Source organism: Trichomycterus rosablanca, chromosome 23, assembly GCF_030014385.1.
Source record: "Trichomycterus rosablanca isolate fTriRos1 chromosome 23, fTriRos1.hap1, whole genome shotgun sequence".
NCBI classification, from domain to species: Eukaryota; Metazoa; Chordata; class Actinopteri; order Siluriformes; family Trichomycteridae; genus Trichomycterus; species Trichomycterus rosablanca.
In genome coordinates this window covers 2,564,665-2,623,923 of record NC_086010.1, presented here as the reverse complement: position 1 = coordinate 2,623,923, position 59,259 = coordinate 2,564,665, and the positions used below count along the sequence as shown (strand labels likewise).

The following is a 59,259-nucleotide window of genomic DNA, read 5'->3' as shown; positions in this document are numbered from 1 at the left end:
ATCCATACCTATGTCCGACATATTTTATATCTGATATACAATCTCTTTTCATATTCTATTTTATATATATATATATACCTCTGTCTGTAGTCTGTCTGTCTGATAGATAGTCTGTCTATCTATCTATCTATCTATCTATCTATCTATCTATCTATCTATCTATCTATCTATCTATCTATCTATCTATCTATCTATCATTTTGCATTGTGGTCACACATTAGCCTGAGTGGGTTCTGTAGACCTGGGTTTGATCATTGCCTGGATTTTTACATGTTGTCCAGTGTCCATGTGAATTTTACATGCCCATACTGCCAAAAATGTGTTTACAATTTTATATATGATGCCAAGTAAACACTTCTGAGGACGTAACTGGCAGGACCAGGTGAAAGGGGTGATGGTGTGGGTAAGGAAACTAGTGGCCACAGTATACGTTGGGGGAGAATATTGGTTTAGTAAGATTTCTTAGTAGAGTTGGTCTTTTTTGGGGGGGCTCGGACCACCACAATCTCAGGATCACCCCCCAAAATGATGTTGAATAAGCTCTACGTGAACGCGCCGCGCGTTCGCGTGTCGTGAGCGCGCCTGGAGGCGGTTCTGGCTGTTTGGCTCTGTGTTATCGCTTCAGTTAAACAGCGAGGCGACGGGAACGAGCCGACTGCCGAACGGGAACACCGATTTACCGACAGACGAACCCGAATAGGATTGATTATCGACTACGGCTCGATAGGTAAGACTTTGGAGGTTCGGTCTGTCTGTTTTAAGCGCTGAAATGTCTCGGGAAAGTGGTTTATTCCCAGCTTGGGCATGTGTGTGGGTCGGGACGAGCCTGCCTTTTCCTCAAGGTTGCCCTATTGGTGTTAATCCATCTTGGAATGTTTAGCTTGGATTGCTTTTAATTTGAAATGCAAAACGTGCGGCACATGTTGAAATATATTTTTTGTTTAATGTCGGTCAGTCTATTTATTAGTAATATCATTATAAAGATTGTTTTGAAAGCGCTTTCTTAAAGCTTACTTACAAGCTGTTTGGGATTTGCTTTACCTAAAATATAATGCATTACTATACTTAGACATAAATATATCAGTTTAAAGTATGTGCATAAGCATAATTACACCCAGCAGTATTCAGCTTTATAATTAAATGAGTTTTTCGGGACGTTTTAAGGCATTTGTAACGGGTTTGGAGCATTTTGATGCATGAACTGGGATATAGCAATCTGGCAACCCACGTCCCTTTGTGTTCATGGCCAATTCGTTCGCTAGCTGGTCAACCCTCGACGGCACAGGGTTGCCAGTTTGAAAAGAATCACCTTCTTTTTACATCTGTAAATAATTGAGCCTAAAGACTCCACCAGTTCAGGTGATTTACTTTGTAAAAGTAACCTAAGTGTTGTTGTTTTCTCTTCCCTACAGCTGTTAATACAGCTAATATTGCTTTTAGGTCAATAAGTTGTGAATTAAAAGCGATTTTTCATGCAGGTAAAATCCCAAAAACAAAATTACAATTTCGGGGTTGCCAGATTGGCCATGTGTACTCCCATACATCTAAACCACCCCAAACTTTGTTGAATAAATGTTGAATAAACGTTGGAGATGTAAAATAGAAATAAGTGGTTGATGTCTGGGGTCTCAAGCCGACATGGAACCTTAGATGAATAGTTGCAGTGTTAACTATCACCATGTTTACTTGCATCTGAATGTGTGTTTGGAGGAAACCACATGATATTGTCAGCCCACTGTCTGCTTCCAGCTGTTAGGTATAATAGGGGAACCATAATGCTGCCGGCAGCATCTGTTTAAAACCGTTTAACACGATTGCTCGGCGTGGTCGTGTAACAGCCAGCTAATCAAAGGCAATTTTACAGGACCAGTTGCACCCTATGGTGCAAGCATTTTTAAGGTAATGTTCTCATAACTCGAGCCAGTGGTGCACACTTTCATACAGGTATAATAGTTTAAGTATTTAATTGAGGGCGCTCAGGTGGCACAGATATCTAATGGGCTAGACCACCACCAGTAAGAAGCAATTTTGAATGCACAGAGTGACGCTCGAGAGCAACTCAAACTGTCTGAGGCTTTCATAGCTTAACATGATCATAGGAGGTTCTTAGCTGTCCATCGAACAAGGGCTGAGTTGTACAGCAGACCTTTTGCAAAACATTAGTGAGGTCTGATGTAAACAAGCCCACTTAACATGTCCGTGGTGGATTTAATATACAATCTTTAGAGTTAAAGAGTAGATAAGGAACATCAACAATTTGGGATGTAACGATACACTCTACCCGTGATGCGATTCACGATACTGGGTTCACGATACGATTTTTTCCACTGAAATTGAAGACAACACAAATACTGTATTTGTGATTATATTTTATTTATTTAAATAATGAATGCCCTTTTATTTCTGAGGTAGGTACAAACTATGCAAAACAATTTTGAATTAACCTCGAATTTGGCAACCAGGCATATAGCCCAGTGACGTCAACCAGACGAGGTCTATATATATGTAGCACCAGTGCCCTCTGCTGTTTAAAGTAAATATCGATTTATTATACATGTCAAATTGTTTTGTATCGTAGAATTTTTGAATCACTTATTAACTGTATTGTGGTGCATCGTTCCATCCCTATAAACAATATCAAACGGAGCAAACATGAGGTCACGGGTTAATCAGTAATAAAACTAAGGTAGCCTAATTCCATACACCTAGTAATTATGAATTAAACACCAAATTAAACATTTTCCCTCTTTTTGGAGCTGTATGGAGTGGATCCTCTGTTTGAAAAAGTTTTTTGTTCTGGAGCCAGTATTTTGTAATGGCTATTATACTTGCAGCCAATAGACAACCTACTTTGAAAATTGTTGGGACCAGGTTGATGCCACATTGGATGTGAGTGTACACCACACCGTACCCCCCCCAAAAAAAACAAAAATAAACGACTTAAATTCCTGGAAGTACCTGCACTTCAAAACAATTAAAACTCTACGCCTTCATAGCTACACAAACACTCTAACCACCGTACGCACAAGTTAAGAAAGAAAATCGACCCGCCACTTTGACGTTTAAAGAATTAATCTATTAGCTAGCCATGATAATAGCCATAGCCAACAAACACCACACTGTGAAACCTGCCAAACTCCCCTTACAGTCAAGCATTCGCCAACTGAAAGGCGCCAACCATGCATAGCACCAGCAATAGAAGACATCGTCACCCAAACCGAAGCTGAAACATAACTCAAGTTCTTATCGATATTCAGACTAAATGCACGTACCTGACCCCTCATCTTACTAGCCATCGAAACGCTCCTGCCAGGAAAATGGCCTGTGAGCTAAACCTTCCATTAACTAACTAACTAACTAACTAGCAGCCGAGAAGATCTTTAGATATATCATCCTGAGCACTGACCTGATTTGAAGTGGTAATGCCCAATCTGGCAACACTGGAGCAGGATCTGTGTTTGCATGCTGCTAATTACGTTCCTCCATTTCTTCTCTGATAGCTTCCTCTCACTCGGTGTGTCTGGGTTAGAATGTTTTGTGGACTGAAGATAGATCAGATCTATGCAGATCCTACAGTTCTGTTACCCAGTGTGGTACCTTCACCCATGGTGCGGTGTGTGCCAGCTCTAGCATGCCCGTGTATCCTCATGAAGGGTGTGTTACTGAGCTGATGTGTTAAAGCAGGGTTTGGATTGGACCTTCACTGGTAAGGCGGGTGTGCCGTGTCACGATACACACAGGATGTACAAAAGTACAGGGAGATGATTAGTATCTGATTTTCATCCTGGTCAGGGTCACTGTATGTCCGGTTCCATGTGAAATACGTGGTGCAGGGTGGGAATACCTACCACTGTAGGAGGCTCGGGTTGTGGCGGTGGCTGTGACCATTCGATTAAATAATATATGACTTTAATTACATTTTTATGTTTTACCACCACCTTTACCTGCTCAGGGTCGCTGTGGGTCCACAATGCAGTAACACACCCTGGACTGACTGGACGTCAGTGCTTCGCAGGGTCTCGGGCCACAGAGACATAGCCCTACTGGGAATTCGAACCCTGGATCCCAGAGGTAGAGGGCTAGCTCAGTTTACGACACACTGCCATCCGTGAACAGCCGCCACGCGTGCAGGCAATTCCACCGGTCAGCAACCCTGTTTTAGCCCTCGTCCCTCCCTCTACAGACAAACAGCCCGGCCGGCTGGTAGCACAGCTGAGACTCAGACTCGTGAGCTGGAGATAATAATACAAAATAAATAAAATAAAATAATAGTAATTAAATAAACGAATCTTAACTAGCAAGTAAACACAAAAACTTGTACACAAGTGCCCCCTTGTGGAGGTTTTATGTTACATCTGTAAACCACAGTGAGACTAGATTGTAAAGCATAACAGAGTGAGAGAGAGTAATATGCATTGTTTGTGTTGTCTGGGTCGCAGAGAAAAATAATAGTAATTATATAAGCATAATAAATTTTAACTGGCACGTAAACACAAAAGGAACTTGTATGTGGACGCCCCCTTGTGGAGGCTTTATGTTACAGCTTGTAAACCACAGTGAGACTAGATTGTAGATGCATTGTTTGTGTTGCCTGGGTTGCAGAGAAAAATAATAATAATTATATAAGCATAATAAATTTTAACTGGCACGTAAACACAAAATGAACTTGTACGTGGACGCCCCCTTGTGGAGGCTTTATGTTGCAGCTTGTAAACCACTATGGGACCAGATTGTAGATGCATTTTGATTGATGTTGTCTGAGTCACGTAAAAATTTATGGACATAATGTGTGTTGCTTAAATAAAGTGAAAATTCTGAATTCACTGAACTGTTGCTTTGTAATAAATAAATGCGGCTTAATTCAGCATCGTCCTTTAGTGTCGGATCTTTGCTACACTCGAATGGCAGTATCAGATACAGATACAGTCTGATTATCGCAATAACACAACATGAAAAACTGGAGGCGTCTGATTTCTGTGTGTATCTGCTCGCTCTGACACGTCGGACAGATTAAAAACGATAAATGAATTCAGGACATCACTCGTACGCTCGTCTGCTTCTCTGATCTGCTCCAGCCTGTCGGACGTTAAAGAAAGCAGCTAATAACCGGGTCATGGCCGTTATAAAAATACCAGCTGGAGACGCTTCTCCTGGGCGTCGCACAGTGATCTGTTTTACAGACGCCGCTGAGGGACTTTTCCTGGTTAATGAGGCTCTGTGAGAAGAAAGAATTCAGTCAGCCGGGGACGCCGAGGTGGAAATAAATGTCAGAAGACGTTTATCTGGGGTTCAGTGTGTGAGAGACCAACAGCCCATTAAGTTCGGCTTCTTTCTTCTGCTGAGGCCTCTGGGGCCGATGGGATTTGAAACCTGCTTGACTGAGGAGACACAAATAAAGTGCAGAATTACTAAAATGTTCAGAATATCATAACATGAGTGTTGTTATACAAGTACGTGCAAAAAATGTTAGAACACGGCTAATTATCACATTCAATCTGACATTTTTAGGGCTGCTGACCAGCAGGACGGATCTCAAATAATTTTATTGTGTGTCAGTGTTGTGCCCTGTGTGCCATTATCGTGATGCCCTGTGTGCCTCTATCATTGTTCTGTATGTCATTGTTGTGTCCTGTGTGCTATTGTTGTTGTGCCCTGTGTGCCACTACAGTTGTGCCCTGTGTGCCTCTATCATTGTGCCCTGTGTCACTATTATTGTGCCCTGTGTGTCACTATTGTTGTCCTGTATGTCAGTATTATTGTACCCAGTGTGCCACTATAATTGTGCCCTGTGTGTCTCTAATTGTGCCCTGTGTGTCTCTATTATTGTGCCCTGTTTGCTTTAAGTGTTGTGCCCTGTGTGTCACTATTGTTGTGCCCTATGTGCCACTATAATTGTGCCGTGTGTGCCGTTTTATTGTGCCCTGGGGGCCTCCATTATTTTATCTAGTGTGCTATTATTGTTGTGCCCTCTGTGCCACCATTATTGTACCCTGTGTGCCATTTGTATTGTACCCAGTGTGCCACTATTGTTGTACCCAGTGCACCATTATAATTGTACTGTGTGCCATTATTATTGTACCCAGTGTGCCACTAGTTTTGTGCCGTGTGTGCCACTATAATTGTACCCAGTGTGCCTCTAGTTTTGTACCCTGTGTACCATTATTATTGTGCCCTGTGTGCCACTATAATTGTGCCCTGTGTGCCACTATAATTGTACCCTGTGTGCCATTATTATTGTGCCTTGTGTGTCTCTATCATTGTACCCTGTGGGCCTCTATTATTTAATCTAGTGTGCTATTATCATTGTGCCCTCTGTGCCACCATCATTGTACCCAGTGTGCCTCTAGTATTGTGCCCTGTGTGCCATTATTTTTGTACCCAGTGCACCATTATACTTGTACTGTGTGCCTTTTTTATTGTGCCCTGTGTGTCTCTATTATTGTGCCCTGTGTGCCACTATGATTGTGCCCTGTGTGCCACTGTTTTTTTACCGTGTGCCACTATTATTGTGCCCTGTGTGCCACTGTTTTTTTACCGTGTGCCACTATGATTGTGCCCTGTGTGCCACTGTTTTTGTGCCCTGTGTGCCACTGTTTTTGTGCCCTGTGTGCCACTGTTTTTGTACCCTGTGTGCCACTATGATTGTGCCCTGTGTGCCACTGTTTTTGTACCCTGTGTGCCACTATGATTGTGCCCTGTGTGCCACTGTTTTTGTACCCTGTGTGCCACTATGATTGTGTCTATTGTGGATATGACTAGATTGGGAGAAAAAGGGAAAAAAATCTGAAATATAATGATAATAAAAGAAATGCGATGAATTTCAGGGCCAGGATGTCCGGCGAGGTGCAGAGAGTAGACGACAGCCCCAGCACCAGCGGAGGAAGCTCCGATCTGGAGCAGAGAGAAACGGCGCCCGCTGAACGGGAGCGTGAATCCGCCCAGCCCAAAAAGAAAGAGACCAAGATCTCCAGCAAAACGGCAGCGAAACTCTCCACCAGCGCCAAGAGGTGAGTCCTGATCCACACTGTAAACTACAAGGTCAAAAGTATGTAGACACCCCTCCCAGCCATGTCCATCACTAACAGGTGTATAAATGATCAATATTGTAAAATCAATCAAAGGAACTCCAATGGCGTGCACAGAGACCTGACCTCAGGGATGAATTGGAATGTCAAGTCAGGTGCTTACAAGACCTCCCAGGGGCTGTTTTGACAGAAAGAGGCACAAATACTCACAGACACGCTCCAACATCGGGTGAAAAAGCTTTCCTCTAAGACTGGAGCTGGTTGTACATATGACGGTATTTTTGGAACGGGATGTCCATCAAAAAAGGGCGCTGGGGTGGCACAGCGGTGACTTATGCTAGGGTTCGAATTCCCACGTTGAGACATGAAGAAAAGCTCAGTTTAAAGAACCCAGTGGCCTAAACAGAGCCCTGACCTCAAAGCCATTGATCACTTTAGGGATGAATTGGAATGTCATTTGGAATGCAGGTCCAAGTGCCTGACTTTCCAGGTGCTGTTTTGACTGAACGGGGCACAAATTCTCACAGACACACTCAAATCCAAAATCACTTAACAGCTCTGGAATGAACTAGAACATCAACTGAGGCTTTCTTCAGCAACATGGGCACAAATTCCCACAGGCATACTGTACTCCAAAGTCTTGTGAGAAGCCTTCTCAGACTAGATCACCTGCAGGTCGCTCTGTTTATGGTCGGGTGTCCAGATACTTTTGGCTTAGAACATATGAGTGTGCTTCGGGCCTGGTGAGACCCATCAATCATCCCAAACAATCATTGAGTCCAATGATATGCAGCAGCAGAAGCTTCTTACTTTCATATCATGACGCTGTAAAGCTCGTCTGACTGTGGACAGTGTCCCCTGTCCTCCAGCAGCTTTGTATTCATAACAGACCTGTTACTGGTGATATGTGAATCATTAAAGTCCAGATTTATGGTGCTTTCCTTTCAGAATTCAGAAGGAGCTTGCGGAGATCACTCTGGATCCACCACCCAACTGCAGGTAAGATGCTGCCGGTTCACATTCATCTGGCTGTTGTGTGGAGCAAAGCTTTGTGGGTGGCGCAGCGGTCTAACGAGCTAGAACGACCTGGCCGGGCGTCCACACAGACATAGTGGGACAGGTTTGAGGGAGGTGGGTGTCTTCCAGCGTGATCTCCGAGTGGGGGCATATCTTGGGAACCCAACACTGGCCGAACTAGACTGGACGTGCTCGAGAGGGCGTGTGGTGACCCACTTCTTGATGGGTGTTGTGCAAGTCAGACATGGCAAATCATGTAACAGGTGTATAAATGATAATAATATAATAATACATATAGTAGGTCCATAAAGCCATGTTGGAGTTTGATATGTTGGAGCCCTGACCTCAAAGCCATTAAACACCTTAGGGATGAATTGGAATGTCAGTTGGAATGCAAGTCCTGTCCTCCAGCAAGATCTCTGAGTGGGAACCCAACACTGCTCAAACTAGATTGGACTTGTCACACACAGCGACTTCAGACTCGACTCAGACTCGTTTCAAATGACTCGGACTCGACTCGTGACTCGCAAAAAATGACTTGTGGACAACAAAAGTCAGCAACATTAGTTACGTGTGACAATTTTATTTATATATATATATATATATATATATATATATATATATATATACATACGATCCGACATCATTCTGATCGTTTCATTTTCTGCTCTCTAATAATATTAACGCTCCGGCCTTCTTAACCCGCAATGCACGCAGTGGCTAAATGTTCCAGCCAGCTTCCGGCGTAGTGATGAAGCGTCACTCCCTACTTAAAATGGTGGAATACCCTACCTAGTGCACTTCACAGGAACAGATCATGTGAATGGAACGCTCATACAGAATTGGCGCTAATGATTGTAAGAACCGCTTCTGATTGTAATTGTTAGTAAGAAATGTTGTTATTTGCATTTATTCAGTTTGCGTCACACAGATGACGTGGTAATGAAACGCTCGATCGGCTTTCTAACGACTTCCTGTTTTACTTCACAACCAGGAAAAGTTTGGAGGTTTTTAATTATAAGCACATTTACAAAATAACGGATTCTATTCCTAATGGGACGCACGCTTATAAATGTAATAGCAACTGGAAGAACAGAAGCTAAGGTAAGCAGCGGTTATGGATTTTTTGCTGTGTTTGGGATTTTGGCCGCTGTGCCGTGATTTGCTATGAAAACAAAACGTCCGTTTAAGCTTTTAACTGGTACCTAGGAAAGTAAAGGCACGAAGTAAAATGGCTAAATACACTCGCTAATCTGTTGTTGTTTTTTATCTGAACTTACAGATTATTTGTTTATTTGTACGCTACATTTCCAATATATGTTTGTGTTTATTATATTGACTCGTGAATTGACTCTGACTCTAGCCTAAAGACTCGTGACTCGACTCGGACTCTAGCCTAAAGACTCGTGACTCGACTCGGACTCTAGCATAAAGACTCGTGACTCGACTCGGACTCTAGCATAAAGACTCGTGACTCGACTCGGACTCGTATTTTGTGACTTGTGAACATCTCTGGTCTAAGGGGGCGTGTGGTGACCCCTTCTTGATGGGGGTTGTGTGAGTCAAACACAGCAAATCATGTCTGTGTAGATGCCCGGTGGTTTGATAGCCACCACAGAGATTCGAGGCTGGATCTCAGACCGCTGTGTCACCCGAATGCCAAATAAATGATTTTTCTCTGATTATAAACATATAAATCTCTCTAAATTAGTCCATTAGCTGTTTCATTTGAAGGTGTTTGGTTTTATGGCTCTTGGAGATAAGTGTTGTCATGATCATAAAGGAAAACGGCAAGTTATTAAAGGAAAATCATCTGAGGCTGCTTCAATCTGGGTGCTTTTGTGCATAATAACTGCAGGCCAATTTGACGGCGTATTAAAAAGAATCGTCAGAGGCGCAGACGGATAATTAACGTCGCTAGGCGTTTTGAAATCAGAACTATCTGCTGAAGCATTATTAATAGGCTTAGCGTCGCCAACTGCCAACATGACGCCGGTCGAAGAGCTACAGTGTTTATCCTCCCATCGGAAGCAGCACCGCTAATAATACCCCAGCCGTCCATCCTTGCCCCTCGCCTCCGTCCGTAAAGCTCTTGATTAGCGTCGGAGCCCAGCGGGAGACGGCCCGAGGTCTCAAATCGAATCCATTTCTCACATCCTGACCATTAGCTGCAGCAGGAGGGACATCCATATTCATTAGACTGAGACGAGCGTGGGTGGGTGGGTGGGTCGCTCGGTTGGGGGGTAGGAATCGCGAGCAGGGAGGGGTTCTCTTTATCTCCGCGCACCGCAGGAGAATCTGTCGGCTAACGCCGGACAAACAGAACCCGGTAATATCGGACTCAGACGTGACGTGAATTCAGGATGTTTTTATACGTGATACATGTAGTGACCAGAATCTGTGGGGTTTTAGGACCCAGTAGATCCAGTTTAGTTTGTCTGATGTAGGAGTGTTAATGAATAGTCGATAATCGTCTAATAAACGTCACAGTTCGACAAATTTAATCGGCATTTAAATAAAAAGCGGAGCTGAAGATCTCACACACACTTCGGGACCACTGAGGGTGAAATCTGGGCGGGTACGGGTGCTTACAAGCAGCGTTCCAATGCAATATCTTTCAAACAACATATATATGGTGCTCTATTTTGTGTGTGGGACTCTGTTATGCTAAAGCAGAAAAGCTTTCTGTTGCCAGAAATTTGGAAGCGCATGAATTATTGGCTATAATTTGGGCCCTGCTAAATTCACGGGTAAATGTGCTTCATTTCACGGAACTCGTATTGATTGATTACTTTATTGATCCCCGAAGGGAAATTGCAATGTCACAGCAGCGATTCACAATTATCACAAGCATCACACGACGACGCGTCAATGTAGTACAATAATATAAGAAATAAAAGTTGGAATGATATTCCGCTAGCACACCAGCGCCGAGATTCTGAACTCCTCGGTTGCCACCGGTCGGCTGGGCGCCATCTAGCGGGCGTAATCGGCAGTGCCTGCAGGGAGGGATGACCGGAATATGTGGGCGGGGTCTTCAAACGCTGTGTAAGGATCCTGATTGGTGGATAGAGGCGCCTGTGCAGAGTGCATGGGTGGGAAAAGGGTTCCGTTAAGGAGGCGTGAGCAGCAATATACTCACCTCGACTGCAAAAAATCGGGGATCCCCCAGCCGAGGAAGACAAATTGAAGTTTATAGACATTATGTGTGCAGTTGCATATCAAATAATACTGTTTGCAACAATGATAGAATAAATGGAAGCTATCATACAAAGCACAGCCAACTTTAATACCTCCGTCTCAGAGACAAAATCGGTTGTTAGTTTTCCAAACTCAGTTACTCCAGTCGTGTTTTTATCTGCTTTACATTTCGACATCTTGAACTGATTGCTGGTGTAACCGAGCGCCTTTACAGTTTGCTGAGTTTATAAAGAAGGAAATAAACTTTACATAGACAAACTGTCCGGAGCAAAACACTTTATTGGCTTGTTCTTTTGAGGTGCAGCACAGAGATGATCACGTGTGTAGAGAAGTGACTTTTTTTACACTGATTATGGAACCCACAAAGGGACAAAATGCACTCAGTACGTAATCACACACACTACAGCACAGAAAAGTCTATGATACTAACTTAATTATGATGTGGTATGATTGCTAGGACCACCTCATATTTCATATTTCAATCCGTGATGCGATTTTTACGCCGGTGAATTAGGTAGGGCCTTAACAATACACTTCAAACCACACATTATGGTGCAGAAAAGGCCCTTCCCCAAACTGCTTCCAGAAATTTGGAAGGGTATCAATTATTGGTTTTAATTTATTCTGTACACCTTTAACCTGGGTGTGGTTAAAACACACATACTGGATCATTACGAGGGGCGTCCTCATAGCCGTAGCGCAGCTGTATTCCATTAGGTGTCGAAATCTGAATCCGTCTCGCGTCTCGAAGCGTGCGCGGCATGAAAGCGTCTGCGGATAGATCCGGTTAAAAAACATTCTTCTTTTCATCAAGGCGTGCTCGCCGCTTCATCTTCCCGCATCGCATGAAAAGCCTGGCTGCTGAAATAACGACGCGCGATGCATTATGCATGAGAGGGCCCGGGCCGAGTGTTTTCGGCTGGCGCTTGGCCTCGCTCGCGTTAGGTGCGTTTAAGTGAATCAGGACTAAATCAGAGGGCTTATTTTTCCTGAAGACCTTTTATTTGGCATCACCGAGGACGGAAAAGCCATTACGAGATTAATCAAAAGACAGAAAGAGGTTTCGCCCGGCTGCTCTGTACGACTGGAGGTCTGACTCTTATTTGTTTTTAGTCTGACGTAGATAATCCTGCTCTGCCATCTGCGCCCTTGAGAAACTGGCGGCGGCGGCAGCAGCAGGATCGGCTCTTGGCCCCGGACAGAGCAAATATTTCTCTCGAAAGCGTTCGACTCAGCACTGATGGCTCACATCTAGCCGTGGCGTCAGTGCCGGAGCGCAGGGAGGGAATACGGGGCGGACGAGGACCCCCAGCTTCCCCCCCTCCCTTCTTTTGTGCTGGAAATATAATTGACAGTGGGGTGTTTCAGCGCGCCAGGGCGAAAAGATTGCTTCATTAACTTGTCATTCCGATAATCACCGCGGGCCTGCCGTAATGGAAGATCTTAATATGCTGGTGGCAAAAAAATAAATAAAAAATGAGGCTGATAGGCTGACTGGAGAGATGATGTGAGATCAAACGCTGGGAACAATCGCACACTTAATAATAATAATACTAAAGGTTACCATTTTCAATACATTTTAATCATTTTAATATGCATTTTCTCCCAAAATTATCCTCCCAGTTTAGTCAAATCCAAACTCACGCCCCCTAGCACGTCTGCAGAAGCTGACCACTTCTTTTCACCTGCACCAGTCGGGTTCGTATGGAGATCTGTATAGCACGCTGAGAGGTCGTAATTGCAGCAGTAATCCCTCGAAATCCCTAAAACCCTGACCTCAGCCCTGCTGAACAGCTCTGGAATGAACCGGAACATCAACTGAGGCTTTCTTGACCAACATCGAGAAATGGGGTTCATATGGAGATCTGTATCGCGCACTGAGAGGTCACGATTGCAGCAGTAATTCCTAGGTATCACTAAAGCCTTGACCTCAGCCCTGCTGAGTAGCTCTGGAATGAACCGGAACATCAACTGAGGCTTTCTTGACCGACGTCCTCCCACAGTGGTACTCTTGGTGCTCAGACAGACCAGACCCTGCTTTCCCGAGTTTGTAGTTCCAGAGCACAGATGTAATTAATGACAGAATTTCGAGTCCCAGCTTTGCCTTTCCGATGTTAGTCAAACGGAACATAAACCCAGAGGGAACCAAGAAGAACTTCCTTCCATCCAAGATACCCGAGTATTAAAATCGCTCCTGAAATAGCGTAAGGATTCCCAAGCGGGAAATAACGAGGGGATCTTAATGAGGCCGTAGGAGGGAGGCCGGACATTGCGACGTCAAGGACTTGGCATGTTGAAGGTTGCCTGACCTCGTCCTCGGCCGGTGCATAAATACTCCTACTCATACACGATTGGCTGATCACGCATGGCAGCACGTACCTCTCCTTACGCGATACCGCAGTCTGTAAGACCCCACACCTAGCAGGTAGGAGTGTAGAGTCCGGTGGGTTGGGGGGGTGACAGTCTTGACCCTCCTCAAGTGGAGGTGGGCGTGGCGGCAGCGACAAGAGAGATATAAGCTCCTGATTAAAGTCAAGTCCAGGATCAGAATTGGCCCCTGGACCGACACGCCTTCTCCTGTTAACATTACAGCTCACATATAAATTTGACTGGCCGGTTCCAGAGCCCAATGTTGGTGTGCTTTACACTATTCCAGCCACCACTTGGCATTAGGCATGTTGATCTTAGGCTTGTTCGCAGCAGCTCAGTCATGGAAACCAGGTCCATTAGGCTCCTAATGAGCAGTTATTTGCCGAGGAGTCTTTTGAGAGGCATTCTAGAAAACACAGTCCCTAATTTTGTGTACAGAGAGTCACTTCGGACGACCCTGTACTGAGCGGCTTCCTACTTTCTAAGTATAGGACGATATTAAAGATAATTAAAGATAATTAGTGGATTAAGAGGCAATGCTGTGTCATAAAAGCTCAATGTTTGTGCTGGATTGTCATGCTCATTAGCTCCTGTTTCGGCAAAAGAGATTGCTGAGATCTACCCTCATCTGTGTGGGGATTTATGATGGTACATCTGCCGATCCTGTACGTTATTATGCCGAGTTTTGTAGCTACCGGCTACCAGATGTTGCCTGCGTGCGTTTACGCCGTGGCCTGTTTATTTATTTAATATCTCGTCAGAAAGACAGACCGGAAGTGCTAATGTGTTGGATTTATAATGCTCCTCCGAGCTTCTACGTATTGTTAATGGCGCAGTGTTTACTAGCCCTGATTAGTATTGATGTTTGTTTTTATTGCAGCACTTGGCTCTCAAGCTTAATGCATTTTCACATCTAAAATGCTACGAGCTGAAGCTGTCGGTGGCTGTTTTAAAAAGACCAGACGGAAAATTGGTCTCATTTTTAGGAGATCAGAATGTGTGTTGCTTTCTAAACCTTTATTTTTTACCCCATTGAGCTCTTGGGTTTGAATCTCAGCCCATAAAGGTGTGAGTTTTATAAAGCACAATGTTTGTATGTATTATTGTTGTTGTTATTGATATTATTATTATTATTACATCCATACATTATGATTATGTCGTGAAATCGGAATAAAACACAGCCGGTCATATTTGTGGAGCCGAGCGGCGCTGCTTATTCTGGTCGCTATACTTTGATTTATGATTTACTTAATAATTCTGCCGTAATTAACTTGTTTAAAGATCCAGATTCTGTCATCAATCTCAGCTCATTGTTCAACCTCATTTCGTTGTCTGTCAGGAACTGAGAGAGTGAATTAATCCTCGCTCAGCTCTGAAGGTTTTAAAATCGTTCATGTTTATGTTTGCAGTGCTGGTCCTAAAGGAGACAACATTTACGAGTGGAGATCCACCATCCTGGGGCCGCCGGGCTCCGTGTATGAAGGCGGGGTGTTCTTCCTGGACATCGCGTTTACACCGGATTATCCTTTTAAACCACCAAAGGTGAGTCAAACACAAGTCCGTCGTCTCTCACCAGTACGTTCATTGTCGTTGTTAGGAACTGGCTGGTTCCTCTTGGAGGAAAGTACTTTCTTGGGGGTGTGTGATGTACCTTCTCCACCCATGAATAAATTCAAGCCAGTGAAAAATCAGAACGTGCTGACCAAGCTCTCCAACAGCTGAGTTAAACCTGCTCCAGTTTACAAGCTTTATTTTGCGCGTGATATCTATGTTACCACTTTTGTTTTTGCTATTTAATCTACACTTTATAGCCAAACGTGTTTGGACACCTGACTATTAACACTTCGGACCTCCCATTTTCAAAACAAATGTTAATAAATGCTGATGTTAATCCTAATAAATAAGTAAATATGTAGCTGACTATCCCCTGATAATGCAAATCCATGTTGTAATGATGTCAGTTCAGCTTATTCTTGATCTTCCTCTGTCATAACGCTGCCTTCAGTGTTGTCATGTGTAACAGTAACGTAACTTGCTGGATTTCATGTGGTTCAGTTGCTGTTTTTCTGTTCTGGCCATCACATACAGTGGGGCCAAAAAGTATTTAGTCAGCCACTGATTGTGCAAGTTCTCCTACTTAGAAAGATGAGAGAGGTCTGTAATTTTCATCATAGCTACACTTCAACTATAAGAGACAAAATGAGAAAAAAAAATCCAGGAAATCACATTGTAGGATTTTTAGAGAATTTATTTGTAAATTATGGTGGAAAATAAGTATTTGGTCACCCACAAACAAGCAAGATTTCTGGCTCTCACAGACCTGTAACTTCTTCTTTAAGAAGCTCTTCTGTCTTCCACTCGTTACCTGTATTAATGGCACCTGTTTGAAGCTGTGGACAGGTGTCTTTTATACAGATAACGAGGTCAAACATACTCCCTCTCATAGTTGAAGTGTACCTATGATGAAAATTACAGACCTCTCTCATCTTTCTAAGTAGGAGAACCTGCACAATCAGTGGCTGACTAAATACTTTTTGGCCCCACTGTACACTCGCTCAGTGGTCATCATCTTCCTCCATGAGATTTTCAGCAGGCGTCCAGGCGTCATATGTGGCTAGGGGCTGCACGGTGGCTCAGTGGGTAGCACTGTCACCTCACAGCAAGAAGGTGGGGCGGGCCAGGTCCTTTCTGTGTGGAGTTTGCATGTTCTCCCCGTGTCTGCGTGGGTTTCCTTCAGGAGCTCCGGTTTCCTCCCACAGTCCAAAGACGTGCAAGTGAGGTGAACTGGAGACACTAAATTGTCCATGACTGTGTGATATAACCTTGTGAACTAATGAGCCTTGTGTAATGAGTAACTACCGTTCCTGTCATGAATGTAACCAAAGTGTAAAACATGACGTTAAAATCCTTATAAATAAATAAAAATAAATAAAATCCATTTTAAAATGTTTTCTCAGTGTGGAAATTGAACAAGCTGTTCGAACTTTACGTCCAAACCCGAGGCAGAAGGAACGAGGCTACGCTCATGGCTTCACACTAACATGCAGGTTGGCACTTGGTGTGATGCATTTCAGCCAGTACAGAAACAAGAACATGAAGTTTTCTTTCCACTGTGAGCGTCACACAGAAAGGAAAACACTCGCCCGGATTATTAGTACGTCAAATCGATGACGTAAATTTCCATGGCACCTCCAGTACGCCACAGTGGAGACATTGAATAACGTTCCTGGACTCTTCGGTACGGGAGCTGGAGACGTAGACGGTGCGCTGAGGCGCTGTGACCCTGCGTCAGTACCACGGGTCACGTAAATCTGATGGACTCAACATCAAGGAGTGATCAAAGAACGTTTGTCCTGTTTTTTTTCACTATACTGATGTAATAAATATGGCAACTTTGTGCTGTTTTGAATCAAATATAGTCCATTAAAAACAGTTCAAATTGAACTTGGTTTGTGGATCATCAGAATTTAAGGAGAGGTGACGAGGGGCTCTTGACAGGCGTATGAGAAGAAAGAATTCCCTCTATAGTCCCGATGTTTGGAGTACAACTCCCATAGGTTCTACAAGCTGGTCATGGCCAGTTTTCCTTGCCATCCCTTGGCCATATCTCCCCTGTTCAGACACGGCCAATAATGTCTATGTGTTGAAGCCTGGTCGGCTGACGGCACTGTTAGGGATTCGAATCGCCAGCATCCCAGCAGATCTCAGTAGTGACTTTAGAAGAAGAAGAATAAGTGTAATCCCAGCTTGTACGGCACCCGTGGAGCAGACAGGGTTAAGGGCCTCGCTCAAGGGCCCAACAGTGGCTGCATAGCAAAGCCTGGATCTTCCGAACGGCAGCCCGAAACTCTTCCCACTAGACCTTTCTTTTTTTAAAGCTAATTCAGTTCTTATCTCGACGTGTCTTTCAGGTAACGTTTCGTACGAGGATCTACCACTGTAACATCAACAGTCAGGGTGTGATCTGTCTGGACATCCTGAAGGACAACTGGAGTCCTGCTCTCACCATCTCGAAAGTGCTGCTGTCCATCTGCTCCCTGCTCACTGACTGTAACCCAGGTACCAGCCCCTCAGCATCTGAAGTGTCTCATCTGGAAACTTCTTATTTAGCGATGTCAATGCGATGCGTGTAAATCGGGCAGTTTTTAGACATTACCAATGCACCACTGTTGACTTAAGCCTAGTTAGTTCCTGTCAGCATGTTTCTCCAGCATGAGGCCTGTTCCTCATTGCTTTATCATCTCAGTTCATATTAGTTAGGTGGTTCGTGATGGGTTCAAAGATTTGAGTCAGCTCGATTTATGCACTGAAACCATTGTAGTCTTAGTCCTACAGCACTGCAATAGGGCAGTAATAGAACTAGGACTGCAGTAAAACTAGTAGAACTGGAAAAGGACCTTAGTAGGTGTTGGACTTTAATATGACTAAGACTACAATAAAGCAGTAATAGGGCCATCAGTACAAAAGGAGAGTTCTAGACTGTATGATGACTTTAATAAGGCATGAATAGGACTAAAACTGAAATATGGATATAATAACAGAGTACTAGGACCAAGACTTCCAGGACTACATTATTATTGTAGTATAGTGATTGGACTAGGACTATAAAAGGACTGTAAAAGGACAAATAATAGGACTTTGAGGACATTTGGAGGTTGATAATGAGACAATACTAGGACTAGGACTACAATATAATTAGAATGAACAGGACCCACACTACAATATAAGTGTAGGCCTAATGTGTAACTAAGCCTAATACGACTAGGAGGCTAATAGGGTGACCATATTATTAATAATAATAGGACTAGGACTACAGTGTAATTAGGACTAATAGGACTAGGACCACAATATAATTAAGACTAACATAAAAAGTAGGCTTATAAAACTATGGTATAACTACAACTAATAGGACTAGTACTATAATATAAATAAGACAAATGGGTTTACAATATGATTAAGATGAATAGGTCTAGGACTCAAATATAATTAAGACTAATAGGACTTGGACTACAGGACTACATAATAATTATGACTAGTAGGACTAGGACTAAATTATAATTAAGACTAATAGGACTAGGACTACAGTGTAATTAGGACTAATAGGACTTGGACTACAATGTATTTAAGACTAATAGGATTAGGACCACAGTATAATTAAGAATAACAGGAATAGTAGGCTAATAGAACTACGGTATAACTATGATAATAGGACTAGTAATACAATATAATTAAGATTAATAGGACTAAAATGTAATTTAGACAGTAGGACTTGGACTACAATGTTATTAAGACTAATAGGAACAGGACTACATTATAATTAAGACTAATACGATTTGGACTACAAGGTAATTGAGACTGATAGGTCTAATATAATTAAGAATAATAGGACTAGATAGTAATCTAGACTACAATAGTAATGTAAAGTAACAGTAATAGGACACAAAATGCAACTGCATGTTTTGGTTCATTCACTTTGTTCTTGTTTTGCAGCCGATCCTCTCGTCGGGAGCATCGCCACACAATATCTGACCAACAGAACGGAACACGACAGAATAGCCAAACAGTGGACGAAGAGATACGCCACATAAGAAGAAGTCTCCCCCCCATCCGACCCCTCACTATGAATTCTCCCTCTTTCTGTCCACACCGTACCTGTCTACCTCTATCCCTGATTTCTCAGAGCACACTCACCAAGTGCAACAAGTATATCGATCCCAGCCGCTTTCAGTAAACAGAAACTGTCTCTTTTTGTTCCTCGTTTACTTGAAAGCACCTTTTTTTATATCCACAGAGTAGACCGCGATTTTATTCTCCCATGATCTGAATGTTTAATTGATTCTAGGAGGGAAAATGTTGTTGTTATTATTATAATTATTATTATTATTGATGTTGCTAAACTTCATGTATGTTTATCTTGCTTCCTCAATAGCATCAGGAACAAATACAGACGCCAAACACACTACCGTGCTTTTTTTCTGACGCAGGTCGCTCATGGTATTTGCATGTAACAGGATGGTGATTTACATCTTCCGTAATACGAAGCTCTGCTCTGTTTGTAATGTATTTTTTAAGAAACGCTGTCTGCGGCGGTCACTGGGAAGCCAGGTCCTGCAGATGGACTGATGGGAAATCAGATTTGTATATAGCTGTGTAACTTGTCTGAATGTTTTGTGTATGGCTTCATGAACAAACATCTAATAAACACTGTGGCTCAAATGTTACATGCAGTACAAAATGTTGTTTATTTACATTTGAGTGTGTGTGTGTCATTTTTAATCTTTACAGATAGGCTCATAAAAGGAACACAGTGTTACTCTGTATAACATGCTCTCACATTTCTGTCAAGATGTAGGACATGGGTCAACACTTCACCTTTCTATACCACACTCATTTTAAAAATAGTTAAAATCCAAGTTTAAAAATAGTTCAGCCAGTATATATATATATATATATATATACATATATACTGTATACAGTGCCTTGCAAAAGTATTCAGCCCCCTTGAACTTTTCAACCTTTTGCCACATTTCAGGCTTTAAACATAAAGATATGAAATTGTAATTTTTTGTGAAGAATCAATAACAAGTGCGACACAATTGTGAAGTGGAACGAAATTTATTGGATATTTTAAACTTTTTTTAGAAATAAAAACCTGAAAAGTGGGGCGTGCAATATTATTCAGCCCCTTTACTTTCAGTGCAGCAAACTCACTCCAGAAGTTCAGTGAGGATCTCTGAATGATCCAATGTTGACCTAAATGACTGATGGTGATAAATAGAATCCACCTGTGTGTAATCAAGTCTCCGTATAAATGCACCTGCTCTGTGATAGTCTCAGAGTTCTGTTTAAAGCGCAGAGAGCATCATGAAGACCAAGGAACACACCAGGCAGGTCCGAGATACTGTTGTGGAGAAGTTTAAAGCCGAATTTGGATACAAAAAGATTTCCCAAGCTTTAAACATCTCAAGGAGCACTGTGCAAGCGATCATATTGAAATGGAAGGAGTATCAGACCACTGTAAATCTACCAAGACCCGGCCGTCCCTCTAAACTTTCAGCTCAAACAAGGAGAAGACTGATCAGAGATGCAGCCAAGAGGCCCATGATCACTCTGAATGAACTGCAGAGATCTACAGCTGAGGTGGGAGAATCTGTCCATAGGACAACAATCAGTCGTACACTGCACAAATCTGGCCTTTATGGAAGAGTGGCAAGAAGAAAGCCATTTCTCAAAGATATCTATAAAAAGTCACCTGGGAGACACACCAAGCATGTGGAAGAAGGTGCTCTGGTCAGATGAAACCAAAATCGAACTTTTTGGCCACAACGCAAAACGTTATGTTTGGCATAAAAGCAACACAGCTCATCATCCTGAACACACCATCCCCACTGTCAAACATGGTGGTGGCAGCATCATGGTTTGGGCCTGCTTTTCTTCAGCAGGGACAGGGAAGATGGTTAAAATTGATGGGAAGATGGATGGAGCCAAATACAGGACCATTCTGGAAGAAAACCTGTTGCAGTCTGCAAAAGACCTGAGACTGGGACGGTGATTTATCTTCCAACAAGACAATGATCCAAAACATAAAGCAAAATCTACAATGGAATGGTTCACAAATAAACTTATCCAGGTGTTAAAATGGCCAAGTCAAAGTCCAGACCTGAATCCCATCGAGAATCTGTGGAAAGAGCTGAAAACTGCTGTTCACAAACGCTCTCCATCCAACCTCACTGAGCTCGAACTGTTTTGCAAGGAAGAATGGGCAAAAATTTCAGTATCTCGATGTGCAAAACTAATAGAGACATACCCCAAGCGACTTGCAGCTGTAATCGCAGCAAAAGGTGGCGCTACAAAGTATTAACGCAAGGGGGCTGAATAATATTGCACGCCCCACTTTTCAGTTTTTTATTTCTAAAAAAAGTTTAAAATATCCAATAAATTTCGTTCCACTTCACAATTGTGTCCCGCTTGTTGTTGATTCTTCACAAAAAATTACAATTTCATATCTTTATGTTTAAAGCCTGAAATGTGGCAAAAGGTTGAAAAGTTCAAGGGGGCTGAATACTTTTGCAAGGCACTGTATTTGTATATATAGTAGATTTACGAGGTATGGTGGGTGGGGGTCAAATATTTAAGCAGTTATGTTTTTGTCATTAAATATACTCCATATTGCCAAAGGTTTGTGGACAGCCCTCATAATGAATGAGTTGTATATTTATTCTATAGAATAAATTCCAACTTCCTTCCTGTCTGACGTGGAGGGGCATCAAACACTTTTGGGGAAAATTGGAACATGGACTGCAAGCTAGACCTTTTAGTCACACATCAGAGCCTGGCTGAATAAACACAAATTACCACAAACACACACCTAAATTTGATAAATGTCCTTCCAGAAGCATGCAGGCTGGGGCTGGACTTCATGATAATGCCCAGGTTGGGTGTCCATAAGTTCAGAAGTCCACATACTTCAATGAACTGTTCAGTGCTGAAAATGAGCTCTACTTGGCAGTTAAGTTTTCTGGCATGGACGTAACTTTCCAGTACAGTTAACTGTTAAGCTAGTTTTGATGTGTGCCTTGGGTCTTTGTCTTTGCTTTCTGCCAAAAAAGCCCCAACGCTGTTGTTTCATCTGACCACAAGACAGCAACAACTTTCATTCAAGCTTAAATGTGTTTATTTTCCTTTTTGAACAGCAGCCTCAAAACCCATAATGATGCTTAGCTTGCTTTACTCTGGACAGTGTCACATGCTTGAGCAGCTTCTAATTCATGGCCGACCTGTTTTTGCTAGTTCTTAAAATAAATCTGATGACCTGTTAGCATAGGGTGACAGTTGTGTGCATAGACAACTGTTCCATTTACTTGCAGACAGCCTTCTGTACAGATAAGATGCTTTTGAAAGTTAAACAGCCAGCCCGAGTGGCACAGTGGCTCAGTGGGTAGCAAGAACAGCAAGAAGGTCCTGGGTTCGATCCCCAGGCGGGGCGGTCCGGGTCCTTTCTGTGTGGAGTTTGCATGTTCTCCCCGTGTCCGTGTGGGTTTCCTTCCGGGTGCTCCGGTTTCCTCCCACAGTCCAAAGACATGCAAGTGAGGTGAATTGGAGATACTAAATTGTCCATGACTGTGTTTGATATTAAACTTGTGAACTAATGAACCTTGTGTAATGAGTGGCTACCGTTCCTGTCATGAATGTGACCAAGGTGTGAAGCATGACGTTAAAATCCTAATAAACAAACAAACACAGCAAAAAGGTCCTGGGTTCGATCCACAGGTGGGGCGGCCCGGTTTCTTTCTGTGTGGAGTTTGCATGTTCTCCCTGTGTCTGTGTGGGTTTCCTCCCACAGTCCAAAGACGTGTGAATGAGGTGAATTGAAGGTAGAAAATTGTCTGTGACTATGTTTGACATTCAACTTATGGTAGACCTGTTTTGATGTTTGATGTTATGATGTTAGCATAAGGTGACAGTTTGGGTGTACCTAAACTTTGTAAAAAGACAACTGTTCCATTCACTTGCAGACAGCTTTTTGTACAGATAAGATGCTTTTGAAAGGTAAACACCCAGCCACGGTGGCTCACAGCAAGAAGGTCCCGTGTTGATCTCCAGGTGGGGCGGTCCGGGTCCTTTCTGTGTGGAGTTTGCATGTTCTCCCTGTGTCTGTGTGGGTTTTCTCCCACAGTCCAAAGACGTGTGAGTGAGGTGAATTAAAGGTAGAAAATTGTCCATGACTGAAAATACATCTGATGACCTGTTAGCACAAGGTGACAGTTTGGGTGTTCCTAAACTTTGTAAAAAGACGACTGTTTCACTCACTTGCAGACAGATTTTTGTACAGATAAGATGCTTTTGAAAGTTAAACCCATATTTTTACTGCCTAAAATGTTGACATCTGCTTTTTTACCGTCATTGATTATGACAGCGTTAGCAAAACCGTCGATTGTCAACCGACCTGCTGTGCTGACAGAGAGAATCCTGCTTTTATACTGCGCTGCCCTCATCGTCCTACGTACGTCATCGCTGTGGCCCCGCCCCCCACCGTTTGGAAACTGTGTCACTGGGTTAAAGTGTGAGGAACACGAAGGGGCGGGGGGGCGGAGCGAAGGGGGCGTGGCCTGTCCCCAGCAACAAACCTTCAGTAGAGTACATTCAGTTCTCTACAGTACAGTCAGTACCGGTCAGAACCTCCAGTACCTGGTTCATATCAGTGTACAGCAGCCTCACTGCAGCAGTCAGTTTAAATTCAGGACACGGACTGATTATTAACATCGAAACCTGGATTTGTCTTTTACACGGGTTTTGAATGCCACGGTTGTCGTGACATGATTTGTTTCAGTCCAATCCTTCGTGTCTGAAGATTTTTATTCGTGATAAAACGACATGGAAGCGACAAAACCAGGTAAATCTATTTAAATATATTATATTTTAAATCTAATACAGGCTAAACACTAAATTGTGAACGTTAGGATGAGCTTTGATGATTGAATGATCCTTACAGGAGTTAATATAATATTTAAACAATTCAGCTTTTGCCAGAAATATGTTCTGCTTCACGCGTGGTGTATTTTTAAACATATGTGTATATTTAAAAAGACATTAAGAATATTATTTAGCCATATGAAGAGTGCTTGTGGTGTTACTGTAGTGTGTGTCAATGTACTGTGCCTATCCTGCTCACATGGCTCAGCCCGCCTAGCCATGTGCCTCTGTATACTCCAGCCGGCACTCTCTCGCCTCCGATTGGTCCAAAGACGCCGTGACGTCATTATTTGCATAAACCGTGTCTCTGCGCCCTCATGTGAATCAGGCGCAGTGACCTAGATTGTTTTCCTTACGGGTCGCGTTCGAAATAGCCACTTACTCCCTAGTTAGGCTGCCTACGCATATTTTAAATCGTTTTGCCTTCGAAACAGTCAGTGCAGCAGTTCGGTATACGATGTTAAAATGAACGCAGTTTAGTGTTTAAAGACGATTTAGTGTGTTAGTGCGGCGGTTTGGTACGAAATGAAGCGTTTGTGTTGCCTGTTTAGGGCACGTCGGTTCGGTTTGGGATACAGCCTTGTAAATGCACGACAGACACTGGGTGGGGTGGGGTGGGGTGGGGTGGGGTGGGGTGGGGTGGGGTGGCGGGGGGTCTGGGAATCCTGACTATTGCATGTGCAACAAATATTGATGTCAAAACTACATACATGTGCAAATACATACATCTGCAAGGGACTTAAATGTTGCTTGTATGTAACTGCTTTATTTATATGACCGAATTATTGACACATACTACTTTTATAAATTAAATATAATATTTGGGGTATTCTCTAAAAAAAGGTGACAACCTGTTAAGTTGAAACACATGTAGCATGTTCTCCTAATTCCTTCTTAGTAATAATAGTCGAATACAGTGATTTCTCAGTGCCCTTATAAATAGGGCTGGTTTGACCGCACCCAATACCTGGAACAGTGATCTTTGTGCCAAGGTTGGAACGACAAACACAAACTGTACTCTTATGCTGAAAGGGAAATTTCCTTCTCTGGTCTTGTGTAATCCAAGGACTACCAAAAGAACACGGTGTGCTCTAAATTAACTGCTGGAACTAAGGTGACCCTGTCCACAGCCAATCAGGCTTAAACTCTATAATATCTATACTCTTTGGTGTTAAGTAATAAACTTCGATTGGAACTTACTTTGAACTTAGACGTCTTTTAAATGCAATAGAAATTTTGCTAATCTTAGTCCTTGAGCCTGGCTTGCCCCCTGTGAAGGACCTTTAACCCTTAACTAGTCAGCTGTTTGCCCTCCTCAGTTGTAGGTCACTTGAGGTAAAAAAGTAACTTGCCAAATCACTATGGGTTCGCTGCTTGTCAGCCTTTCTTACTGGAGCTGGCATTGGCAAGACATTTTCGAATCTAAAATATATTAAAATCCAATTTAAATCAGGTGGCATCTTGTTTGTTTACTTGTTCTGGTCTTGGTCTGGAGGAGGCACCAGGTCTGAGATAAATCCAGCCATCCACATTAACTGAAAAACTTTGGAATATTGCGTGATGTGATGCCTGGTGGGCGAATCGTGCCCCCAGTTTTAGCATAGTAGACCTCTGCGCTACCTGAGTGCCATGGCCCAAGTGTCCTTTAAACAGGACCTGCTGTTAATGAGAGTCTTCTCTTTCCACTGCTTTTAATCATCATCTCCTGTTTTTTCCGTTTCTCTCAGCCAGTGTGATCACCTACATCAGCTCATCAGGCTCTACCTCCAGCCGGTCACCCTCCTCATCACCTCTCCCTTTAATGGCACAGGGCTGCAAGATGGAAATGCCCACCACCAGCCCTCTCAGTGCGCCCAAACATGCCAACTCCGGCTTGCTCTATGCCAACTCCTCAGAGAAAAGTGCCTCTAAGTGCAACATCACGAGTAAGTTTGGATTTCCCTGTATTGACTGACCGCAGTTTAGTTTCCATCCCGTTCGGTTTATTTATTTGGAGCTGTTTGTTAAGCTTTACATTTTACCTGTGATCTCTGTTCTGTAGAACTCAACGGCATGGTGCTGCTGTGTAAAGTGTGTGGCGACGTGGCATCAGGCTTTCATTATGGAGTGCACGCTTGCGAAGGGTGCAAGGTAGGAACTCTCTACTGGCCGTTCATTAGCGAAATCAACAGCATGTCTGTATGGCTGATTTTGAACGACGCGTCTCTTGCAGGGTTTCTTCCGGAGGAGCATTCAGCAGAATATCCAATACAAGAAGTGCATGAAGGCTGAGAACTGCATCATCATGCGCATCAACCGCAACCGCTGCCAGCAGTGCCGATTTAAGAAGTGCCTGTCAGTGGGGATGTCACGCGATGGTGAGTATACCTGCTCCTCCATATGAAACACGGATAACTGAAGTAATGGTGCAATATGAGCATTAGTCAGTGAGACTGGGTGGGACTATCCGACTAATCTATGCATCCTTAACTATATGCACGTATTACATAGGGTGGCACAGCTGGGATCCACAGTTCAAATCCCGATAGTCTTCGTACAGACGTGACTGGCTATGTTTGTTGGGGGCGGGAATGGGAGATGGTCGGCCAAGGTCCCAAAATGAATTGGGGTCCCCTTCCGGTTGTGTTACTGCATCGCGCCCCATGATTCCGGGGGATCCATCTCAATTCTGACCAGAATAAAGTAGTAAGAAAGTTGGGGAATTGGAATTGACTAGACTAGAGAAGGGGCAATAGAGGGACCAGTGCAAAACTAGTAAATTTATTTATTTATTTATTTATCTTTATTTAACCTTAAGAGCATTAAGAGCAAGTTCTTATTTACAATTACAGCCTGTCAAGTGCCAAACTAGTATATGATTGGATATGTTTAGAGGGGGGGTATCCTGTCTGGGCTCTGTTGCTTCATTGTACCCAGTGATTCCAAGGAAGCTGAATGTGCCCTGACCCATCTTTAATAAATATTGGTTTACTAAAGATATTTACTAAATATCTTTAGTAAATATTGGTTACTCATTAACATCTCTATTTACTATGTAGTTTGGGACACAGCAAAGGTTTAGTTGTTCCTTTTTGGTTTTGATCGTCTTGTTGCTCATTTTTAGAATATACAACACAACACTGATGAAAAAGCACCATCATTTTTTGCAGATCACATATAAACATGGGATAAATCTTTAAACCGCACCATATCCAGCGCTTAAAGAGTCGATTATGTTCATTAATTCTGTCTCACAGCTGTGCGCTTTGGTCGCATCCCGAAGCGGGAGAAGCAGCGCATGCTCCTGGAGATGCAGAACGCCATGAACAGCATGATGAGCGGCTCCCAGGCGCACCAAGACCCCAGCTCCTGCTCGCCGTCCTCCTCCTCTTCCTCTCCATCGCCTCCGTTGTCTCCGCGCAGCCACCAGGACTCTGAGGCGGCGATGCCAATGGATACCTTCATGAGCTCTGCCTCGTCCTGCTCCTCCGACAGCGGAGAGGAGGACTCGGCGCCTCGTCCGGAGGAGTTTCGCCTGCCCCAATCTTGTGAGTTTTTTTTTTTTTTTTTATCAGATGTATGTTTGTTGTTTTCTTTCTTTCTGTGAACGTAGTTTCTTATTGATTGATTGATTGTTCTTGCTTTTCAGCAGCGGGCGCCTTTTCACCAAGTCTCACAGAGAGACTGAGCAGCAGCAGCATCTCTAATAAGTGCAGCTCTCCCTGTCAGAGTGGGCAGGACGTCAGCTTCCAGTACCACTGCGTCCCCAGCAGCGCTCAGATTGATAATGCGCCGTGCTGCCACTACGGCAGGCGCAATCTGAACGAGATCGCCGAAAAGGCCCCAAACCGGGCGTTTCTGGTGAGTGTGTGGCATACGAATAAAAAAAAAAAAGGGAGCGGTGTATATTTAGGGCGTTTGCGGGTACTTCAAACTCCTTATCGGTCTGAAATGGCATTTGACACATCACTATGCACCTGATCATCAGGTCACTATTGCAGTGGGTCTATTGCAAGCCAATCTCTCACACCTAGGGGCAATTAGAGCAGCAAATTACCCTACTGTGTATTTTAGAAGAACACTGCACCACTGGTTTATATAAAATCTTTTCTTTTATATATTGTCCTGCCTCTGCTGTGATGATCTACAAGTACGTGTTCTCACGCCGTCTCTGCTTCTCTGTCCTGTAGGTTTGTCCCATGAACACCTCACCCGTAGTGAATCCGTCTAAATCCAGCCATGAGATCTGGGAGGAGTTCTCCCTGAGTTTTACCCCCGCCGTCCGAGAGGTGGTGGAGTTCGCCAGGCAGATTCCCGGCTTTCGCGACCTCTCGCAACACGACCAGGTCAGCCTTCTCAAGGCTGGAACGTTCGAGGTACGTTGAGAAGTCACTCTGGTTTAAGAGATTAGGAGACATATTTGAATTGGAACCCTAATGAGGCAACCCTCCTGTTGATCTGGGCTTGGGACTGGCACTAGGGGTGCACTGATATGTCCTCACCACTTGCTAGGTTGACGTGACCCCATGCACATTCTGTATTTGCCTCCTGTACCCCGTTACCTGCAGCGTGGCTCTTACAACGATGCAACACCAGCTCAGTAGACATAATTGCTCACTCCATAGCATCATCGTAACTGGGGATGCATCGATACCATTTTTTCCCGTACGAGTACAAGTACATGTATTTTTGTACTTGCCGATACCGATACCGATACCTATTTAGAATACCGTTTTTTTTTTAAAACAAAAACACACGTGAGAAGTGACGAGAAGTTTAATGATACCACGTCCAAAAATGCACGTCAACAAGTAGCGAGCGATCAGAGTGTTCGTGCGCTGATGTGATGAAATCAAGGAGGAAAAATAAATGAATCTGAGTGGATTTGGCAACACGAGCAGCATGGATCGTTCTGTAGTGAGTTGGAGGTTAATAAATATTTTTGCAATGTCGGTGTTTTGTTGTTTGTTTTGTAGAGAACGATCAGGTCAGAAATACTGTAAAACGTGTGTGTGTGCTGATGTATTCTGATATAAACTACCGTGTTTTCCGCACCATAAGGCGCACCGGATTATAAGGCGCAGTCTCAATTACGAGGTCTATTTCTGTACTTAACCCATACATAAGGCGCATACTTAAGTTGTATTATAAGGCAAATGTTGTTTTGCAGCATACCAGTAGTATACCTACCGGAGGCGTGGCGGAGGTAAGCGTACGTACTGTACGTATTACGTAATGTTCTCTGATTGGTTTATCGCTGCCAGCGTACGTAGTGTACGTATTACGTCCCCGTGTCGGCGGGAAATGGTCCGATAGTCAATCAAGCGGAGCGCTTACCAAAGTCGCACAACAACATTTTTACAGATTTTGGAACTCAGTGCACACATAAGGCGCACCGGATTATAAGGCGCACGGCAGATTTTTGAGAAAATTTAAGGCTCTTAGGTGCGCCTTATAGTGCGGAAAATACGGTATATTGTTCCCCTGTCCCACCTGTTTACACTCCTCTCCTGCGTTTCCCCTGCGTTCTCATTGGCTGTTCGACATGTCACTCATTCCCAGTCGCACATCTCAGATATCTGACGTGCTAGAAATCCCGATTCGGTCGGATCGAGTTGTTGGATAGTTCACACTTAGCGATCGAGAGCCGAGTTTTGATCGCCGAGCGAACGCCGAGTTGCTCCCGAGCCGGCAAATCTAACCAGTCACCGAGCGAAAACCAGGGCAAAAGTTGTGTAGTGTGAACCAGGCATAACGCAGCAACGTGCACTAGGCACACGGTATCGGATGTTTAGTATCGGAGCCTCGTTTGCGAGTATGAGCACGAGTTAATGAGCGTGGTATCGGGCAAATACCCGATACCAGTATCGGTACTCATGCATCTCTAATCGTAACTTTGCTTTGACCATCTGTGTTCAGGTGCTGATGGTGCGCTTCTCCTCGCTGTTCGACGTGCAGCAGCGGACCGTGAGGTTCCTGAGTGGGCAGAGTTACAGTGTGGAGGCTCTGCGCTCCATGGGCGCCGGAGAGCTGCTCTGTTCCATGTTCGACTTCACCGAGAAGCTCACGGCTCTGCGACTCAGCCCCGAAGAGATGAGCCTCTTCACCGCCGTCGTCCTCATCTCCGCAGGTACGAGAGGCCTCCGTCTCAGCGCTCCGTCTCTGTTGATCTGTGACTCGACTCTAATTAATGGTCTCGTATGGCTCGTTTGCAGACCGCACCGGCATCGAGGACGCGAGGTCTGTGGAGGCTCTGCAGGAGAACCTGATCCGAGCCATGAGAAACCTGATCGTGAAGAATCACTCGAACGAAGCCACCGTGATCACCAAGCTGCTGCTGAAGCTGCCGGAGCTCCGGTCGCTCAACAACATGCACTCGGAGGAGCTGCTTTCCTTCAAGGTTCATCCTTAAACCTGCACCCGCTCATCTACTGGAACGGACCAACCCGACTGTATACTGTTCTACTGAATGTATTCACGCTGTGGGACTTGAGTTCTGGTATAAAAGGGTTTAGGGAATACGGAAGTCCAGAGAGGCCACACGGTATCATTTTCCCCCTACCAAATTTTGTCCGATTACCAAAGCTACTCACCTAGTGACCAGGTAGACCAAGTAGCATCTTGAGATTCTAAATCTTGAGCGCTTTCAATGTATTGCCTTTTCATATACAATCGTAGACATAGTTTAGGAAGTTTGGGGTTATAGAATCGGCCATACTTAAACAGAATGAACAGTGTATGAATGGGGCCACAGTAAATTCATAGGAAAGTGTGCTAAGACATTAAATTACTCATAAATTGAATGATAGGATAAATAGAAGCTACAATACACAGCACAGCAACCTTAATCGTTGAATTTAAACCTAGAACGTCCAGAAACGACCTCAAAGACGAAAGTTCTCGCCCGTGTTTTGATTCTTCCCCACGTCCACAGAATTGGTTGTTAGTTTTCCAAACTCAGTTACCCGAGTCGTGTTTTTAGCTGCCTTAGATTTCGACATCTTGGACATTTTGACTAAGCGATTGCTAACTGAATTGCCGTAGGATTGCTAGGACGCCTTAAAATGCAGATTAACCAGTAAACGTGAGGCGCTTGAACGCTACACGGATAAAAAAATGTTTAATCGCTAAACACAAACCTTACATTTTGAATTTCTTAGTTATGAAGAGATTTCCATTTGGCACAAATGGAAGCCCTTGGTTTGGCACAGTTTTACCCTCCTGCTGAGTAACTACCCCTATTGAAATTTGATAGAGTGGAATGGATGTAATAGCTTACTTGCTGTTACAGTTCTGAAGTAACATGACACCTCCAGCCAATCACGTTACTCGATTTACGCTTCAGGAGCATTAAGGAGCGAACCCTTGCTATTGGAACTCAAGGGCTCAACTGGGCCAAGAACAAAGCCTTCTGGGGCGGCACGGTGGCTAAGTGGGTAGCACTGTCGCCTCACAGCAAGAAGGTCTTGGGTTCGATCCCCAGGTGGGGCGGTCCGGGTCCTTTCTGTGTGGAGTTTGCATGTGTCTGTGTGGGTTTCCTACGGGAGCGCCGGTTTCCTCCCACAGTCCAAAGACGTGCAAGTGAGGTGAATTGGAGACACTAAATTGTCCATGACTGCGTTCGATATAACCTTGTGAGCTGATAACCCTTGTGTAACGAGTAGGAATGTAACGATTTACCACAATACAGTTAATAACCGATTCAAAAATTCCACGATTCAAATCGATTTCACATGTAAAGTGAATCAATATTCACTTTAAACAGCAGAGGGCGCTGGCGCTACATACCTCGCCTGGTTGACGTCACTGGCGCTATACGCCTGGTTGCCAAATCCGGGGTTTTTCAGCCAAATTGGGCTTAATTCTAAATTGTTTTGCATAGTTTGTACCTACCTCAGAAATAAAAGGTCATTCATTATTTAGGTAAATAAAAGATAATCACAAATACAGGATTTTATTTTCTTTTTTAAAGAGAAATAATAAAAGGGAACTTTGTCATAATTTGCCTTCAATTAAAGAAAAAAATCTGGAAAAAATCATATCGTGAACCCAGTATCGTGAATCGCATCGTATCGTGAGTAACCACCGTTCCTGTCATGAATGTAACCAAAAGCATGACGTTAAAATCCTAATAAACAAACAAACGAAGCTTTCTGTACGCCTCAAACTCTGGGTCCAATCAGATGTCAGTGTAAAAGAGAAGTATTTGGAGTTTTTGTTGCTTCATGTGATTTTTATCTGACCGTATGACGTTCATTTACTCTCTCATACTCTCTCATACTCTCTCTTGGTCTTTAAAACTGATTCTTTGCACAGAACGTCGTTCGAATTATACTTATAAGTGGGAAAAATGAACGTTAATGAAAATCACCTCAAGGTGGTTACAAGTCTGGTGAAAATGCACACACAAGCTTTGAACATACAGATGAAGATAGAGGTCCTAACACTGTTGTACAGTACATGCAGCGTGTTCGTGCTGCAGTATTCACACACACATTTCATCTTACTCAGTGAGTGTCATGCTGCATGATTTATTCAGACCCCAGCGTAAACGGCTAGGCTGAATACTGCATGGCTGCTCGGACTTCCGCTAAAATGCCCTCATACCCCCAGTACACATGAAACGTCTGTAAAACGTTTTGCACATGCTCAGTTTGTTTGCAGTACACAGCATCACTGCTGTTCTTTTCCCAAATGTATTGAGTCGTGACCGTACTGGACGATGTTTTGATTCTTCTCTCCTCTTGTTTTTGCACCCTTGATTTAAAAAAGTAACATGTGCAATAGGTGCTACTGCATGATTGTGTTAGAGTAACTACAGGCGAAGTCAAAACTTTACATACATCTGGAACGTGGAAGCAACTGTAAAGATCCACATGACTTATTTGTGCTTATTTAAATAAGGCTGGTCTGGCTGCAAACATTCCATTCATAAATTTGGCAAGTGGACTCTTGGTAGGGTCAGGAAAAGCACCCATATGGACAGATTGTGTATAGGAAAAAAAAACAGGTCAGCTGTAAATTAGAAGCTGCTGAAACAAGGGTGCTACTGTCTCCAGTCGAGCAGGCTTTATATTGACATGGAAGTGTGTTGCAGGCTTGACTGTGAATGTTAAAGCCCACAATGAACTTTAAAGGGAGAAAAAAATTTATGTAAACGTTTGACTTCACCCGTAGACGTGGTATAGTGTCCATAAAAGAGATTCCTTCCTTCCTTCCTCGCTTTACTGACCTTTATGTTGAACTGAAGAGCGAGACGGTGGTGTTTTGTTTGTATGAAATTAGTTTTGTATTTTATCGATGAATGTATATCGCTCGCCTGCACGTCTAGTCTTGCTTGTACGGTGCGAGTTTCCAGATGTGCTGCTTTTGCACAGTGGCAGCGAGGGACAGAACTCGCGGTGTTCGATGTGTACAGGAGTCTATGCAGCATCACGGCGCAGGATCGAGGGGACCCGAATCGCACGCCGGTGTCCGTCTTCCATCGAGTGAAAGATCAGTGGGTTACCGGTGTGACTGAATCCATGTTATGCACTGTATACGGAGATTAACTCTATTTATAAACTTCATACGAGGCGGATATGGACGGATGACCTCACAGCTTGTTACTAGACTGGACAGGTTCAGGACCTGTCCATCCCACCCGTCTCTACACCTTAATGCATAAAGAAGAAGCTGAACGATGCGATGTGGAGGAGATTCCATTATTAAACCATGATAAAGTTCTATATATGATGTAATATATACATGTGGTCTTTGTGTAAATCAGATATCTATATATCGTATATCAATAAATATCTATGAAGCATCTACAGGAAATGGCATTCTAAGCGACTCATTCATTCATTGTCTGTTTTATTACCGTTTTATCCTGGTCAGGGTTGCAGTGGGTCTGATTCATTGAGGGAAAGGCAGGAAACACCCCAGACTGGTTGCCAGTCCATCACAGGGCAAACACACACACCCTTAGGACAATTTTAGTAGTTCCACTTGGCCTGACTGAATGTCTTTGGGTTTGTTGGAGGGGAACCGGAGCACCCGGAGGAAACCCATACAGACACAGGGAGAACATGCAAACTCCACACACCACCGTGCCTCCCAGAGCAACCGATATCCGAGTGAAATAAAAAAAACACATGCATTAAACAATCAGCCCTTTATTTCCTTCATATCACTAAAACAACAGAGGAAAGTCAGTAAAATACATATATATTTATATTTTTATATATTTTTTAGATTTACAGAGCATATTTTAGGTAAAGTGCATAAAGTCAGCCTGAGATTTGAAGTGAAAATCACTTAAGCATAATAAATAGATCCCTGCATATGTTTTTACAACCTCAGAACCCAGAAACACCCAGAGAGATCAAGTTCACGTAGAATTCAGGTTTCTCCACAAGGGTGGTAATGATGGTAGGGGGGTTACTTTACCACTCGTTTTACACAAATATTATTATAAACAATCTTGTTCTCGTTCTCGAGCTTTGATGAGCGAATGAAACGCCGCCGTGTGGAGTCATGGTCCGACGGTTCTGCTGCTTCCCATTTCTGAATCACTCCTGAAAGAAAAGAGCAAATGTTCTAGCCAAGGATGTAATCACAATACTTACTGGGACGTAGAGGGTGTGGGGTACACATCAGATATTCAGATATGCTCAAAATACCTCCTCCCGCCAATATAGTGATGTCACAATATTTAAATCGCCAGCTTTGCATAACGTTAGGATACGTCAGTGTTCCCTACAGTTCTGGTAGATTTGGCTTCCCCCAATGTTTAATTCATAGCTACGGCCTTGGTTCTAGCTACATTTCAGCCAAAAATAAAATACATATGTGCTGGAATAGTCATCGGAGGGTTAATGGTTCTAGCCCCATTGCTGCCAAGCTGCCACTGTTGGGTTCCTGAGCAAAGTCCTAAACTCTCGAGTGCTAGCAATGTATTCATGGCTTTAGATAAATGCATCTGCTAAATGCTATAAATGTAAATGTTCTATCACATGGTGACACAAACATATGTGCTATATGGTCAAAAGTATCCGGACACCTTACAACATTCCAAACCCAACATTCCACCACCCTCTTTTTTTAAGGCAATGACAGCCTTTAGATTTTGGAGTGTACCTCAGGAATTAATGCCTAATCGGTTAAAAGAACACTTGTGAGGTCAGGTGGTCTTGCTTGCAGTCAAGGTTCCAAATCGTCCCAGTGTTTTTTTTTAACAGATATATGGTCATGGCGTTGAGTTTGCTTTGTGCACAGGGGAACAATCATACTCAACAGTCATACTGGAGAGAAGTGTTGCCACATATTTGGAGGCATATGATTTATTTTACATAAATGATTATATACATCTAATAGTTAACGGGTATGTTTAAAATATCTCAACTCTGAGGATTTTTTTTCTATTTATTTATGCATTTTCTCCCTTTTTCTCCAAACTTAGCGTAGCCGATTAGTCCGAGGATGGTATATCTGCCTGCTCCATGCCCCCTCCTTAGTGCGCAGTCTCTTAATCCCTTCTTTTTCGCCCGTGCCTTGGTGGATTTGCACATGAGGCTCCTCCACTTTTGCACAGGCACCTCGGCTGCTAATCAGGGTCCTTGCCCACTTATTAGTCTGGTCTTTTCCCACCCAGAAGACTCGATGGCCAATTGTGCCCGCTAGATGGCGCCCAGCTGACCGTTAGCAGAGCTGAGATTAGAACCGGGGTGTTCAGAATTTCAGCGCTGATGTTGTAGGGGAATATCCTGCTGTACCACCTGGGCACAAACTCATTTATTAGAAGGGGTGTCCCAATACTTTTGTCCATTGTGTATTAACTTCCATTTGGGGTAATTTGGTGGAGCCAGTTCACCCTTATAGAAGTTGGAAAATCAGTAACCTGCAAAACTTCTTCCAGACAGCCACCTTAATCAAGGATCGAACCCTACTGCTGGCATGTGGCACACACCGTACCAGCTTCACCCCTTTTCTGCCTTTGGAACTATTACTGTCTATATAAGAGGATGATCAGGAAGATGCTGCATCCCAAACCTCACAATATCCCACCACAGCATGGACGTCATCTCAGCGCTGAAGTTTTACCTGAACGAGGCCGTGCTGTAATAGCCGCTACTCTCCAGAACTTCCTCAATTTTGACCTGAGGAGCAGAAATTACACCGATTCTAACAACACAGTACCTGGCATCGCTTGTAACATGGTACAGTGAGGGAAAAGGACACGTTTTTCAAACTGACCTGTACCTGCTCGTACGTGATGCCCTCTTCAAGACCCCAAAAAGACCCCGAATCACCTGGAAAGAAATAATTTTCTCAGGATTTTGCAGCTTTGTAGGATGTAACGAAATTAAAGTGTTTAGCTCTTACCGTGGGTGTCGGCTTGCCGGCCGTGCAGCATGGACCACCATTTCCTGGCTGAAAGTGGCTCCACCAGCTCCTGCCCTCCCTGAAGAACCTGTTCAAACAGAAGCTTAAAAATGCTGATATAGACGTCACAGAAGCGATTCACGTTCCTTAAAAAACTGCATGTAAGCTTTGAGTTTGACTTGAAGGTTGAATAAAAGCTTGGTTCATGTACATTATATGACCAAAAGTATTTGGACACGACCATCTTTTGATAAGGCTTCTCACAAGATGTGGGAATTTGTGCCCATTTAGTCAAAACATGGCAGCATTTGTACGGCTGGGCACTGATGTTGATGTTCCGGTTCATTCCAGAGCTGTTGAGTGGGGATGAAGTCAGGGCTTTTCTTCATGTCTTTCTGTGACCTTCCCTAAACTATTGCTGCAAAGTTGGAAGCATGTAATTTCCTTTATATAATTGATTTATTACACCTGTTACCACTTGTGGCTGAAATGCATAAATAAAAAAATTAGAAGTGGCATCCCAATACTTTTGGCCATGATGTGTATTTATTGGTTGCTTTGCTGAATGCGTTACCTTACTGAGCTCCACCTTCAGATGAAATGAGCTGCTGCCACGCTGGAACAGTGACCTCTTAAAGCGCTCGATCAGACGCCGCTGAAAGCTGCTCTGAGGTTCCGGTGGAAGCTGAACTCGGCATAAAAACAAGTTTACATTTATGGCATTTATCCAAAGCGACTTACAGTACTGTGACAGTACAGTTGCTCAAGGGCCCAACAGTGCCAACCTGGTAGTGGTGGGGCTTAAACCAACAACCTTTTGATTACTAGTCCAGTACCTTAACCACTAGGCTAAACTGCCTGATGTAGTGCAGCAGTTTTCATTGATCTTTAGGAAAAACATGCTGTATTATTAATTACTATAAAGCTTTATAACCTCACCTGAGTGATGAAAATGATCTTATGGAGCAGTTCCAGGAGCCGTAAATTGGGGTCGTCGATCTGTCGGACCTTTCTGTGTGATACGCAGATTCCTGCTGAACCTGAGAGTCACGTTAACCAAAATTGGTCAGATCTTTAATTCTACACATTAAAAAATATCAAATATCAGCAAGGCAGGAAGCTAACGGCTGATCAATGCAATTAAATATACATGAACTGATGGGGGCACCCGGGTGGAGCAGTCTGATAAACTAGCCCACCGTTTTGTGGTGCTACTGGCTTGGCAAACACTTGACAGACACAACTGAGTGACAAAAACAGCTACTGTGGTCCGAATTGGAGATCATTTTAAGTGCATCAAACCCTTCCGTGTACGGTCAGCCTGTCTACTATCAAAGGCACCTACAAGGTGCACGCAGGCATCAGGAAATGAACGTCAGAACAGTATGGATGTCATGTGGATAACCGGGCTCGTGTGCATCCAAGGATCAAGGTAGGATGGATGATCCACCTTGCAATGTACAGAAGTTGAAGGACCTGGTCATTACATCCTGGTACCAGACACCACAGGAGTCCTTCAGATGTCTTGTGAAGTCTGTGTCGAGCTCATAGGTGTATGTTCTCCTTTTGTGGCACTTTTATCCTAAACGACTTCACTTATGATTGAATTACAAGCTACAATCTGAGCAATTAAGAATTCAGAGACGTGCTCAGGGGCCCGACAGTGGCGACTTGGCGATGGTGGGGCATGAGCACATCCAGTTCCTTGATTGTCCAGTACCTTTACCGCCTTTACCAACCTCTGCCAATCTCATGGCGGCTTCGCTGGCCAAAGAGTGAGACATACTAGCACGTGACAGTAAAAGTCACTGGAAAAATCGCCGGATTGTGTCTGTGGAGCGAGTGTGGGCTAAGGTAAGAGACCGCTACCCTACCTGAGGATTTTCCTTCCCTTAATGCAGAATGTTTACCTGGTCGAGCTTTAGACTTCATGAAGTCTCCACTGAAACACAAGAACAGACCATGAATAGATAACTGACTATATGGCCAAAAGTATTTGGACACAAGAGCTTGCTGGACATTTTAAGAAACAAATGGTATTAAAACAGAGTAAATAGAGTGACCTCTGTGATCTATTTAGCTATAATGACGGCCACTTCTCTGAGGAGGCTTCTCACAAGACTTTGAAGTATAGTATGTCTGTGGGAATTTGTGCCCTTCAGTCAAAAGATGACAACGTTTGTACGGCTGGGCGCTGATGTTCTAGTTCATTCCATAGCTGGTGAGTGGGACTGAGGTCAGGGCTCTGTGCAGGACACAGGAGTTTCTTTAAACCGAGTTCGCTTTGTACACAGGGGCACAGACATGCTGGAACAGGAAAGGGCCTTCCCTAAACTGTTGCTGCAAAGTCGGAAGCATTCAATTTCCTTGATACTGTATAAGGGATTTAATTAGAGAAAAACATTCACGTTAACGTACCCAGCTCGGCTTTGCTCGTCTGGAAGTGAGGCGCTGTCGGGGTTCCTGGCTGAGTCTAAATGATTCAGACAAAATGCAAGTTAATGCCTGATGAAGAATGGCTGTGTGATCAAGTATACAGGAGGTCATGGGTTCTTAATCCCTTCTCTTTATCTGTAATGACACAGGTCTGGGTTCTACACATGCAGCTACACACAGTGATTCGGTGGAACTCACATTCTAAATTATTTGATTCGGACCTAAATGACTCACTTGAGGTCACAAGTCAAAACGATTCAATCATGAATCGTTTGCAAATGATTCCACATTACAGATTCAGTACTGTCCAACCAGCAGCACTTATAACTCTGCTATAAATCGTAAATTTGGGATTCATTTTGTCTCATTTTTGTCAATGAACTGGGACTTTTGTAAAACGCAATAAAAAGAAGAATCTGTGATGTGTTAATTCTCTTAAATATTTATTTAACTGATAAAAAACAACTAAAAAGAAAAGATTTCCAATGTTTTCACTGATTAACTCCATTGTATTTTCAGCCTCAATTCATTTTGTTTACAGACAAATGTGCAATTTAGGTTGCATCTTTCTTTGCAGTAAAGAAAACAAGCAGCTTCTTATTCTGTACGTTTAATTATACATAAAAAAAAAAGTTATAAAATAAATTATTCAGCAAAGAATAAAGTCATTAAGTTATGGAGTAACTTATTAGAGTAAAAGTCATTCAATAGAAGCATTTTTATTCAAGTAAAGTAGAAACACCCTTAAAAAAATGACCAAAACCAACCGTGAGCCTGAACTTCTTCATCTGCCGAGCTCGAGAAATGCAGATCACGTTTCTCAGACTGCTGACCATTCTGATCCACAAGCAGCTGGTCCTTAAAGTCCAGTCCCTATTAACGTAAAGAAAAGTGAAATGCAAGACTGGTAACAGACCAGCAATTCACTGGATGCCCAGTATGGTTACATTTACTCATTTACTCAAGGGCCCAACAGTGGCAACCTGGCAGTGGTGGTGTTTGAAACCAGCAACCTTCTGCTTACTAGTCCAGTACCCTAACCACTAGGCTACCAACGGTCCTACAATTGTCAACTGGTTATTAAAGCAAGTGAAGGGGAATTAGAACATGCAGCTTATTGTTTGGGGAAGCTTAACTATTCATACCTAACAGACCAATCAGACCATTCAGCGTTTCTGAGGCTAATACCAACTGCCAAGTGACAGGGGCAAAGCCTCACTACAAATATACACTATATTGCCTAAAGTATTTGGACACCTGACCATGAGCTTGTAGGACGTCCCATTCACAGGACTTTGAAGTACAGTATGTCTGTGGGAATATGGGCCCATTCAGTTGAGATTCCAGAGCTGTTGAGTAGGACTGAGGTCAGGGCTCTGTGCAGGACACTGGAGCTTTTCTTCATATTTTTATAGGACTCACTTTGTGCACAGGGGCACAGTCATGCTGAAACAGGATGAACCTTTCCTAAACTGTTGCTGCAAAGTTGGAAGTATTTAATTTCCTTTATATAACTGATTTATTACGCCTGTTAGCAACTGTAGTGGCTGAAACACATGATTTCAATAATTAGAAGGGGTGTCCCAATACTTTTGTCCATGTAGTGCACATTTGGAAGCAGCTCTTATCTGAAGAGTACAGAGAACTGTGTGTGTGTGGTGTGTGTGTGTTACCTGAGCAGTTCTGCAGTACACAAGCTTCATGCGATTGCTTTCAATACAGTATTTCTGAGCCCTCCGCCTGTCCCGCTCAGCCCTCCTCTCCAGAGCGGAATGTGAGGCGTTTACGTCGTCCAGGTACGTCATGATCAGGTCACAGATTCTGGAGCTGACCTCCACGATGTCGGGACGCATGTCTGCGTTCGGGGTCAGACAGCTGGCCAGAAAAAACATATTTTTAATCTAATTCAGAACATACAGTACCACAGGAAACCGGAGCACCCGGAGGAAACCCACACGAACACGGGAAGAACATGCAAACTCCACACAGAACGACCCAGATCAATTCAACTAGGAATCGAACCCAGGACCTCCTTGCTGTAAGGCAACAGTGTTACCCACTGAGCCACCGCGCCGCCCTAAAGTCAGCACAGTTCATTCCATTTAACAGGCCACGTAAATAAAAAATCAAAGTCAACACTTGTGCGTTGTCTGTTTTACCACTGCTTTATCCTGGTCAGAATTGCAGTGGGTCCTCACACTCAGGGCAATTTTTAGTAGCTGCACGTCTACATCCTCTCCTCTTTTTGATTTGTTCTACCTTTAACTGTCCTGTAATCAGGTTGATATCTAGCACCTATCTGTGTGTATGTGAACACACTGTTACATAAAAGATACGATTGATTTTGGACACACTGGAGGTCTCGTGGATTTTGCGAGGTTAAAATAATTTCACTCACCATTGAATCATGTCAGTAACTCTCTCAGAAAAAGCTGCGTCCTCCACCGGCTCAAATGCAGCCTCCACTATCTGAAAAAGCAACAAGGAAATCGACATGATACACACTATATGGACAAAAGTATTGGGACAGCTGGTCTAATTTTGGAATTCATGATGTATTAAGTGGGGTTTTGATGTTGCGTGACCTTGGTGGCGAGCGAGAGCATGTTGGAGCTGTAGAACGGTGGTTTGAGGGTGACCATTTGATACAGGACGCAGCCAGCAGCCCACACGTCGGCCTTCTCTCCGTACGGCTCATTTTTCACTATCTCAGGGCTAACAGAGCCACCAGACAATGCAAAGAAACATACTGCATGATAATGAATCTTCAACAGTTAAACATTTAACCTAAACAAAAGCGTTTTATGTACCAATGCTTACCAGGAGTAGAGAATGGTTCCGACGACTGACATCAGCTTGCTGTTCTCTTGTTTCTGCTTCGCGAGACCAAAATCGGCTAGAAAATAAAATATTTTATTATAGTTCGTCTGTGGTGATGAATTAATAATAAAAAACTGATTTTTAAAATTCACTTTGTGCATTTTCCCTTTTTCTTTCAATCTAGTCCTATCCGAGGATTATATCTCTCCTCCACTGCTGTGGACTCCAACCCTGACGCCCCCTCGTGTCGTGTGCAGTCGCCTAATGCTCCGTTTTTTCACCTGCACTAGGCAGGTTCATATGGAGATCTGTATCGCGCATGGAGACTCCATTATCCCCTGTCTCTGTGCAGACGCCATCGATCAGCCAGCAGAGGTCATGATTGCAGCAGTGATGAGGAATCCCTCTAGCCCTTCTACTTGGACTACAGTCAGTGATAGATATTTATAAACTGTACCTACAAAGGAGTGACAAATTAAAGGCAAAGCCAGTAAGCTGTTAAGTCATCCTAAAAGGATGGAACACCATCCTACCAAAATCAGGGTGGCACGGTGGCTCAGTGGGTAGCACTGTCGCCTCACAGCAAAGAAGGTCCTGGGTTCGATCCCCAGGTGGGGCGGTCCGGGTCCCTTCTGTGTGGAGTTTGCATGTTCTCCCCGTGTCTGTGTGGGTTTACTCCGTGTGCTCCGGTTTCCTCCCACAGTCCAAAGACATGCAAGTGAGGTGAATGGGAGATACTAAACTGTCCAAGACTGTGTTCGATATAACCTTGAGATGAATCTTGTGAAATGAGTAACGACCGTTCCTGTCATGAATGTAACCAAAGTGTAAAACATGACGTTAAAATCCTAATAAACAAACAAACAAATACCAAAATCACCAAAAGAAAAACACCAACCCAACTGAATTCTGTCCCCAGTAAATTCAGTTGGACTGGGTTCTGGTGAAGAATATGATCTCCAATATTTATATACAGTACTTGTCAGTCATGACCCCTGACGCCCAGAGGATGAGGGTGCTGTCATCCTGGTAGAGACCATTTCATTAAGACAGAAGCTGTTGTCAATCAAGTGACCTGTCTAAACAACTGTGACCAGCACGTGGCCCCTTAGCCCCCCCATAGGTAACTCAGCAATTGAGTGACTGAACTATTGATCGGAAGGTTGGTGGATCAAGCCCTGCAGCTGCCATGCTGGCACTGTTGAGCATTTAATTGCTTAAGATGAAATCGTGTCACAATCTGAATAAAAGCATCTCGTTGGACTCCTACTCAGAGCTGTAACGCTCACGGAGGAACACACTATGCTTACGTATTCCTCCACTGTCGTCCTGGTGCCTCGACCTGACAGTAGGAGTCACTATTGCAGCAAGGTGAAACTCCATCCAGTCCTTCTTTCCTCAGACTGACACAAATGCCCAGGTATAAGCCTGAGAGGCTGGCGTAATAGACTGATGCCCCACCCGAGGGCTGCTAACCTTCTGAAGTCAGCTTCTGTACATGCAGCACAGCATGAAGTGATGTTTTTTGTTTAACTGTGTAACGCAACCCACCTATCTTTTAATTTGTCACCCATGTGAACGTAGTATGTAGTAAGAACTGGTAGAAAGTGTTTTACTGACTGATGGTGACTTTATCTCTCTCTCCGAGCATGATGTTGTTGGGTGTGAGATCTCTGTGTACGATCCTCTTCTCCTTGTGCAGGTATCTCAGAGCTAAACACATCTGCAGATCACAAACATTTAACCAGTATGGACAAAAGTACTGGGACACCACTTTTAATATTTAAATTCATCTGTTTCAGCCAGAACAATTAAAGTATATAACAGATATGCTTCTGAGCTTGCAGCAAAAGATTGGGGAGCCCAGAACATCAACATCAGTGCCCTGATATATAAATGTTGTCACATCTTTGACTAAACGGGCACAAATTCCCACAGACATACTTGTGAAAAGCCTTCTCAGGGGAGTGTCTGTTGTTCTAGCTGAAAAGATCACACAGACCATTTGTTTTTGAAATGGAATGTCAAACAAGTTCATTGTCAAGTGTCCAAATACTTTTGGCCATATAGTGTACCCTCATGTGGACACCAGATTACGAGCCTGTTTGACAACCAGTTCCTAAACCCACAGAGGCAAAAATATGTATACTTTTTTAGGAAGGCTCTTCACATGGTTTTGTACTGTGTATATGGGAATCTGTGCCTATTCAAGGTCCGGCATAGATGCTGGAAGTTAGGTGTTTAATGGGGTTGAGGTTAGAGCCCTGTGGGAACCTTTAAACATTCACACCAAAGTCAAACCATGTCTTTATGGTTTCGCTTTGTGCACTTGGGCACAGACATGCCGGGATAAGATAGGGCCTTCCCTAGACTGTTACCACAAACTAGAGATCTATAATGTGTTTAATATAATGCATCTCACACACTTGTTAGCTCATACACTACATAACACTTAAGATTCTTGTGAAGAACGTGAGTGATGCTCAGCACATGTAGCCTCAGTGTTTCATCACCTGGATGAAGATGTTCCAGACTCGTTCCTCAGTGAAGGTCTGCCGTTTCTCCTTCAGAGAGCTGAAGTGTTCGGCGAGTGGAGCTCCTTCTACCAGCTCCATCACAACGTACAGCCGGTCACCTGACACACATGTGCACTTTGGTTATGGGACATACAGGGTACAAACCACATTTCTGGAAAAGTTGGGACATAAAGAACTGCATTAAAAACAAGAATCTGTGATTTGTTTGTTTTCTTGAACCTTTAACGAAATGTTTTGGAAGTCTCATGATGTTTGGAATCTCACGTTTAAATTGCAAAGACTGAGTCCTTGGTGGATCCTTAATTTAAAGCAACTTTACAGCATCCAGGACCAAAAAAGAAAAAAGAAAAACCCTACTGAGCCAGCAGAGGGCGACAGTGTCAAGGAATAACTCCATTCACCAATTCACCTGGTTATTGTGGAACGTTTTAAATCGACGTAACTCAAATAATCTATACAGTTTTCACTGTATTTTGCCCCTGTCCCAACTCTTTTTGAGCATCATGCAGGCATTGAACTTTGTTTATTTGTTTAAATGTACAAAATACATTCAGGTTTGTCTAGACATAGTCTAGTGGTTAAGGTACAGGACTAGTAATCAGAGGGTCGCTGGTTCAAGCCTCACCACTGCCAGGTTGCTGCAGTTGGGCCCTTGAGCAAGGCCCTCAACCCTCAATTGCTCAGCCTGTATACTGTAACTGTAATGTAAGTCGCTTTGAATAAAGTCGTCTGCTAAATGCCGAAAATTTTACTGTAAGTCTTGTTTCAATGCATTTCACAAACTGTCCCAACTTTTCTGGAAATGGGGTCTGTACGTGCCCAACAATAAACATGTAAATGTGAAGAAGAGAAATGAAAGAGGACACTCACATTCCAAAAATGTCTTGAGGTATTTCACAATGTTGGGGTGCGCCATCTAACGTCAAACACAAATCACAGAAACATTCTGCTCAACCTCACTGGAATATAGTGCAGTTTATCTATATGACCACACGAGGGCGGTACAGAGGCGGTACATATTATCCCAAGTAAATAACACATGACGAATGAGTGGGTGACCAAAAATGCTTATTCATTGTCTGTTTTACCGTTGCGTTATCCTGGTCAGGGTCGCGTAGGTCTGATTTATTGGGCGAAAGACAGGAGACAACCGGACAGGTCGTCAATCCATCACAGAGCGCACACACACACACACACACACACACACACACACTCTTAGGGCAACTTTTTGTAGCTCAAATTGACCTGACTGCACGTCCTTGGACTTGTGGGAGGAAACAAAAGCACCCGGAGTAAACTCAAAGGCAAACTACATGAAAAAAGGACCCTGGCCGTCCAGGCGTGGATTTGAATCCAGGATATTCTTGCTATAAGGCATCAGAGCTACTCACAGAAAAAATACTATTTATTGCTTTAGTCTATATAAACCCTCAGATCTTTTAGTTCACCCCACTCCAAACAAAACAAAAAACAGCACGGGCTTCTTATGTCCCCACCAAAAATGTCTCTGAATCCTGAGCATATACAGTAAAATTTGGGACCTGCTCTCTGATGATGGTGAGCTCGGATACGATCTTGTCAACGTTGCTGTCTCTGGATTTCTTGTCCTGGCCGAAAGCCGGGTTGTGCAGGTTCACTTCTTTCAGCGCCAGGCAGTTCTGAGCGCCCTGTTTACGGACCTAGAACCAAGGGTCCAGTGTGTTATTTGGGTTTTGGTAGATCCAGATTCATTCACTGTACTTATTGTGTTCCAGCAGTAATGAAAGAAACCTGTATTATAGTATTAAGTATTGTGACACCCCTTCTAATTTATGTGTTTTACACACATCAGTTGCTAAAAGGTGTAATTAATCAATTCTATAAAGGAAATGATATGCAGCAACCGTTTAGGAAAAAGCCCTGTCCTGCCCCTGTGCACAGTTTACAAGGTTATACTGAACACAGTCATGGACAATTTAGTATCTTCAATCCAGCTCACTTGCTTGTCTTTGGACTGTGGGAGGAAACCGGAGCACCTGGAGGAAACCCACGCAGACACGGGGAGAACATGCAAACTCCGCACAGAAAGGACCCGGACCGCCCCACCTGGGGATCGAACTCAGGACCTTCTTGCTGTGAGGTGACAGTGCTACCCACTTAGCCACCGTGCCGTCCGCCCAGCCATATAAACGCTCTTCTGCCTGAATGGGCACAAATTCCCACAGACATTCTGTACGTCTTGTGAGAAGCCTTTTCAGAAAAGTGGCTGTTCTTACAGATAAAAAGATCACATAGAGCCACTTTTTATACCATTTGTTTTATACCAAGTCCAAATACTTTTGGCTATATAGTGTATGCTGTTTTTGACTGTAACATCGGACACAATAAACCATTTTGGAAGACACGACTGACCGATCGAATACAGCTAGCCCTTACTTTATAAACACTCCCGAATGCTCCGCTGCCCAGATGGTCCAGGATGGCGTAGCCGTTGATCACCTTGAGAGGCGGCCGGTTCTGGTTCACCGCGTCGATTCTCTCCTTCAGTCCATCAAGGTCTTCGGTCTGTGAAACAGAGCATGTCCTGTTTGACCAAAGTCTCAACCACATAACAGGTGTATAAAATCAATTATATGCTTTCAACTTTAATGGAGGAGTCTGGGGAGGGTTTTTCCCCCATTCCAGCATGGAGGTGCTCCTGTGCCCAAAACAATGTCCATAAGGACGTGGTTGGATAAGTGTGGTGTGGAGGAACTTGCAAGGAACTCAGAACCTAAACCCCATTGAACACTACTGAAATGAATTGGAAGGCTGACTGTGAGCAATGCCTTCTTTTTTGAATTTTCTGTTCATGCATTTTACCTGAATTTAGTCATATCTAATTACCTAATCATATTTCACCTTTACTGCTGCAGACCTCCACTCCTGACCAAGCAGGGCCGTAACTAACACACGCCCCCTCCGACAAGTGAGCAGCCCCAGACGGGTTCATATGGAGATCCGTATCGCGCACGGAGAGTCGCACACTCATCTCCATTATCCCCTGTCTCTGTGCAGTGCCATCGACCAGCCAGCAGAGGTCGTACATCAAATGCACGTTTTTATAGACGCATGTCTAAATATGATGAAAGACCTTTTCAGAAAAGAAGAGCGGCTGTTGTTCTAGCTAAAAAGATCACATAGAGGTCACTCGATTTTAATACCATTTGTTTTTTAAATGGGACGTCCAGCAAGTTCACGTTCAGGTGTCCGAATACTTTTGGCCATATAATGAATTGACAAGAAGAAAACTTGGTTGTTACTTGCTTACCGAAAGCAGGTTGATTTTTTCCTGCAGAGGTTCGTACGCCGCGATGTCTCTGACGTAATGCCCGATATCGATGAACATCTCAAACAGCTCGGGTGTGAAGAGTCTGTATCGACAGATCACACGTTCAGATTCGACAGAGACGTTCAGCAAAGCGTGAGTGTAAGAGCTGTGACAGGATATCAGTGTTCCAGATCAGTCGTACCGTTTAAAAAGGTGTCTGTTACGCTCCATACTGAAGAGGAACCGCAGCGTCCTGAAGGCGTAAAACTTAAAAAAACATGCATATACACACGTCAGTGTTCTACAGAAATACTATTACACAGAATTTTATTTACTTCAGTATAAATAACAATAAATAATAATAATAAATAATAATAAATAAAAATAAAACAGAGACAGACCTGTAGTGATGCAGCCTTGGGTCCCTGAGGCAGGATCAGTTTGCTTATTATGTACACGCCGTTCTCCTGGGACAAAAGCAAAATTCATCTCAGGTTAGTGTTTCTAATAAATAAAATGCATTTCCTGAGTATTAAGGAACTTATGGGTTCCTGGGTCATGATCAGGGTCATCTTAACAATCTTGGTTATACAGAACTGATGCTCTTAGTATATAAGGAATCGTAATGGAGCCCTTCAAATGTGGGATAGATTCATAAGAACCAGATCCTTAAAGGTACAGGTTCCTGGACACAAATGACCCTTATAACATATAACACCAGGACAGGACAGGTTTCTGTAAACACAGGTTCCAGGACACACAGGGCACGAGAAAGAAGGGCCGCCTAAAAAAGGAGTCTGAAAACATATGAGAGAAGAATATAGGTCCCTGGAGAGACAGATCCCTGGACACAAAGAACCTTAAAATCATATGACACAAGAACATAGGTCCCTGGAGGCACAGGTTCTTATACACACAGGACCCTGGGAACATATGACTCAAGAACACAGGTCTCTGGAGACACAGATCCCTGAACACATAAGACACTGGAAACATATGACACAAGAACATAGGTCTCTGTAAACCCAGGTCCCAGAACAGAAACATGGGCCCCTTAAAAGCAGGACCCTGAAAACATATGACACAAGAACATAGGACCCTGGAAACATAGCAAACCAGAACATGGGTCTCTGTAACCACAGGTCCCTGGACACAAAGAACTCTAATATTATATGACACAAAAACACAGGTCTTTGGAAACACAGGTCACAGGATACATATGGCTTGACAAACACAGACCCCTAGAAACATGTGACATAAGAACACAGGTCATGGGATACATGGTACTTAAGAAACATGTAACACAAGAACATATGTTCCTGGACATATAGGACCCTGGGAACATATGACACAAGAACTCAGTCTCTGTAAGCACAAATCCCTGGACGTACTGGACTATTGAGACACAGGTCCATATTCCTGGAGACACAGGTCCCTGAACACATAGGACCCTGGGAACACATGGTACAAAAACATTGGACCCTCGAAACACAGATCCTTAAAATCATATGACACAAAATCACAGGTCCCTGGAAACACAGGTTCTTGGACACACAGGACCCTAGAAACATGTAACACAAGAACACAGGTTCCTGGACATATAGGATCCTGGGAACACATGACACAGGAACATAAGTCCCTGGTGGCACAGGTTCCAGGACACATAGGGCTTTCAAGAACATGGGTTCCTTAAAAGAAGGATCCTGGGAACATATACAATATGCCAAAAAATGTGTGTCTCTCTAAACATTAGTTCCTGCACACACATATGACACAAGTTCCTGTATGACAAGAACACAGGTCACTGGAAGCACTGGACCTTGGGAACACGGATGCTGAGCCTGTAGTGTTAAGTTATGTTGTTACTGAGCCGATGAGCAGATGAATGTTTCGGTTACCTGCACCACATGATGGGCCGCCGTGTCGTCCAGCACCAGCTCCGTTATTGCCGCGCAGCATGCTAGCAGAAGTCACAAAGGTCAGAGGTCGCATCTGATCGCAGTCATTTCTGTATCGTAATGCTGTGTAAGTTCTCACCAGCGTGCAGAGCGAATGTGTTCTCCTCGGCCTCGTGTGGACTCAGATCCTCACACACATGCTGTTTGTGGAGGCGGCCGGCGGCGTTAGCGCTCGAGAGGGTCGCTATAGACGAGCGGTCAGATACGTAAACTTGCTCTCTGTGGAGCAACATGAACAAAGAGCAAAAAATGATTTAACGTCCTGTATCAGGTTACTAATATTCTGACCGTCCCAATACTTTTGTCCATATAGTGTATTTGCGCTGGATTAACTTTGTTTTAGGTGAGAAGAGACTTAAAAGTGACCCGTTTAGGAGGCGCAGGAGCTGCTGAACTCCGCCCCAGGCTCGGATGTTGGCGCTGCCCTCTGGATCCTGGCACAGCTGCACCAGAACCCACACTGTGCTCCATAACAACTTGAGATGATCGGCATGAAGCATGCTCAGCAGAACGGGCACGGCGTCACACTGGCATAGCTGCTCACGGACCGCTGGCACGGGGCAGAGCAAACGGAGCAGCTCGGCACTCAGCCTGGAAGGTACACACAAGTACAAACGAATGGATATCAAATGTATTGTTTTTCATGGTTCCCTGTGTCTGGTAGTGTCAGTAAAGGAGGTCTGAACTCTGTATCGGCCAGTCTTAGTGAGGAAGGTCTGGCCCCAGTGCCTGTCAGTCTCAGTGAAGGACGCCTGGCCTGAGTGCCTGTCAGTCCTGGTAAAGAAGGCATGCCTGTCAATCCCAGTAAGTAAATTCTGACCTCTGTACCAGTCAGTCCCAGTGAAGGAGGTCTGGCATCTGTACCGGTCAGTCCCAGTAAAAAAGGTCTGGCTTATGTGCCTGTCAGTCCCAGTGAAGGACGTCTGACCACTGCACTGTTCAGTCCCAGTTTAGGAGGTCTGGTCTCTGTACCAGTCAATCCCAGTAAAGAAGGTCTGGCCTTGGTGCTTGTCAGTCCCAGTAAAGGTCTGGCCTATGTGTCTGTCAGTCTCAAGTGAAGAAGGTCTGGCCTCTTGTCTGTCAGTCTCAGTTAAGGAGGCCTGGCATGAGTGCCTGTCAGTCCTGATAAAGCAGGCATGTCTGTCAATCCCAGTGAACAAGGTCTGGCCTCTGTATCGGTCAGTCCCAGTAAAGGGGTTTGGCCTATGTGCCTGTCAGTCCCAGTAAAGTTCTGGCCTGTGTGCTTGTCAGTCTCAGTTAAGGAGGCCTGGCATGAGTGCCTGTCAGTCCTGGTAAAGAAGGCATGCCTGTCAGGACCAGTAAAGAAGGTCTGGCCACTGTACCGGTCAATCCCAGTAAAGAAGGTCTGGCCTTGGTGCCTGTCAGTCCTGGTAAAGAAGGCATGCCTGTCAGGACCAGTAAAGAAGGTCTGGCCGCTGTCCCGGTCAATCCCAGTAAAGAAGGTCTGGCCTTGGTGCCTGTCAGTCCCAGTAAAGTTCTGGCCTGTGTGCTTGTCAGTCTCAGTTAAGGAGGCCTGGCATGAGTGCCTGTCAGTCCTGGTAAAGAAGGCATGCCTGTCAGGACCAGTAAAGGAGGTCTGGCCTCTGTGCTGGTCAGTCCCACTGAAGAAGGTCTGTATCTTTCCATGTATAGCCACAAGTGTAGAGCCATAAATGAACATCCATTTAGCTACATTTGCATCTCTAACAGCCTCCACTCCTCTGGTTGATCACAGTCAGTGTACGAACTCTTAACATTATTTATGTCTCACCTTTTTGACAGCGTGTCATATTCCTGCAGAATGACCAGCAGACTTTCCACGACACAAAGCTCTCCGATGTTCTCCTTGCACTCCGAGCTACAAGCACGAATAATCTGTAAATACGATCTAACGTATCTAATGATATACAGTAAAACTGGGAACTGAATGAAGCGCAAACGTACCTGTCTGCGAGAGTGGTGAGGGCCAAGAGCGCGCCTAATAACACGTTACTGTCCCGCGCAGCAAGGAGCTTCACCAGGGTCTGCAAACACCGAAACCACAAGAAGCTCAGAGCCTCAGATCTTAAAATACCATCTGAGAGGCTGAAGTGTGAAGGTATAAAATCTACAGACTGAAAGTGCTTTTATCTAGAAGATTCGGTTGAAGTCAAAAGTTTACATACACGTCCAAAACACATGGACATGATCTCTGCAAATGTTCTTTTTAGAACGCAAGAGATTAGAATGCATTTATTTGTCTTATATACATTTACACGTGTACAGTATAATGAGATTCTTTTTCTGCATATCTCAGCTTGTTTGAAAACGCAGGGTCAGCCGCCCCTGGAGTACGGGGCCCCTGGAGCCGAGAGGTTTAAGGGCCTTGCTAGAAAAGGCCGGCTTAGGTAGCAATCAATAACAGAATGCAGGATACCAAATCCAAGTGTTGTGTGACTGAATCATTAGAAAATCATACATTTATTTAATCAATTAATTAGAAATGTTTGAAATACTGGGTCAAACACTTATATTTATGCTCACACATGGATTTTATGCCAAATTTGAAAAGAAGATCCAAAGAGAAAATCGAATGTAGTCCGAGAACCGACGAAATGCAGGTGTGGCATGATTTAGAAACTGCTGGAACACAGATGACTCTGTCCACAGTCGAGCAACCTTTATATTGTCTTAAAGGCTGCCTTAAGACCAAGTCAAGCTTCAAGGTGCTGAATTTATCGCTATGAAACTTGCTTGACTGTGAACGGTGACACTCGTTTTCCAACAGCTTACATCTAACCATTTATTCATTCACTGTCTGTTTTACCACCCGCTTTATCCTATTCAGGATTGTGGTGGGTACAACTTACTGGGTAAAAGGTAGAAAACACCCCGGACGGGTCGCCAGTCCATCACAGGGCACACATGGGGCAATTTACTATCATCAGTTAAACTTACTGCATGTCTGGACAGTAGGACAAAACCAAAGCCTGGCCTCTGTACCGATCAGTCCCAATGAAAATGGTCTGGCCTTTGTACCAGTCAGTCCCAGTGAAGGAGGCATACATGATGGGCAGTCCCAGTAAAGGAGGTCTGGCCTCTGTGCCCGTCAGTCCTGGTAAAGAAGGCATGCATGTCAGGACCAGTAAAGGAGGTCTGTCCTTAGTACCTGTCAGTCTCAATGAAAAAGGTCTTGCCTTTGTACCAGTCAGTCCCAGTAAAGAAGGTCTGGCCTCTGTGCCCGTCAGTACTGGTAAAGAAGGCATGCATGTCAGGACCAGTAAAGGAGGTCTGTCCTTAGTACCTGTCAGTCTCAATGAAAAAGGTCTTGCCTTTGTACCAGTCAGTCCCAGTAAAGAAGGTCTGGCCTCTGTGCCCGTCAGTCCTGGTAAAGAAGGCATGCATGTCAGGACCAGTAAAGGAGGTCTATCCTTAGTGCCTGTCAGTCCTAAAAGGTAGAAAACACCAGTCCATCACATGGCACACACGGGGCAATTTACTATCATCAGTTAAACTTACTGCATGTCTTTGGACAGTGGGACGAAACCAAAGCAACCGGAGGAAACCATGGGAAGAACATGCACCTGAGAATCAAATCCAGGATCTTCTCGCTGTGAGGCGCCAGTGCTACCCACCACACCACCCACATCTAACCAGTGTGACGAATTTCCCCTCAGCATAAACAGACAGTTCAGGTACAGACTAACATGTCGTGACTAAGAACCTTAAATAATCCAACCTTATGAGCTTCGCTTCCTACCAGCCACTTTCTCTGCTCGTCCACCATGGCCAGTTTCTGACACAAATCTGCGTGAAAAGCAGAAATGAAAGTTTAAAAAAAAATGAGAAATGAAAATTGCTTTTATTTTAAATAAAGTTCAGTGTGTTTGGTGTTACTGAGTGATTTACATGTCATGGTGACCAGCTGCTCGGTTTCCAGCGCGCGCTCGCCGTGCTGCAGATACGCCCTGCTGACCGACTCCATGTACTGTAAAGCAATAAATGCATAAACGTACGCTTTATGGATGACACTCCTGATAATTATTCAGCATTGCTAACGGGAATATAAAATAAACTATATGGTTCTCAGTTGTGCCAACAATATGGTACTTCCTGTTTCGGCGTGACTCTGGCCTTGGTGCTTATCAGTCCCAGTAAAGGTCTGGGCTATGTGTCTGTCAGTCTCCTTCCGACACGTGGGCAGCAGCCGTATGCATCTTATCACCCACACTTTGACGAGTGCAGTGCAGCTCAGCGTTGTGTACGGAGAGACACACCCTGACAGCACTCTTTTCTCATCTCTGTGCAGGCGCCATCAATCAGCCAGCAGAGGTCGTAATTGCACCAGTCATGAGAGAGAGACCCTATCCGGCTTAGTCCCGCCCATCTGAACAACAGGCCAATCGTTGTTCATGTGGCATGTGGCATGTAACCCTAGATTCGATACGATGAATTCGAGATCCAGCTCTGGTTCCAGAGTGTGTTTTTACCGCTGCGCCACCTGAGCGGCCCAACCGCTTCTTTTTTTACATTTTCAGCATATAGCACACGCCTTTATCCAAAGCAACTTACATTACAGTTACAGTATACAGTCTGAGCAATTGAAGGTTAAGGGCCTTGCTCAAGGGCCCAACAGCAGCAACCTGGCAGTGGTGGGGCTTGAACCAGCAACCCTCTGATCACTGGTCCAGTACCGTAACCACTTTTTACCTGGACGAGAAGGGTTCACATGAAGAAGCACAGAGAGTCATGCACTGATCCCCATTATCCCCTGTCTCTGCGCAGCAGCATCAATCAGCCAGCAGAGGTCGTAACTGCAGCAGTTATGAGGAACACCCACCGGCAATCCCACTCTCGGACGAGTCAATCATTGTTCATATAGCCTGCTGAGATTCAAACCCTGCGAGTTTGAGATGTCAGCTTAATATTTAATACATTAATTGTATTACTTACCTTCACAAGGTGATTCAAGCCATTAAGCTCATAAAACACTATCTGAGGAAACACAGGTGTAGAAATTAGGACAACAGAACCCTGCATTTCATTTAACTGTTTAATAAAAGAGATCATTCAAAAGGTGCGGTGGCTTTATGGTAGTTTCTGAAATATTAATATATTAAAATCAATATGTAAAATATACGAAAGACTATTAGTTCATTTTACTGTTTAAAATAAACTGAATAAAAAATACTAAACAAAAAGAACTTAATACATAACAATCTACTTCCTCGGCTGCTCCCGTTAGGGGTCGCCGGCGGAACATGATCCGCATTATTGATTTGGGACAGTTTTTAGGCCGGATGCCCTTCCTGATACAACCCTCACTATTTATCCAGGCTTGGGACCGACACTACAATGCACTGGTATTGCATGTTTTTGCAGAAGCCACCATCTGTAGTCAATCTTAATCACTAACAATGGTTTCGAATGCCAGGCAACAAACTTAAATGGCATTGTAAGACTTTCCACACTATCAAATCAGAATCTTAGTCATTATATTTATAAACAACCACTAAGTATTTGTTTAACTTTGTATTACTGTGTATGTGTGTCAAGTGTCCACATACTTTAAACCACAGTGTTATATTAGATGGATTGGACTGGAACATTAACAGTTGGTTGTTTACTGAATGTAGAGAAAGGCGCACCTGATAACGAGGCTCTCTAATGAACAATCTGAGGCAGATGAGAACCCGGACGATGTTAGTCGGTGAGGAATGCTTCATCCACTCGCTGTAACACAAATAGGTAAATAAAGAAAAATAAAACAGTGTTTATGTACAGCCGGACCTGTAATATGAAGTGTTTGTGTTTTGGGGAGGGACAGACCTGCAGTTGAGACGGTTTTTGATCAGGGAAGTGAAGATTTCCAGGAAGACAGTGTGATGAGGATGATCGCAGAAATGTCTTTGCTCTCTGAACTTCACACTGCAGAATGAAAAATCACACTCCTCTTAGTGTTTTGTTCAGGTGCAGTTTAAACTGGAGTTAAAGGGTTATATTCATGTTGGATAACTTTGCTCCTTAAATTTAAAGATATATTCTGCGAAATGTGTGTATTTCTCAGGTCCGCTTAACCTAAAATCATCTACAGACAGAGAAAGATCATTATGGACCTGAAGTTATCGAGCTCGACTGCCTCTGTTGACGAGAACCTCACATTCCTGCCGTTTTCATTTTCCTGAGGAGAAATCAGAGCCCTTCTGCCTCCACCCCGACTTCCTGCAGTCTAACAAGGAGAAAAATATTAACAATGTTAGGATGTGTGATCCATGGAACTGTATTTGATGATGGCACATTCTCAAAGCATTGCTGCAGATCTGTGTGTGTGCAGGTTTTTTACCTTCGCAAATGGAGTGGAGACAAAAGAAAAAAGCTTACGGAGGTCACGAAGCTCCCTGACAATGAAAATTAAATACAACAGAAATGTATTTCATTATCTTTAAAGATATTATAATATATTAAATATATATTGTAGGCTTACTTCTCTTTAGGTTTTGGAGATGGTCTTTCAGGTGCTTTTCCACGTCTGTCTGGGGGAGGCATTTTGAAAATGACTGCCTCTCAGTCATACCTACAAGTAAAACACTAAATACCATGAGCATATTACATATTTTAGTTACACTAGCTAACTTTGACTTGTTCATATTCATATTACTGTGTGTATGTACAGTATGTGCATGTGTGTGCATGTGTGTGTATGTGTGTGTATGTATGTGCATGTGTGTGTATGCGTGTGTGTTTGTGTATGTATGTATGTGCATGTGTGTGTATGTATGTATGTGCATGTGTGTAAGTGTATGTATGTATGTATGTGCATGTGTTTGTGTGTATGTGTATGTATGTATGTATGTGTGTGCGTGTGTGTGTGTAAGTATGTATGTATGTGTGTGCGTGTGTGTGTGTAAGTATGTATGTATGCGTGTGCATGTGTTTGTGTGTGTGTGTATGTGTATGTATGTATGTATGTGTGTGTGTGTGTAAGTATGTATGTATGTGTGTGCGTGTGTGTGTGTAAGTATGTATGTATGTATGTATGTGTGTGCATGTGTTTGTGTGTGTGTGTATGTGTATGTATGTATGTGTGTGTGTGTGTAAGTATGTATGTATGTGTGTGCGTGTGTGTGTGAGTATGTATGTATGTGTGTGCATGTGTTTGTGTGTGTGTGTATGTGTATGTATGTATGTGTGTGTGTGTGTGTGTAAGTATGTATGTATGTGTGTGCGTGTGTGTGTAAGTATGTATGTATGTATGTGCATGTGTTTGTGTGTATGTATGTGTGTGCGTGTGTGTGTGTGTAAGTATGTATGTATGTGTATGTATATATGTGCATGTGTGTATGTATGTGTGTATGTATGTATATGTGTGTGTATGTATGTATGTATGTATGTGCATGTGTGTGTATGAATATTTGTGCATGTGTGTGTATATATGTATGTAAGTATGTATGTATGTGTATGTATGTGTATGTATGTATGTATGGGCATGTGTGTATGTATATATGTAAGTTTGTATGTATGTGTATGTATATATGTGCATATGTGTGTGTATGTATGTTTGTATGTGTGTGCATGTGTGTGTGTTTGTGTGTGTGTGTGTGTGTGTGTGTCATGCACTGCCTGATGACGTACGGAGTAAATATAGAAATATTAACGCTTAGATGAATAAATTCAGCTCTTTAACGTGTCTGTTTGGCCTCTGTGTTGCTTCTCACCTGTTTGATCTCTGATCGATCAGCGGCCATCGGTACAAACTTCACCTCAAGGTCGATACTTCATTCGGTTCGAGCGTATCGACGCACAACAAAACACGCAGCCAATCAACAGCTCCGGTGTTACGAGATTCCCACGAATCAACCAATGATAAGACGCGAGGTTGAGGACTACTGTGTTACCGTGGTTACACCTGACGCTTCACATCCTGGTCAGGGTCCCTGCGCTTGATCCTAAGCCGATACATGGCATATTTGTTAACATTTCATTATATTTAAGGACGGAGGTTTATATTACATATCTTAAATATCATTCACCTTAAATAAATGCAACACTAAATAACACGTTCTGTAACAAAACAACCTCTACTGCATTCCAAACATACACTGATCAGCCATAACATTAAAACCACCTCCTTGTTTCTACACTCACTGTCCATTTTATCAGCTCCACTTACCATATAGAAGCACTTTGTAGTTCTACAATTACTGACTGTAGTCCATCTGTTTCTCTACATGCTTTGTTAGCCCCCTTTCATGCTGTTCTTCAATGGTCAGGACCCCCACAGGACCACCACAGAGCAGGTATTATTTAGGTGGTGGATCATTCTCAAGCACGGCAGTGACACTGACATGGTGGTGGTGTGTTAGTGTGTGTTGTGCTGGTATGAGTGGATCAGACACAGCAGCGCTGCTGGAGTTTTTAAACACTGTGTCCACTCACTGGCCACTCTATTAGACACTCCTACCTAGTTGGTCCACCTTGTAGATGTAAAGTCAGAGACGATCGCTCATCTATTGCTGCTGTTTGAGTTGCTCATCTTCTAGACCTTCATCAGTGGTCACAGGACGCTGCCCACGGGGCGCTGTTGGCTGGATATTTTTGGTTGGTGGACTATTCTCAGTCCAGCAGTGACAGTGAGGTGTTTAAAAACTCCAGCAGCGCTACGTTTTAAGTGACAAGAACGTACTGTGAAAATGAAAGTGTGTTTTGTATTGTTATCTGTTGCAGTGGAGCCGGGCCTGGTTGCCTGTAGGCCACTGTTTTCCCCAGACTGTTTTCCCCTGTAAAATTAGTTTTATTAGTGGTGTGTAAACTTACTGAGCCACCAATGCTAGCTACATGGTTTTAAATGATTGTATAATTGACCACCATTGCTAATTGCATAGTTTTCAGTGATTGTATAACTGACCACCCTATAGGTATTTCACATTTTTAAGGCTATTTCTAGTGCAATATTACTTAATTGGCTTTACAGGCTTTAAATAATTTTGTGAAGTCTCAGTGTACTGACCCAGGGCTTTCCTTTATTGTATTTTTCACACATACCTGGAACTGTTAAAGAAGCCCTAAACCAAGAAAACACAAGAACAATCTTAAACTTTCTGGCAGTAACAAAAATGAAAAATAACACAATTAAAAATAGAAAGTGGCGTTAAAAATCAAATAAATAAATAAATATTGTATTTTTCTTTTGTTTGAGTGAGCACTTATCACCTCTGTTTGACTTGGTTGCTTTTGGGTAGTGGTTATTTTTTATTTCTTTGGTTTGTATTTTGGCTGTTATTGATTGTGTATATTCTTTTTGATTGGGTTGCTTATTTAAGATCAAATTATAGAGGTGTTTATGTGCTACACTCTTTCATTATTTTGTTTTTATTTGGCTCTTGGGGTCAGAACCTTTATGAAGCACTGTTGCACTTTAGTAGTTTATTTATAACTTCCATGATTGTTGCGAGTATTGACTAAATAAAGTACATTTTCGTGTTAAACTGTCCTACCCTTTATAAAAATAAAAAAAAGTGGGGTGGCGTTGGAGTAGTTTTGGGGTTGGGAAAGTAGGTTCCTCCCCTTCTCTTACCCAGCAGACCCCAAAACACTACAGAGTGCTTCTATATGGTAAGTGGAGCTGATCAAATAGGCAGTAAGTGTAGAAACATAGGGGTGGTTTTAATGTTATACCTAATCAGTGTCAGTGGTGTATAGTAACGAAGTAATAATACTTGGTTACAGTTCTTAAGTAGTTTATTGGAGTATCTGTACTTTACTGGAGTATAAACATTTTTGTTAACTTTCACTTTTACTTCACTACATTT

The 59,259-nt window shown here is 43.5% G+C and overlaps 3 protein-coding genes across 6 annotated transcripts; 2 read left to right on the top strand and 1 right to left on the bottom strand.

Moving 5' to 3' along the window:
- The first annotated feature begins 598 nt into the window (after window positions 1–598).
- Window positions 599–19,834, top strand: ube2e2 (ubiquitin-conjugating enzyme E2E 2). Its single transcript, XM_062985510.1, has 6 exons — window positions 599–727; window positions 6,825–7,007; window positions 7,974–8,024; window positions 15,023–15,155; window positions 17,525–17,672; window positions 19,104–19,834. The coding sequence occupies exons 2-6, from the start codon at window positions 6,832–6,834 to the stop codon at window positions 19,199–19,201; spliced, it is 606 nt and encodes a 201-aa protein (XP_062841580.1). The 5' UTR covers window positions 599–727; window positions 6,825–6,831; the 3' UTR covers window positions 19,202–19,834.
- A 3,955-nt stretch (window positions 19,835–23,789) lies between these two features.
- On the top strand, window positions 23,790–33,889 carry nr1d2a (nuclear receptor subfamily 1, group D, member 2a). 2 transcript variants are annotated; one of them, XM_062985316.1, is made up of 9 exons: window positions 23,790–24,006; window positions 25,814–26,011; window positions 26,128–26,216; window positions 26,299–26,443; window positions 27,323–27,613; window positions 27,718–27,926; window positions 28,256–28,441; window positions 29,985–30,195; window positions 30,281–33,889. In XM_062985316.1, exons 1-9 carry the CDS (start codon window positions 23,988–23,990, stop codon window positions 30,475–30,477), a joined length of 1,545 nt encoding a protein of 514 aa, XP_062841386.1. In that variant the 5' UTR covers window positions 23,790–23,987; the 3' UTR covers window positions 30,478–33,889. The 2 variants fall into 2 exon arrangements, with proteins under 2 accessions (XP_062841386.1, XP_062841385.1); XM_062985315.1 differs by having other exon boundaries at window positions 27,715–27,926.
- A 313-nt stretch (window positions 33,890–34,202) lies between these two features.
- nek10 (NIMA-related kinase 10) lies at window positions 34,203–57,243 on the bottom strand. 3 transcript variants are annotated; one of them, XM_062985296.1, is made up of 35 exons: window positions 57,166–57,243; window positions 55,935–56,024; window positions 55,794–55,848; window positions 55,567–55,679; window positions 55,280–55,378; window positions 55,099–55,183; window positions 54,404–54,445; window positions 53,360–53,438; window positions 53,190–53,257; window positions 51,416–51,495; window positions 51,243–51,329; window positions 49,805–50,062; window positions 49,551–49,690; window positions 49,412–49,473; window positions 47,915–47,980; window positions 47,716–47,780; window positions 47,514–47,616; window positions 46,640–46,768; window positions 45,766–45,903; window positions 45,095–45,140; window positions 44,201–44,322; window positions 43,308–43,410; window positions 41,688–41,763; window positions 41,453–41,582; window positions 41,266–41,336; window positions 40,541–40,742; window positions 39,635–39,740; window positions 38,850–38,904; window positions 38,342–38,373; window positions 37,371–37,471; window positions 37,006–37,116; window positions 36,432–36,519; window positions 36,303–36,358; window positions 36,150–36,205; window positions 34,203–34,624 (listed from the first exon to the last, which is right to left on the bottom strand). In XM_062985296.1, exons 2-35 carry the CDS (start codon window positions 55,994–55,996, stop codon window positions 34,582–34,584), a joined length of 3,129 nt encoding a protein of 1,042 aa, XP_062841366.1. In that variant the 5' UTR covers window positions 55,997–56,024; window positions 57,166–57,243; the 3' UTR covers window positions 34,203–34,581. The 3 variants fall into 3 exon arrangements, with proteins under 3 accessions (XP_062841366.1, XP_062841367.1, XP_062841368.1); XM_062985297.1 differs by having other exon boundaries at window positions 36,309–36,358; XM_062985298.1 differs by having other exon boundaries at window positions 49,838–50,062.
- Window positions 57,244–59,259: the final 2,016 nt, after the last annotated feature.

Coding starts and splice junctions, on each gene's coding strand:
- ube2e2 (XM_062985510.1), top strand. CDS start 6,832: ATGTCCGGCGAGGTGCAGAGAGTAGACGACAGCCCCAGCACCAGCGGA. Junction 15,156..17,524: donor ATCCTTTTAAACCACCAAAG/GTGAGTCAAACA, acceptor CGTGTCTTTCAG/GTAACGTTTCGTACGAGGAT. Junction 17,673..19,103: donor GCTCACTGACTGTAACCCAG/GTACCAGCCCCT, acceptor CTTGTTTTGCAG/CCGATCCTCTCGTCGGGAGC.
- nr1d2a (XM_062985315.1), top strand. Junction 26,012..26,127: donor CTCTAAGTGCAACATCACGA/GTAAGTTTGGAT, acceptor TCTGTTCTGTAG/AACTCAACGGCATGGTGCTG. Junction 27,614..27,714: donor GTTTCGCCTGCCCCAATCTT/GTGAGTTTTTTT, acceptor CTTGCTTTTCAG/CAGCGGGCGCCTTTTCACCA.
- nek10 (XM_062985296.1), bottom strand. CDS start 55,996: ATGCCTCCCCCAGACAGACGTGGAAAAGCACCTGAAAGACCATCTCCA. Junction 55,680..55,793: donor TCTCCACTCCATTTGCGAAG/GTAAAAAACCTG, acceptor TCTCCTTGTTAG/ACTGCAGGAAGTCGGGGTGG. Junction 45,141..45,765: donor TCACCATCATCAGAGAGCAG/GTCCCAAATTTT, acceptor GTTTGACGTTAG/ATGGCGCACCCCAACATTGT.